The 72,089-nt window shown below is 43.4% G+C and overlaps 2 protein-coding genes across 4 annotated transcripts in view; both read left to right on the top strand.

Annotated features, from left to right (window-relative positions):
- The window catches only part of LOC115392535 (PQ-loop repeat-containing protein 1-like), a 51,628-nt gene extending 51,627 nt beyond the window's left edge, over position 1 (top strand). For both annotated transcript variants that reach the window (XM_030097211.1, XM_030097212.1), the window contains exon 5: position 1. This exon is cut by the window's left edge and continues 4,004 nt beyond it. The gene's annotated coding sequence lies outside the window, so the exon portion shown is untranslated.
- Positions 2 to 37,585: 37,584 nt separating this feature from the next.
- Positions 37,586 to 65,215, top strand: LOC115392255 (potassium voltage-gated channel subfamily G member 4-like). 2 transcript variants are annotated; one of them, XM_030096823.1, is made up of 4 exons: positions 37,586 to 37,887; positions 40,705 to 41,408; positions 41,547 to 42,188; positions 63,552 to 65,215. In XM_030096823.1, the coding sequence occupies exons 2-4, from the start codon at positions 41,301 to 41,303 to the stop codon at positions 64,428 to 64,430; spliced, it is 1,629 nt and encodes a 542-aa protein (XP_029952683.1). In that variant the 5' UTR covers positions 37,586 to 37,887; positions 40,705 to 41,300; the 3' UTR covers positions 64,431 to 65,215. The 2 variants fall into 2 exon arrangements, with proteins under 2 accessions (XP_029952683.1, XP_029952682.1); XM_030096822.1 differs by lacking the exon at positions 37,586 to 37,887 and having other exon boundaries at positions 40,494 to 41,408.
- The last annotated feature ends 6,874 nt before the right edge of the window (positions 65,216 to 72,089 follow it).

The raw sequence follows: 72,089 nt of genomic DNA, 5'->3' as shown, positions 1-72,089 counted from the left end.
AGTCTGTTGCACCGTGTTGTTATTCACACTGTAAAATGGATGAGTTGTCCTCCAGCATGTTAAGAGTTTGACTTTAGCGCCGAAAAAGCGAAACAGAAAGTCGGTGTGGTGCTCAGGCCCCAGACGGACGGTCTTACTTCCCGCCCGAATACCTCATGTGAACCCTTTTACCTGACTACCAGCCCACCCAGGGGGGCCAGACCTGAACTGCACATGGATAAAAATCTGCTTTTATATTCCTCCATATAAATCCAGTCCATGGAGAAAATCCCACTGCTGCTTTTATGCAGAGTGCAGCGACACGGGGAAACTAGAAACGGCGACATCTGAAAAAATAAAAAGGCAACAAATGAATCATGAAGAAGATTGAGGACGAGATCGAGACTTGTTCTGTTGCCGGACACGGCGAGGGGAGAGTGATGAGTGGGGGTTAATTAAGACCTGAATGGCTCGAAGGCTTTAATCCCCTCTTGCTAATGCAACATCACACACTCCGACACACACGGCTCCGGCAGGTACGGCCACTGACAGGCAGCACTGCGGTCTGCATGGTAAAATATTTAAACTGGAGCCAGCAGATAATGGGAGCCTCTCGATGGTTTATGAATGAGTCGGACGAGGACAGACCTGTCGGCTCCTTCACTGGACTCCTCTCCTCACTCGCCTCCTGCATCCCATCTTTTAACGGCTCGCTGTGCTTCAGTAACTCCAGTATTTTGGTTGCAGTGGAGCAGATTCACTGGGAGTTTATGAACCACGAAGAAATACCTTCGTTACTGGAACTGGATTCACCTTTTCCATTTAACTGATTCTGTCTCGTTTGCAAAATTACTGATGCTTTATTGTTTCTCACTTCCAACTCAGTCAGTATTTCATTCTTTCTTCTTTTTTGAGCTCAACAAGAGGTTGTGTCCAGATGTAAAGCACACACTCCGTAATCTGAGTTTGAATGCCTTTCTGTCCACATGTGGGATTCTTAAAGGTTTCTCACACTGTAAAAAAAAAAAAAGCTGTACATGAGGAGAATTTGGAGTATCTGATGGACCGGCGACCCGTCTGGCCTGCACCGTGCATGTTCTCATCTTGGATGGACTCCAGCGCCTCACGACCGTAATATGGAGAAAATAGACTGCAGCTGGAGTCGAAACCTGCCTCTGCTCATGCTATTATACAGTCTGCTTGATTGGCATCACTTATACACCCGGCAAATGAAAAATAGGCGCCCTCTTATGATGCATTTAAAACATTTCCCAGTATATCTTCTGCCTAATGGAGAGTCCTGGCCGCCGGCCATCGCCGGCTCTCCTGACTTGTGTCTACTCATCCATCAGCAGGTGGTCCAACATGCCTGGCTATACAGTGGCTTGTTTTAATGATAAATGAGCCGAGCTAAAATAAGTCCACCTGCGCACCCTGCCTGTGTGATGTGCCACTCTGCCCCGGACTCCATTTATTAATGATAGCGGCGTCGTTATGCAGCGAAAAACAGGAGTGTGCACTTTTCTTTCCCATCTGATGTTGCAAACTTTAGGTATTTTCATGAAACATCTCGGAGCGTTAGTACAGCACGGGTATGTGAGTGTTTGATAAAATGTCTCCTTCACTTCTTGACAGAGATCAAGAAGTATGGTTCCTTTTCCTGCCTTGTATTTTTTGAGAAAATTTGATTTAAAAAGCAATAATTTCATTGAAAATGAAAATTCAAACAAACTGTTGAATGTGTAAGTCGAATAAATGTACTTTATGTAAGACAGACATTTTTAAAAGATAAAATAATTATTACTATGAATAACTATTAATATTATACTTAATACTTTTTGTATTTTTGTATGTGCATCATGCCTCTATCATAGTATTTTTCAGTTTATATAATGTGTGACACTGAAGAAATGATGCAGTTTGGCTGCCACATGTGGCCACTGTCTGCTGTACCGACGCTCTGAAACAGCAGCTGAAATGTTTCCATGAGAAGAAAACACTGAGATGTCTGATGCTCAACCAAAAAACATCTACTTTGTATGGGTGTGTGTCGCTGGTGGAGTTCACTGAACGTGCTTCCAGGTGTTTTATGCTAAGATGATAATCATGACTTTGATGATAAAGAAATATATTTCTATTCAAACGGGATGGAGGGAAAATCACCTCGTCTGCCTGCAAATCACATCCTTCCTATTCATCCCATTCAGATCCCAGCTGAGAAAGGTACACCCTGCACAGGTCCATATGTTCAGTCTCATTAGCACGACTTCTCCAGAAAGCTGTGAAGAATATGTTTAAATGTGGCTCACACGTTGGAGGCCTGATTAGAATTTTCCAGCTGGAGGTTACGATCTCTGTACAGGTTATGATCACATTTGTTTCATTTCTATGAGAGATCATCTGAGGGAAGCCCACTCGTCGTGCATTTAGTTCATGATCTTCCTACAGCAGTAACCTGGTTCAGTGTCATTTGTGCCCTTTCCGGCTGTCGAGGTGGAATTCAGTCTGAAACAAAACTCTGTTTCTTTTGGCCTTCAGTGGAGTCTGGTGGTTTTGGCACAAGCAGGAATAAACTCCACAGCAGCTTGTCTGAGGTAGGAGAGGCAATCACTCACCGCCGCTTGTAAAGCTTAAATGCTGTAAATCCCCATCGAAATAACTCAAGGTGACTGACTATTAAACGTCTGGGCCAAATCAGAGCCTCCCCCGTTGGGATTTCAGTGGTTGGGACACGGTGTAGTGCTCTATTAGCGGCTGACTCACTGAAATCTTTAAAAGCGAGGGAGACAAAAATAGGATTTATGACATTTCCTCCCAATTCTCAGTGGATTGAAAGAACCAGACTTTAGAATCAGACTGTAACCGCTGTGTTAAACTCCTCATGAACAGAAATTTCACTGTTATTTTCTGTGTTTATGAGGCTATTCTTCAGTTGCCACTTGATCTTGATTTCAGTCATTTTTGCATCCTGAAACGTGTTTTCTGATTTCAGAGGACTCTTCTTGAACTCTCCGGGTTTCTCTCAATCCATAGAATAAGAACACACACAACAAATCGACGGCAGCGCTTGTTCACATCTCACCACTGTGACTAAACGCACAGAGGTCGATGTAAACAACAAAATCCAACTAAAAATAATCAGACATTTTCACTCAGTTTGGAAATATGTTGCAGTGAAAGTCATTCAAACTGACGAAATACATGACAATATACATGATAAGTGCAGAATAAAACATACAATATTTACCACTCGTCTTGAAATCACTTTTTTTTGTGTGAAAACATTGCTCCACCGCATGAACACCAGGAATTCTGAATTTTAATGAGCGTATATAGAAACAAGATGTAACGGTGCTGTATCTCACGTTGGGACACAGAACAGAAGAGTGGTACATGGACTCCCCATCAAATATTTAATGTTACTGACTTTACCTATCTTCTAGGATCAAGGTCGGCCATACTGTGCAATTTATTTACTGGTATGTGTTCCATGATATATGCATCTGAATCTGGAGGCAAAAAAAAAAATTATCTTCACTCACAAGATGACAAAGCACACATGACGTGCTTTGAAATGTGGATGTTGGTAAAAAGAATTAAAAAACTAAACAATCGTCTACACAGCCTGCTGTTTACTGCAGTTAAATACATGAAAGTTATTTGCTGGTTAGAAAAATATGGATGTTAAAAATCTGTTGCATGAGAAATGTGAGGCACATGGCTATTTAAAAATGTCAGTCTAATCTGGAAATGGAGTGTTTTCACTGAAAATGCTGTGATGCTATAATTTAGAAACCACTTCTTAGTGTGCTTCTCGAGTGAAACGCAGGGCCGGTTTATAGATATGATCTTAACTGAGACATATCAGTAAAGCAAATCCATAAACACCAAACACCCCTCTTTTTGTGTTTTTTGATCAGCTTCTCTTGTCATTTACAGGAACTCGTGTGTTGCATGTCATCCTTTGAAGCCAAATCTTTATTAAGAACATCATTTATAATGTGTTTCAGATATGCGTGTGCATAAAAAGCCTGTAAATGTTGAGTATTGTATTTCATTAGCAGTTCAGTTTGAGCTTCTTGACTCCAGCAGTCTGTTAATATCTTATTGTGCAGCTCTAAACTCTCCTGATGAATTGTTTGATAATGAAACTGCTTCAGCTGCTGATGAAAACACTCAGCTGCCTGCTCGGCAGTGGCCAACGAGTTCATGAAATTTACCATTTGATTCCAAACCGCTGTGAACTCCTTCAGTGAAAGACTTGTTCCTGAAGTCAAAGCTTCTTTAATTTGTTTAACAGTGCTGCTGTTTGTAACCAGCAGCATCCAAACCAGCCGCTTTTCTCCTGCCTTTTCTTTTCATGTGCCGCAGTTTCTCTGGTAGTCTTCCTCATTAAAGCCACAACAATTGCTGATGAAAGAGTTCAAACTCATTTTATCTCCACGGAATGGGGCCAAAAGCAGGCAGATGGTCGTCTGCTAATGAACCCAGGTGAGCAGAAAAGCTCCTCAGCTGGAAGATAGGAGGAAAATTGGCCTTTTATCATGTCGCCAAGACCAATAAAAAGCATTTTAGTGAGCATTTCTTGAACAAACCACTTCAGAGATTGACCTCTGACATATATTCTTTCAGAAAAAAGTGGATGACAGCTCAGAGAGAAAAAGGCTCTGAGGAGAGCCGGAGAGGCGAACAAAGAGGGAGCCGTCCTCGTTCAGGGAGTCGTGGTGGATGTTCAGGTTTTTGTCTCATAGCTGGAATACCACAGTGTGACCTCTGGTTTTTCTATGTTACGATTGCATGTTCTCCCTGTGCATGTGTGGATTTTCTCATATTCCTGTTGCCTCACAGGAAGGAGGAACCTTGTAATTCCAGGGAAATTCCAGCAGGGGGCGATGATGTTGGTGTTTCATTTAAACCCATTCAAAAATGCCGATTTTCAGAGTGGAAATAAACATGTAAAGCAACCGGTTTCAGAACATGTTCTGGTCTCTATCACAAGCTTCTACAACCACGTCGTCTTGACCAGACTTTGATTTTGACATAAATCATCTATGGTTAAAGTTTTGCATAAATCATCCGATCACAAAGTGAGAGAACAAAGTGAGAAACAAGCAATGATCACATATGACAGTAGAGAAATATCTAGAAATGGAGGACTAGTGCAGAATGAAAGGCACTGGAGGAAAGGACAAAATGCAAGTCACACTGAATGCGTTTGGGAAATGTAGCAGAGCCAGATGGCTCCGGGTTTAGAGCAGCCTCGTGGTCCCGCGGCCCGGGACAGTCGTCCCCCCAGGCATGAAATGACAGGCCTGGCACAACGGGGCAGGATCAAACTTCAAGATGGATGAGGGGCTTTTTCAGAGGTCAGACTGCAGGAGAAAAGGGACGGGAGAGGACAAAGCATGAAGTTTAAGGAACGCTATGGAATATATGTTTGAATAAAAAGACGTGTTTTAAAATTTAAAACAACAACAAAACCTGACCGGGAGAGCCTCAATTCAGCCTTTAAAACAATGCTGCATAACATGAATTCTTCCCAGTGATACATTATTTTATGTCTAGCCCTGAACTGACTTAATCTAGAAAACTTGTACATTCATCAGGCATTAGAAATGAATCTTATATTTTATGGAATCAGGCACTGAAAAGTATGATGGGAGAATCATTCTCACACCTTTGCAGGAAAACCCTGCTGTCTTTGCATCTTATAGGTGGCACCACTTTTTAGAAAACCTACAAAGACTAACCCAGATCTTCAGCTGGACATGTTTACTAATCTGCTTTTTGTTGATGCTATTCTGAGCCACAACTATGTGAAATATTGGGTAAATGCTACACACAATTTATCAGTGAGTCACTGAGAAATAACCACTGAAACAGGTTTTATGACTCCCTGTGGCATGATCTGATAGCAGCCAGCTCACACCCTGAACCAAGCCCCGTTTACACGACGATTTCTAGTGAAAACACAAAGTTGCCGTTGAATTTTGGGTGTCTGTTGACACAGCAACGTCGCTTAGAGGCACTGAAAATGCAACTTCAAAATAGTTCCCAATGTGGAACTTATTAAAAACTTTCCAACTGTTGTTGTGTGAATGAGGTTCATCACAAAAACAAATAATGGCGCCAACTTGTGACCAGGGATGGTAACTACACTGTTTCCAGCGATTCTGCCAGTGCTGGAACGGACAGCGTTTTCTAAACATTGCCATGTAAATGGGAAACTTGTCTGAAACGAAAGCACAAAAACAATGTCTGTTCTCTCGTGTTGCTGTGTAAACGCTGTCTCAGAGTATATGGGGGATCCAGGCACCACAGCGTCGATGGAGAGGTCCTTTTCTGCCTTGAATCGCATCAAAACGTACAGTCGCAACAGGACAGAGCAAGGAAGACTTTCATCTCTGGCTCTGATGTCCATTGCGAAAGAGAGGCTCATCAAACTGAAGGCCAAGACAGACGACTTTTACAACACTGTGATCGACAACTTTGTCCAGAAGGACAGGCGCATGGACTCCATCTTCAAATAAAGTAAGGCAAGTCTCTAGCTCTTTCTCTCTCGATGGCGGTGTTCATTGTGTAAGCTAGACTACCGGTCAAAAGTTTTAGAACACCCCAATTTTTCCAGTGTTTTTACTGAAATTATGCCGTTTAATGTCTCATTGCACTCAGACGTCAAAGCATAGTACAAATAAGCAATTGGAGTAAAAAAAAAAAAATATGGAATCAATTTATAGACCATAATGTATTCTAAACTGTTGACTCATCAGAGTAGCCACCTTTGGCAGATATAACAGCTGAACACACACGTGGCATTCTTTCTACAATAGAAATCAAATATTCTTCAGAAAGTTCTTCCCATGTCTGTTGCAGAAGTTCCCATAAATGTGTGGCACTTGTGGGCTGCTTTGCTTTCACTCTTCTGCCCATTTCATCCCAAACCAACTCAATGGGGTTGAAGTCTGGAGGCTGTGCTGGCCACTCCATGTTTTCAAGTGTACCAGCTTGTTCTTTTTTCGCAAGATAGTTCTGGCATAGCCTGGACTTATGTTTTGGGTCGTTATCTTGCTGTAAGATGAAGCCCTGACCAACTAGACGCATCCCAGAGGGTACTGCGTGGCGCTGCAGGATGCTGTGGTAGCCGTTCTGGTTCAGGGTGCCTCTCACTCTGAACAAGTCACCAACCCTGGATCCAGCAGAACAACCCCAGACCATCACACTTCCTCCTCCATGTTTGACAGTTGAAGCCACACACTGTGGAAGCATCCTTCACCTACTCGACGCCGTACAAAGATCATGCGTGATGAACCCAAGAGTTCAAATTTTGATTTATCAGTCCATAATACCTTTTTCCAGTCTTCAGTAGTCCAGTGACAGTGTTTCTTGGCCCAGGCAAGCTTCGTTGTCTTATTCTGACGTCTTAGCAATGGTTTTCTTGCTGCAAGACGTCCAGTCAAACCCGCAGCTCAAAGTCTTCTCTTCACAATTGAAACAGAGACTTGTTTACTACGACCTCTATTAAGCTGTGCTTGAAGCTGTTGTCCTGTGAGCCGCCTTTCATGCAAACTGTTGACTCTCAGAAACTTGTCCTTTGATTCAGTTGTGGCTTTGGGTCTGCCAGACCTCTTCCTGTCAAAGTTTGCCCCAGTTTCTGACTTCCTTTTGATGGTGAAGGAAACTACTCAGTGACACCTTGACTTTCTTTGCAGTTTCTCTGTAGGAAAGACCTACATTTTTCAGTGTTATGATGGTCTGTCTCTCTTCCACTGTTAATTGCCTTTTTCTTACCATTTCTGTAGCCCAACACACTACTTTCTGCAGTACAACACTGTTCAACTGATGCTCACAAGGGTATGGTACCACATTGTGTTCAAACACTGCTTTTATGCTGACAGAGGGACTTGTTAGTAATCAAGCAAACTTGGAACACCTGTAGGAATCAGTAGCACCAGCTTTTTAAGGCTTGGTCACCCTCCGTTGCTGCAGGACAGCTATCAATTGTTAACCCATTTTCTGTTATTGTTCTGAAATGTACTCTGTTTTTCAGTTTTGGGTGACCTTACTTTTTATTTTACCCTCTGGTAGTTCACCACTACCGTTGTATCATTTCAAGCTACTGATTGGACTTGAGTGATTTGAATTGCAATAAATAACTGGAAAAATTGGGGTGTTCTAAAACTTTTGACCGGTAGTGTATATGGTGATTATGGTCAAACATTGCGTTGTTTGATGGATTTGAAATGCTAGTTCTTACTGTAATAGCTGATGTCAGCTGGATAACGGGTGACAGTAGCTCAGATGGTAGAGCGGGTCGCCTTATGACCGTAAGGTTGGTGGTTCAATCCCTGCTCCCGCAGGTGCAAAACTGTTGTTGTGTCCTACAATAGTAGCTTACCACCACCTGGTATGGAGAGAATGAATAACGTAATGTTGAGCGTCCAATAAAGCACTATATAAAACCAAAGCATCATTATTATAACTGTGAATGGCATGAATTACGGGCAAGAGGAGCAGCACGTATGAGCAGTAGAGCACTGAGCATAATCTTATTTGGTTTTTTTTTGGTTGTTGTTTTCAGGTATTCTTTCATGAAATCATTTATTGAGACGAAAATGAATGACAAAATGACAATTCGGACACGGAGCTGTCTGTGGTGCTGAAACGTGGCTCTCTGTGTGTGGTGGATGTCGGCCCTGGAGAGAGAGTCACGTTTCAGCACCGCGGACAGCTCCGTGTCTGAATTGTCATTTTGCATCTCGAACATAAACAAGGAATGCACTGTTATCATGAGATATAAAGTTAACTGAGTCTTGGAACCGCTATTAAATTATTGTTTAAGGTTTTTTATTGGTGTCTTACTATCTGATTTTGTTAGATTATCAGGCACTTACCTGCCTACACATGTAAATCGTCATTGGTGTGCCCATCACAACTTGCGACTGCCTGCCTCCCTAACCCTGGAGCTCACGGCACGTGCCTGCTGTGCACTGCAGATAAATCTGCACTGAATTAACGGAAATGCACCAGGCGAAGGTGAAGTGAGAATAACTGATGAGAGGAAAGATCGACACCAGCAAACATACTAACAGCGCGTTGTCATCTGGATAATTTAAGCTGTAGCTTAACTGATTAGTATAGAACAAGTGATGAGTCAGTGTGATTAATTCATTTTTTGACACTTTTCTTTTAAAATGGACACTTAACAGAATTGAAATACTGAATTAGTCTTCATGATCAAGACCGATGCAAAAACAAAAAAAACCTGGGAAAAATATATTCAAACAAAATTTTTATTTATACAGTATGTGACACAAAAATGTGTATGAAAGAACATAACAGCAGTAAATTTGTCTAATGTAACGCTAGATTATATGATTATATCAGGTAAATGTGAATTAATGTATCTTCTTGTTCAGAAACTATATATTTCATGCTGTAATTTGAATAAATGCACAATGAAGACATTGTTAGTTGGTCAGTACTAGATTAATGATCCTTACTTTACATATTCATTCACCAATCCACTTCAGAAACATGCAAACTCCAGACTCCTCACTCATGTGCCTTCACACAGGTCGGTTTATCGTTTGTTCTTATTGCAACAAGACTTAATTTTTCACATTTTATTCATGTGGAAAACACATTAGACATTCACTGATAATAACAGTTTCTGTCCTCATTTTCTTTTACAAGCTGCAGCTCATAATCGTCCGTCTGTCAGAGAGTTTTTTCACATTGCTAGATCCAGAAACATCATGGTTTGCTGGTGGCTGGAGAGCCATCAGTCAGTTCCAGAATTTACTCATTTTGTTTTTCAAGCCTCTTTTATCTTTGAGTTGCTAAAAATAAGACTTCCTGTCTGCTCATTTATGGATACTACAGGGAAAATGAGTTACTTTCTGTTCAAGCTGTGATTGGTCAGAGTGGAGGAACTAAAGCAGATGGCGTTGAGGCCCGGCGCTGCATCAAGATGATGGAGTGACCCGTCGGGATGAGGATCAAACCCCCTCGTGGTCTCGACGGGTCTTCGGTGTCGAGCAGGAGGTCAGATTCATCACTGGAATCAGAGTCACACATCAAACACGGCTAAACTCTGAAAGGAGATGAACATGACTTTCTCCACAGACGGGACGTTTGTGTTTTCTAATATCAAGCATTACTTTCTTTGCTCCGTCGCCTTGAGGATAAACAAGCTTCGGCTGCCCTCTCTCCTCCAACTGCTCCCCTGCGGAGTGCATGTTTTCCTCCGTCTCCTCCCTCTGAAGATCAAGTCCACAGATGGCCCGTTCGCTCTTTTCACATCATGTCCTTCTCCATCACATTTGTTTTTGAGTCACCAGCCAAGCGAAGAAGGCACATCTTTCATTTTCATTTATTTATTTATTTATTTATTTATTCCCCGTTTGGACTTTCTGTGCACGTGTGGCTGTGAATATGCTGTCTGTCACGATGCCAGTGTCGCGTTCCACGGGACGGAGCTGCTGCTGCTGCTGCGGTGGAGCCAGACGCCACGGCGGTCGGGGAGAAAGCAGATAAGAAACGACAAAGTCTTCTCCGCAGTAAAGCAGCTTAAACGGTTTCACTGTGTGTTTCTGAAACGTCACAGATCCCGATTCACTGATTCAGGACTTCAGCAGAACAACAGCAGTGGAAGGGAAACAAAACAAACTAAACCTGCTTCCAAATCACTACCCGTTTCATCACGGTGTCCAAATTTATGGCGAGTTTCAACTTTTTCTTTATGGGAGTCATGAAATTTTCCACGATGCGCCATAAAAAGTCCATCTGATGGTAATTCCCTCAAACGCCTTGGTCCCATCATGCATTGTGCTGCAGTAATAAGTCGCTCGTGAATAAAGAAGGGAGTCATCAAATATAGAAAGATTTTCAAATAGATGAGAGAAATGAATCACATCATTTATTAAAAACTGATTATTTTCTGCTTCTTCACTGTTTGTTTTAACCCAACTTACACTACATACATTTATCTAGAGACACATAGGAATCAGTAAAGTAAAACAAAATCAAATGGGTGTTAAGAAAAGAAGAATATCAGATATGGATGTTTGAGGCTGCATTAATGTGTGAGAAGTATTCTGATTAAATAAATGCCGTGTGGCTCTTTTGGAACAAGTGAATTAGTTTTGAACACTGTGAGAACTGCAGTGTTAATGCCAAGCTAAATCAGTGTAGAGCAATTTCAGCTACACTTCTTTTCAAATACTGTAGTCATTATTTATTCATAGAGCAATTTTCCTAATGTAGCAAAGTGTTTAACAGGAATTAAACAGAGAATATCAGCAGTTAAGGTCATATAGGAGGAAATTAAAATCTTTGGGACATCACCAAACACACAATCAAAACCATTGAACAGTAATCAGTAAGATTCACGTTTACAATATTCAAATAAAATAGATATTTACCTGAAAGGCAGCAGGATTGGGACAAAAGGATTAAATGATTTAAAATGACAGAAGTTGGATTTTTACAGGCTATGTCATTCTCATCTATTGACCTGAAAGTTTTTCATTTTATTTACTTTGGGAGGAAACCTGGCCAGAAACTCAAGCATGTAAAGGGAGAACATGCAAACCCTCCACAGAGAAGCCAAGACTCAGACTGGGAAATTCTACACCGTGGGTACAATCCACTTCACCACCACGGTGACCAGGGATGCACTGATACCAGCGTCGATGCTTGGTTTAGTGCTGATATTCATACTCATCTTTTAAGAAGTGCATTCCTAAAACTGATCATTAAAACCCTGTTTCAAAATCCAAAGCCATTATTTCACCAGCTGTGAGTGTTTTATGAGCCATATTCCAGGTAGAGGCTGTAGCGGCTCCTTGCTTCGCTCCTTCTCTGGCACTTCTTTTTCTTTTCTATCTCTTTTATCATGTCTGTCCCTCTGCCCCCCTCCGCTCTCCCTCCTGAGCCGCGTTAAATGACTCCATAACTTAGTTTAATAGAGGCGAGTGCAGAGCGGAGTGAGATATCCGCCCTGTCGCTGTGCCACAGCTGGCCTTCAATTTCAGGCCCAATAGCCAGCATTTTGTGTTGTTTGCCCATATGTTCCCCGGCTCAGAGAAGTGTGTGCGTGCGCTTATGTATATGTATGCGTACGTGTGTGTGAGTGTGAGTGTGTGTGTGTTTGCTGTCCACAGCCCTTTTTGCCTCGTGATTGCTTCAGCAGCACTCTGCTGCTTTCTCTCCACTATTCACTAGTTGGCATGTAAGGTCACGCATGCAGCGCACACTTAAAAGCACATCTACACACACACACACACACACACACACACACACAATGTCAAACACACAGACCAGCTGTTTTCTCCTCACTGAGACAAAGTGCTGCAGCCGAAGCAGCAGACAGAAGCTTCCCGGTAAACTTGTGCTGCATGTTTAACAGAAATTCGTCCAGCCTTGTGCGTCTCTCTCTGCTTTGGGTTACCTGGCGGTTGTAGGACTTTTAATTTTGAAAAAAAAAAAAAATGTTTTGGCACAATCCTTTCCGACAGTTACACTCAATTCCTCCATTCCCCGAGCAATTAGCTCAGGATTAGATTGAGGTCAAAGCCCTCACCTCCACTGCATTCCCATTCTGTGAAACATTTTAATCAATTCCAACACTCGCTCACAAGAAAACAACTTTCCTTTTTACCCCCCTCCCCCCACCCATGTTTTTATGCCTCAATTTAGATTCAAATTAGACTACATCTAATCTGGCAGTTGAGCCTTTTGTTGCTTCTCGGGCTATTAATCTTCTGGTGGAAGCTATTTTCCGCTCTCAGGTGAGGTAATTAGAGGGTCTTTTGGTCTTTTGCTATGGAAAGGAGTCCATGGTTCAGAGGGGCGGTGTGCGTTGTAAAGATGAACATCAGCACCAATGGACGGATGACGGAAGTGAGAGGGGCAGACAATGATCACAGAAATGATGAAGACGATCAAATGGGCCACAACGCTCAGTGGTGGGAGTCAGGACCGCTTTCCTGGAGAAGAAGTCAGAGCGTTTCACAGTCCGCGGGGTTTACTCGCCATTACCGCCATCACCACTGAACTCAGGCTCATTCCACTGTTACATCGCTGCATTAGCTTGATGGTCTTGGGGTTTATGGCAGATCACAGCGCATGTGGCTCGTGGGGATTTAACCTAAGGTCATCTGTGCCGTGCGCTCGCCAAAATAACATCAACTTCTGCACAGCTTTTCGGCAATTAAGTCTCCCCTCATTAGTTACAAGCTGGGAGTCCAAGGAGAAGCGCAAGAACTTCATTAAGATCAACTTTTAATTACAGTGAGGAGAGCCGCTGAATGTTACTCCAGCAAAATGTTAACACAAAGCTCATAAAGTGCTGAATTCGTCATAAATCCTCCGACAAAAGCCTGTTAATCCTGGATGTCAGGCTCAGATGCTTTTAAATGCTTTGTTGCTGCAAAATGATTGACCTCAATTTAAAGGGGAAACTAAATTAACAAGCATTTTGCAAGCTGCACACATGCTGTTTAGGCTTATTGTGGCTGACGTGTAATAAAGTACCCACTCAGCAAGCAGAGGGATTTCTTAAAGGGTCACAACCTTTCTACTCTTCACCCACACCCATTCACCACTTCATGTCTAAAAATAGACTTTACTCTGATGTGATCACTTTTTTTTTTTTTTCATTTTCAATGGTTTATTGAAGAAATAGCAGCAGCAGGTGATGTTTTTGGGGAAAAAGTATTTTTCCACAGGCTGTCAAAAACTAATGTTTACAAAAAAAAAAAAAAAAGTTGGGCGTGAAGACGAGAAAAGAATTACTGTCCCAAGTCAGGTGAGGAGAGAGTACCAATTCCTTCATGATTATTTTCTCCATCTCCATGTAGACGGCGGAAATGCTGCATGCACCGTGGCCGGAATGAATAATTCTTATGCACATGCATGAGTAGATAGACAATGATGGAAGGATGATTTTAACAGGAAATTAACACATTTTGGGGAAAAAAAGACAAATAAACACAAGCATAATTAAATGTAAAATAGAAACATAAAATGCATCAGAGTAAAAGAAGCAGAGCCTATTGGAGGGCAAACAGCAGCCGGGCACATTTTGAACACGGATAACTATGTAGAAGTATCTGGCAAAACCTAACAAACCAGCACACCATAGACTTGATAAAGTGTATCATAAATAATGTGAAATATCTGAATCATACAATTTCACAAACTTCACAAAAAGGGCAAAAAGTAAATAGCATGTATTTTCATCTCTCATACAGAAGAACCTTTATAAAGAGAGAGATCAAACCAATTAAATACACAATACGGTTTCAAGAGTTATCTTACAAAAATGTTGCTTTCTTTCCACTGACGTTTCTTCTTGATGGAACGACTTAAACACAATAATGCTGAAGTAGAACGAGCTAATCTGTCATAAGAAGTTATAATATTTACATTTTGGTTTGAATTTTGTTTGAATGAAGTTTTGATTTTAGTGTTTTCTTAGGGATAGTTTCTTTGGGTGGCTGCAGCTCAGTTGGTCAAGCAGTCATCTCTCAGTTATAAGGTTGCAGGTTTGACTCTCCTCCCTCATCATTGAGCAACTGAACCCCAAAATGGGCATCTTGCATGGTGGCTGACTCCATTGGTGTGTGTTACTCATATGCTAATGCTAAGCTAACTGCCTTATTACACTTATATGACAAAAACACTAACTTTTAACAATTTTAACTCTTTCAAAATGAGTTTCCTGCCACAAGCCGCATAAAGCTACGAGCTCATGATGTAGAAATAGAAAGAGCTCACACATTAAACTGAAGGAAGACTCAGGCTATATATAGTTTTTACATACTCAACATAAAACCGATCATGAGAATATAAGGTTATATCACTTTTGAGCGGAAGCCTAACTGCAGGGTTCATTTCAAAGGGATAATTTCAAATGTAGTTCAGAGCAATGAACTGCTTTCACTTATTAAACACCGTCTCCGCTGCTTGTGGAGGCTGCAGATTGTAACTCGCGCTCCTGCTGCGGCGCTGTATGGATCTCCAGAGGTCATGACTCTGTTAGAGCGGCACACTTTAACATGTCACTGCGGGGAAATTACATGTGTAATTAAATACATTAGCCGTGGCTGCATTTCATGCCTCAGTTCCTGGGTCACTGCATTGTAAATGCCCGCTCACTGTCATTAGTCTGCGTCGGCGGTACAGTATGTGGAGAACAAAAACAGAAGCAGGTGACTTCTGAATTTCATGAGGATCTACAAAAAAAGTGATAAATAAAACTGAATACGAGTGGATCAAACCAAAACAGTGATGCAACAGTGAGTTTGACAGTGCAGCGGGTTCAGCGTCACCTTCCTCAGTGGGGAAAGCTAAAATACCCACACAGATGTTGGCAGCGCCTGTGAGATCCAAGGGCAAAGGTGTCCTCCCCTGCCTCGCCCTGAGGGAGATAACTGATGGCTGCAGGGTGAGAGGACAGCGGAGGGGGAGGAGCGGGAGCAGGACTCAAAAAAAGCTCCAAAGGAGAAGCGCCACATAAAAAGTGTAAAATTGAAGAATTTAAAGGCTGAGAAGGAAATTTAATGTGCATGCTTCGATTTCTTCTCCACATATCTTCGATATTTCTCCCGGTGAGCTCAGATGTAAAACACAGAGGACGATTATCCTCCCAATATGAAGACGGAGAAACCGTTGTCACATCTAATCATGGCTCTCTGACAAACAGCAGCTCCATGTTTACGGGTCCTGCGGTCAGTAAATCACGTCCTCAGCAGCTTATGATTTACAGTAACGGAAATGTGATGTACATGTGTGTAAACGTCGCTGAAATATCAAATCCTGCTTCTGTGCTGCTGACTTATGGATGACTTCTACATGATTTCTGAGCAGTTCTTCTTGGCAAAGCGGCACTTTGTGGCGTTTCAGTGAAAAGTGGTGAGTTTCAGTTCAAACGCTCGCTGCTTGACCTTGGATGTGCAGCAGAGGAGGAGGATGGCTGGAATGGACAGGGTGAGAACGAGGACGGAGCAAAGTTATTAAGAGAAGCGGGGAAAGGGCAGCAGAGCAGCTTATTTTAATCTGCGGTTTTACAATAGTAACAATGGATGAAATGAGAATGTGAAATGTGGAAGGTTCCACTGCACAGGGTCCATATTGTCCTTCAGCTTTGGCTGATTATTACTTATCATCTTATTTTTATTAGACACTCTATGAAACCCCGTTTACACAACCCTTTTAAAATGAAAACTGTCATTGCATTTTGGGTAAAAACAAATCCTTTAAAATTCACCCATAGCGCATTTAATATTTCATTTTGTAACTTTCGCTCAAAAATTAAGTGTGTGTTTGGATAACGCTGCTTTCGGCCACAAGGACGGCTCTCACTTCGCTTTGATTTGAAAGGGGCTCTTCAAATTATTCCAATCCTGAGAGAATGGACGGGTATGTCTCTGCTTCCCGTGTATCAGACGCTGTCTCTGAGACGTGACAGTGAATGAAGAGGGAAGCCGATAATTCTTCTATTCGAGAAGCCAGAGGAGACACAGCAGTAGAAATGAACCCGTGAATGAAGAGAAATATAAATAGAAAGAACATGAAACATGAGGGAGAACATGAAACAGATAAACATGAAAGAAAAAAATGACAAACTCACCTGAAATGGACTATTTAGTCAGTTTCTTTGTCTTCTGAGAATTTCTGGGAAATGTTGAATTTGTTGGCAGCAATAAGGCACAAGATGAAAAAACAGAATAAATACATAGAAACTTCTGTATTTCACTGCCTGCATTAGATTGAGGGAGAATGTATTTGGATTTTATGATCAGGTGAGTTACTCGACAGGCACGATTCGCAGGATTTTACCACCTGTACAGAGCAGAAGGCACTAAAATATGACTGATGAGAAAAGCTATTAGCACTGCTTGTGTTCTCCATTGACCAAACCATTACCCTGATTTACGTAGTGAGAACCACTAAGTGGCTTTCCACTGCTGCGAACCAGGATGCTCTCAGTGAGTCTGACAAAAGTGAGCTGCTCCTTAGCATCAAACGAAAAGACTGCAGTCTGTAAAAATTAGGAAAAAAAAGTCCTGTATAGACCAGGGGAGTCAAACACTGGTGGGTTATGTTGTTCGTGAACTGCTGTTTTGCCTTCCCGTTAACACAGAAAAGGTTGGCTCCAGTTATTTTCGGGTCAGTAGCATTTCCACTCCAGGAAGCTGAGATTTTTGGCCTACAGCAGCCGGTGGACGTCTCCTGCACAGAGCTGACGAGTCCCAGGAGAACAAACCACTCCGGAGGCCGCCATTGTTGTTACTGTCATGTACACCTGCAGAGCCACTGTTCACTACGACCGTGCAGTGCATGTGCAGCAGCAGTGTTACGGAAAAATTGTGTTTTACCCCATATACATGGAAATGGAGTCAAAACATTTTTTTAAAGGTTCCACCTCGGGAGCCGTTTGACTTGTCTTCATCAAAATATTGACAACGGTGACAATTTTGTGTTTGAGATGCACAGCACCGAAAATCCTCCTACGGATAAACAAGACAGACAAAAACACACTCAGTCACCAAGTCTAAAGCCCACATCAATACACACACACACACACACATGCCTCATCACGCAGGGGAAGCCCACTGAGTCTCCTCTCTGCTGGTAAACAACTGCTTGACCTTTCTTCGTTCTTGTATCCACTGTGTCACTTCGCTGCCTGCATGGCTGAATCACATGTACAGATGTGAGCGTCGAGCACGCGCACACACTCGTCTCTCCTCTCACTTGTCTCTTGTTGATATGAGATACTCGTCTCGGAGAAAGAAAGGGAGGGCGAGCGAGCTTCACACACACACACACACCTAGCTTTCTATAACAGGCTCATCTTTCCCTGGGCTTCTGAGCCTGGATGGGCCTCTTGTTCCCGCTGTGAATTATTCACCATGGCTCTGCCGTCCCAGACAGGCTGCTGGAAAGGAGAGCATTTCTCAAACGTCCGGCTGAAAAAGGAGAGAGCTGCCGGTTTGTCTTGAAGCTGTGCTTCCTTCTCACTTTTCCAGCAAGCTGTGCACACACGTGGAAAAACGTGCACGGCTGCCGCTCCTGCTCCAATCACTGTCTGATCACGAGTGGCAGAACCTGCAAGTGTGGGCAACTTTCTCCGGTCTGAAGTCAATAATGAGTGTTGATCTGAAAGAAATCCAATGCCAGGTGATAGAGGGGACAGAAATCAATGGGAATTATGACAGGAGTGTGTGTGTGTGTGAGTGTGTGTGTGTTAGTAGTAGGGATTATCCTGTTACTGTTACACTGCTTTAAAGCATCAGGCTGTGATTTCATTAAGCCTCTTCAGCCGCTGAGCCTCAGCATGCAGACAGAGGAGCGGGCTGAATGGGTTTGTGATCTTCTCTGCTGCTTCCTGTCATGCTGTTTTGTCTCAGACTCCCCGGTGCTTGAAAACAGAAACCCAACGCCGTGCACACTGGGCATGAGGCACGGCAGTGAGAGCGGACGCATCCGCCGCAGTAATTAACAGACACACGCAACACGTACGGCGGTGCGTTTAGTGTCTGTGATGGATTCCTGAACAGGCCAGCGGAGCTGCTGAACCACACGCCGCAGGAGAGCGACGTGCCGGAGCAGACAATGCATGCAGCCCCGCTGGCGGCCTCTACAGTGGGCCGAGTCTGGAGCCGCCGTCAAAGCCACACAGTACAAACGCCGCATTAACTGCGTGTCACAGCGAGCCACTGTCTCAGCGAGCGGAAATCATTTGATCATCTGATTATTATGGATCTCCGGTTCCTCTGAACGGATCATTTCAAGCGTGTGATATGCGACTCCTCGCCTGTCCACTGATAGCCTGCAACAATCAAAGTGGGCTGGATTTAGACAAGAGTCCCACGCCACAGGGGCTAATCAGGCTTGGGATTGGTCACTTTGATTTCACTCAGTGGGCTTCACTGGACGTTGTGCTTGATGTTCACCATCAAAGTTTGAAGGTTACGTTTCCCCTCAGCTGCAGCTAATTGACTGTAACGCTCCCAAACGTTCGCTTTTTCATGCTTGATATTTTCTCTCATTCAGTCAATATTTAGTTTTATTTTGCTGATTTTTATCATTTTTACTGCATGATTTTTCTTCTTCCTTTTGAATTTTCAGAAGAAATCATGAAAGATTACAGAGTGTATGTCTTGGATAAAAGTGCAAAGTAGCTAAAAGCTCTTTGAGTAAAAATGTAGAAAAAAATACATCAACACTCATCTCATACAACAAATAAACAATCATGTTTTGAGTTCTGACCTGGAAATACTGTATGTAAAAAATGTATTTGATTTTTATTTGCAGATTTTGTGTGGTAGATATTTTACCCTTCTTCAGTCTTGCCATCTGAACCCCTCCATCCATCTCTTTTCCCACCAGCTTTGACTTGGTGACCGATCATGCCCCGCACTACATTTTTTTCTTTTTTATTCATACATTATGTATGTTAGATAACACATTTCATTTTGTGCTTGTTGGACTCAGTGCTCCATGCAACCACTTCATGGCCACTCAAGCAAGTGAACATGGAAACATGCACTCTTAATGCTGAATCTTAATAAATCAGGTTTTTAATCACCAACGTGTACACGCTTATAACAGAGGACATGATTACAAAACAAGAATCATGAAACAAATCCAAAGATCATCACCTTAGGGGATGCAAAAGTGGAAGTTTCTCATTCTTTCTGAAGGAAGTTCCCAATTTGCCACCATGAGGAGAGATAAACACGACACCTCTGGCACCATTCAGCCGCACTACAGCACAGACACACACCGAGTTGAAAACTCAGGCGTGACACTCATCGAGCAGACACACACCGAACGGAAAAGAACAGGTAGAGAACAAAGAGCAGTTCAGAGAGACGTGACAAAACTGGAATCCAGAAAATAAAAAAGTAAGAACAAATGAAATGACAGGACATGAAAGAGCGCCAGGAACCAACGGGAAACAAACAAAAAAACTAAATGTGTGCACGCTTTCTGACTGGAACAATTTACTAGAAACCAGAGGCTGTTCAATATTTCTCATTTCAGACTGAGATGTGGCAGCGTTGCTTTTCGTTTATCTTTATTTTTCAGCTCAAACAAAGAAAATAAATGACTTGCATATTTGTTTGTGTGCCTGATTAAATCTTGCGCGGCTGAAATTACTGATTAGCTGCGATGCCCACTTCCCGGTGACGCACACCGTGTTGGCGTTGTAATTTAAGATCTAATCGACCAAATGTGTAAAAAAAAACAACAACGAGAACACAGCTTTTGTATTTGCAGGTCTTCAGTCTTCAAACTTCTTTTTTCTTTTTTTCCCCCATGTTTTCTTCTTCTTGCGGATTTTCTGCCGCAGGCCAGACATCTATTGAAGGTAGACAGCTTATCATGATGAGTGACAAATACTGGGGCAGAAACTTGACCGTATGAGGGGGAGGAGTGCAGGACTAAATATACACACACACACACACACACACTTCCTGCTTCAAAGGGAAAAGTTGTGAATCACACATGGACAGGAACTCCATCGGCTTTAAAACACGGCGTTCAGCCGGCTCGTTTCTGAAAACAGCTGGGAAGAACCAAGAAGAGTCAGTCTGATTAAAGCGGAGAGACGCAACGCTAAGTTTTTTCATTTGCAGACTTTTGATTTGTTGCAGAAGAAGACAAATCAAACAGGAGGCAGCAGATGTAAAGCGCAAAGTTACAAATGAGCCAATTACTGGAAGTCTTCAGAAACTGTTCAGAACAAATTAACACAAACCAATTTGATTTGTGAAATGATTGGAAATTAGAGTAATCAGATTGGGAAAAAAAAAATCATGGGAGACAGTTAAAGAATTAAGATTTATGTTCTAATTATCTTGATCATGACTTATTTTAGCTGATAAAATGTTTTCTACATGTACAGATGGAAGTAATTTTAATTTTATTTCTTCTGACAGTGGACCTGGAGGTTTCTGGTCTGAGTGTCCAGCCCCCATCACACCTGCAGTCCGTCGGTCTTATGTCTGTTTGTTGTCTACTCTGATTCTGGTTCTGCGGGTTTCTTGTTTATCTTTCTTCTTTCCTTCTCGCCATCTCTTCTGCTTGCTCATGTGGATTTGTTGAGATTTTCTCTGTTAAACGTTAATTTTCTCTTTTTATTTAAAGGTGCTGTAGGCAGGATTTTGCTAGTCAATGCTAATTTTTCTGTGTTTTCATTTGGATTAAATGTTAGAGTATCCATTGATAATCCTTTGAGTGTAGCATAACTGCACTACCGCGATGGCGCAGCGTTTCCATCTGTCTCTGTTCTGAGCTGAAAAGGAATCTTGACGGCTCCAGGTATCTTTGACCAATCAGAAGAGCCCCTGAGGCTCTAACCGTGATTGGTCGAGGGGCGTTCGTCACACGTTCTTGTGGGAGGGGCTTAACTTGCGTAAGGGCGTGATGTCAGAGAAAACAGGACAGGATTGGCTGTGCTGGGTTTCAAATCGCCATCTTAGATGGGTCAAATCGCCATCTTGCTTAGGTAACCCTAAGCAAGATGGCGGAAATGCGGAATCCTGCCTACAGCACCTTTAACCTTTATTTATAAAGGCAGGTCTCATTTTCAAGAGTGACCTGTAAAAATTGAAAATGACTAAGAAAAAAAACAGAACTGAATTGATTAAGATGTCCACAGGCGCTGACATTTTCAATTCTTTTCCCTAACCTGCTTTGACCCAGCTATTTTCATAACGAGTCCAGGTCTATTCTTCCTCTTCAGTTTTTACACACAGTAACTGTTATCACTTTGAACCAATGGCCACTCGTTGAACTAAAAGGTTGTCCAATCAGATTGCGTGCAGGTCAGATGCCACCCCCTTCCATGAACCAGCTGGTCCGCCTGCGGCACCGTGCCGCTTGTTTGCGTGACAATTAGAGCAGTTGACCTCTTCTGCCTGGCGGAGCCGCTCTGCCCGTCCATATGTCGCCGCGCGATGCTAACGTCTCCGCGCCATTCAACAGTGAACAATGACGGTGGATTAACTGTAATCGAATATGCCCCCGTCGTGATGTGTGCACAGCATAATTGGAGTAGATGAGAACGAGAGGGGAGTGAGCTAAAGGAGGTTAGAGAGAGAAAGGGAAAGCTCGAAAAGATGAGAGGGGTCACGGAGCAGATGCACAGGTACACCTGAGGTCGCGCTCTACACCTGCCTTCTGCTTCAAACGTGCCCTTTCTGCAGGACTCTGCACACCACTCTCCCTCTATATTTACTTCTGAAATATGACCCGTGGCCTTATTTCTCCTTTAAAGCGTGCTGTAATGGCCAACACCTGCATGTGAAATGTTAATTCGACCAAACCGCAGCAGCGCTCTCTCGGCCCGCCGCGTTTAACACACAACGCAGTGATGAGCTGCTGCAGCCTCTCCTCTCTGTTAAAACATGGGGGACAGTTTTTCTTTTTATTTTTGTCCTCTACGCTTATTTTTTTTTTTTTTGTCACAGTTGAATAATTTATGTATGGAAGCTTGTCTAATATCATCAAACAAACAGAGCTGTTGTGTTAATTCCAGTCAGCGCTCCGGCAGTTCATGGTAAACAGTGTGTGCCGTCACAGTTTAGCTGACCGACCACACATGGAAAGAACAAGTTATGCAACAACCAGCAACGTAGTAATTTTGGTCATTTTGAATGTAACAAAGCTTATAATGTAATAACTAGTGATCCTCATTCAATGAATATGTTGTTTATCCCATCCATGATGCCTATTTTTGATAAGCAATTTGCAAAAAAAACGTGAAGAAAGTTTTATTTCCAAGAAATGCAACGCTATTTATGTATTTTCAGAGGACTTTTAAAATAGTGCTTAAAACATATAATAACCTATTATGTTATTGGTGAACTATAATGAATAAAAAAAATAATATCATCTTCTTACACTGTTCCCAAGTTCTTTATTTTTCGAGTATGACTGATTGGTACAAAGATATAAATTAGCTTAAATGTAACTCATGGCTTCATTTTTCAGCAGGTTAAAATATTTTCATTTGAAGTATATAGTATTGTGATTTTACTAACACAATCATAGCTGCACATATTTGACAGGTTCTGTTGTTGTGTGCAGAAACCGTTGCAGAGCTGCTGTCTCTCTTAACGATCATCCAGCACTGTCTCCACCAAGAGGAGCTCTGCTACTGTTTAACTGTAGAACCCTGTTTACTTGACATAACTAATAAAGTAACGTTTTGTTCTAATGGATCAACTTTTAACTGGAACCACTGACGAATCCTCATGAATTTGCATGATAAGGTCGGAAGTTTTAAACCAGACAAAAGTCGATGGTTTTGGTTGTTAATGTTTATGAATGATTTGCAGTACACATCTGTACAAACACTTGTATTTCAAATAAGTTTCAGTGTCATGCAGGTGTGTGAGTTCGTAATGAAGGACTTAAGAAAAAACTAGAAATGTCAAATAATTTGCAGTAAAGAAGACCCATCACTAACCGGCCCAATGGTTTTCATGCTAAAACTAACCAACACAAATTATATCTTTCACTGAGAAAATCTCTGAATTTCGGCATTCAAGCGATTACTTTGCGTGTGCGTGTGCAGCATAACATTGTGAGTTTAGAGATAAATGCAGGAGAGTAGGTAACCTTTTAACACACGCTGAAAAAAAAACATAAGATGTGTTTCGTTTTACCTTGGAGTGTTGCAGTATTTTTCATTACATACTTACCCTATGTACCTCATTAAAATGTCACCAGATATCTCAAACCAATTAAACTTTGTGTGCAGAGAAATTAGCTGCGCTGCTTAAAGACTGCTGAGAGTTTATGCTTTAATGCGCTGCTTCTGTCAGTAAAGCACTCAGAACGTCACGCTGTTGCCCTGCGAGCCCCGATGCTTCGTCAGTATCATAAGACTGGTTTCTTTTTGCTTGCAGCTGTTGTTGTGCAAGATACACAATAATTGCAAACAACAGACTGTCATACATGTGGACAAATAAAGGAAGACCTACTTCCTGCAGTATTAACATCTGTTTATGTGTTGTTATGCTCACGGTGTTAATACTAAAAAGCCACTGATATACATATTTGATATACATAATCTAAGTAATATCAAACCAACAAAAAGAAGAAAGATCAGTTTTATGGGATCTGTCATAGATAAACTTTTGTGCTGGTTGTGCCTGGATTACATAACGTAACACCAGAGTAAACCACTCTGGTGTGGCTTCACTATGGCATCGTTGCTCCGGGACTTGACTTTGGTCGTTTAAAGAATTCAACTCATGTTTTACCATTTTATTTCTCCTCTCGTGCACGTACGCTCATGCACGGACGTACGCATGCTCACACCCACACACACGCACACACCCACACAGAGGCTTTTTCTTTTCCAAGACAGCTCTGACAACCTTTGAACATTGTTTCCTCTATGGTTTGTAGCACCAAAGGTCAAGAGAACACACTTGAAACGGGGAGGAAATTACAGTCTCCTCACTTACAAGCAGCTGTGGACGCATATAAACACACACTCACACACACACACACAGACACACACACACACACACACACTGACGAGGCCGTGAAGGAAATGCATTCATTACATCCGAGCTGTTAAAAGAAATACATTGACGGTTTGAATGCATTCATATCAGTGACTCAACACCACTCAACAAAAATTGACACTATTTTTCTGGCCATGTAGGAAATATGAAGCTGCCAGGCGGCTGCCAGAGACCTCAGATCAACGTGCACAAAAAGCCCGCCTGTCACTGCAAATGAACCATAAATGCACATAAAGGAATTTCATTCAATGTAAATCTATCACTTTCTTCAGTCCTTTTGCCGTCTGTGCTGCAGTTTAACTTGTAAAACCATATGAGCGCAGCGGCTGTGGAATAACGTGCCTGCAGTGAGCAGCTTCCTGTGTATAGGCGACTCCAGGATCGAATGTTTCCGCTCTCCAGTTTCCTCTCATGGCTTTGTGTTTGCTCTATTAATCTGAATCAATTGAGAAGCATGCATATGGATGTAAGGTATGATACATTATTGATTGCCAGTTCACGAGGGACTTCACAACGTACTTTCGCACAGAAACATCACGTGCTCCTATTGTTGCTGGGGGTTAAATGTTAATTCTGTCATCGAAGCAGCACGTTGTTTTTTCCTGGAGTTTGCGTGAAAGGCCACAACAAAAGCTTCGGGACGACTGAGAAAAAAGTCTTCCAGGTTTTTTTCTGTTTCGTTTATACTTCTCATCTCCCCTCTCTTCTTCTCTCTTCTGTTATTATTCTGCTTGCGGCTGACACGGCTCTCACTGCTCGCTCCACTCCACTCCGCGCTCCGTGTTCTGTGGAGGGAATTAATTAGTGCTGCAGTTTGAGCCCAGGGTGGAGGCGAGGATGCAGAGGGATCCGCGGATGCAGGCAGGGATTTCAGGAGAATGTATAGATATGCGTGTGTGCGTGTGTGTGTGTGTGTGTGTGTGTGTGTGTGTGTGTGTGTGTGTGTGTGTGTGTGTGTGTGGCCCCAGGTCAAGCGCTTCCTGACATGAACACAGTGAAGTTTATACACTTGCAAATGGTTGTTCTTTATTTCCTTTTCTAACAATTCGTTATTCATCTTTAATAACACAGCTGAGGGTCTTGAGGGAGCTGGAGCTGATCCCACCAGACACACACACACACACACACACACACACAGACACACACACACACACACACACACACACACACACACACACACACACACACACAATTTAAGCCCTGTTCACACAAAGGTTTTCAAGTGAAAACAGAAAACTTTCATTATAGTGTTTTAGCTCAGAGTCACTGCAAACTGCACTTTTTGAAAACTGGCTTCAAGAGCGCAACATTTTCAAAACACATCAGTCTCCATCTCCATGTAAACAGAGAAAACACAACTTTTCTAAAACGCTGGCTTCTGGACCTGCGCACTGTGGTTGCTGTCATTAGTCTTTGACAATAATAATGAGTGTTTATGCCACTGATTGTATATTTTACAGCACTTCTCCAATAATGTATATTTACTACACCGTCAGATACATTTCATACAAACACCAGATGCTGAGTGGGCGTATTTGACAAAGAAAGACAGAAAGATATCTTGAATGTTTACATTATGCAAGCATTAGCGGTTGTATTATCGAAACATGTGAAAATGTCTTTAAAAACAGGGTGACTATGATTATATGCTGCATTATCGTTTGCTTTAGCATCACAGAAGGTCTGAAGATCCAAAACAAAATTCATCTATTTGTGCAAATTTGTGAAGGACGTCTGGCATACATATAAAAATCAGTCAGATTTCTAAGAATAAAGGTTACCAACGACATCCACGGAAATGCTGTTTGAGGTGCTTTTGATATTTAGCACATTCACTCAGCGCAGCTGCAAATGCAGCTGTAAGTGACACATTTCGCCTCTCGCTCGGTTCTCATGAAGGTATTTTGTATTCACCGCCACTTTCTGCTTTGTACGTGGGCTACATCTTTAGGGAACAGCCACAGTTTAATAATCACACCCAACTCCGACGCTCCATGAGCTTCAATCCACAAGCCTTTACGGTTCACCTGAGGTTTACCGGGACCGCCGCATTTCTCTCAGTTTACTCTGCCTGCCCTCCTCCCCATGCCAGCGTTCTCTACTTGTTTCTGTTATCACCCAGACACTCAGGCCTAAGAAGCAGTGAGGAATTCATACGGAGTCCAAATGAGCTGCAAAGCTGCCAAGCCTCCAAAATATGAGAGGATCAGGCTCCAAATTGTTTCTATAGAAGTATGCGCCTCCAATTTTTCTTCCAAAACAAAACAAAAAAATACTTAAAGTAGCAACACAGAGAGGAACTGAGTGCTGCTGGTTTCTTTGGAGGTTTTCCTCCTCCTTGCATCTCCAGACGATGTCGGCGTTCGGCGATATGGAGAGAGAAAATACCTTCCATCGGAGCATCGTGAGAGAGAAACGGAGCGAGGAAGGGGCAGCAGCGGAGGGGCTGCTGATGATGCTGTCAGGAATAATGACACACACTCTGTTGTCACGCCGAGGCCAGCTAATCCATTTCAGTCTGAAACATCAGATGAGTGAGAACTAACAAGCCGGGGTGTGTGATCAGTCGCACGCCGCCCGGCCGGGAGCATATGCTGCGCTGCCGGCCGCGCTGCAGTGATGGAGGGATTCAATAAACCAAAGCGGTCTCTTGTCTTCACCTCCTGTTAGCACATTCTCAGTCCACTCGCTCTTTTCGCCTCTGTCTCTCCCCCCGCTGTCATGGAGACTGATTGCCTTCATGCCTCTGGCCATGAAAACATGGGCTCATTCCTCAACTCTCACAAAACCAAGGGGTTGTTCGGTAAAAAAATAAATGAATAAATAAAAATGACCGTGCGAATCGCAGTATAACATGCCGGCATGTTTAGAGGCGACGCTCTGATTAACAATCAGGGCAGAAACACGCCAGGCTCGTGACGACCAAACAGTGAAAAGCACAAACACGACCATGGCGAGACACAGCGACACGCATGTAAGTGACGGCAAATGAGCGGCCAACATGCAGACAGGGATTTGTTACGCAACGAGTGTTCAAACAGAATCAAAACCCAACAAGTGAAGAGAGTTTACCAGCGTAGACTGGTTGACATGTTTCCATCATTAATCACATTCACACACACACCCACATTCACACACCAAATGAGGCCGCTGCCAGGCAAGCTACCTTCAGGTTCAGTGTCTTGTTTAAGGACACGTTGACCTGTGCACAGATAGGGAATTGAACCTGCAACTTTCCCACTAAGAGATAAACAGACATTAATTTGTCCACACGGTGAAGTAAAGGTCACTATCCTGCTACAAGACAACTTTCAGGATACCGTCAAATACATACAATGTCACTATTTTTTCCTAAGCCTTAATTTACTTCAATGTAGATGCTGATTTAAAAGGAATAGCTATAAAATTAAGTACGGTTTTAGATTTGGCTTGTCTGTGCACTGCTGAATAGGCAGTGTGTCATTATCTAAACCTGGTGAATGTATTTTTCTGCATTAAAGCTAGGGTTGGCGATTTGAATGAGATACATTTTTTTAAATACTGGTTAAAATGATCTTTATGACCTGATGGGAAACAATTCATGGCGTGTTCTTAAAGTAGTTTGGAAAATATCCGCTATCTACAGCAGGAGTAAAACGGGAAAAACAACAACCAATCGTCTTGACGGGACACCTTTTTTTAAACCAATCAAATCCCTTCGCCGTTCGACCTGCCCCCTGCGCGTACATGTCAATGGCGTGCACTGACCCTGATTCAGTGCGCGCGTAGAAGGACGGAGCGTCGTTGCAGAATGGCGGAGAAGAATGTTTGGGGCTTTACTTACCGGTGAGTGCGCCATACTTGGCATAGTGCAAATAAAGAAAAACGAAGAAACGAAGCGCTGAGGACAGGTTACGCCAGGAACGCACTGGACGCGGAAGTGCTGCGCGCACTGCGCGCGCGGAACGTCTCTGCGTCTCCGCTCCCAACGGAGCTCCTCCAATGGGGTGGGAGCTGGGCGGAGCCTTGGGGAGATGCTACATTCGTGCTACATGCTAGTTTTCTAAGATCGCCAACCCCAGCTTTAACTGAAGCAGTTTGAACTAGGTTCACATAATGGTCTATCAGTGGCAAATATCAATATCCAATGTCTATTATGATATTAAGATATGTATCTGAAATGAATATATACTTCATATCTTCATATAAATATATCTATATGCATAATTTATGTTATTTTTTTATCATATATTTCTTACACTCTTTTTTTTCTGTTCATTTTCCAATCTTTGTTTTGTCTTTTTATTACTGCATCATTCTTCCTGATTCACTTAAAGGGATACTTCAATATTTTGGCAAATTGGCCCATTTAGCGCAATTCCTTAGTCATTTCGAACAGCATACTTACTTTTTTTGTGAGGGCGAGCTGTTGTTTATTCAGAGGTGAGTCGGGGAAGGTTTTCGGGACGGACACAATGGACAAATACACAATCCAACAACGCCAAAACACTTTGGTGGACACGTTTTAATCCACACATTCACTACGCTGTGAAATATGAATGCAAAATTACGAGATTGAGTGGTTTTTGTGAAGATTGCTAAGACGGAACTACTTACTAAACATGGCGTCTGGGCGTAGTGATTTCAAAAGAAAAAGTAGTTCCCAGTATTTTCTTCAGTGTCGTAACGCTACAATATTATTTGTTGGTGTTCCACAGCGTAGTGAATGTGCGGATTATAACGTGTCCACCAAAGTGTTTTGGCGTTGTTGCATTGTGTATTTGATGAGTTTGACGAGGGGGAACAAAAATACCATCCACTTCCATTGTGTCCGTCCCGAAAACCTTCCCCGACTCACCTCTGGATAAACAACAGCTCGCCCTCACAAAAAAAGTAAGTATGCTGTTCGAAATGACTAAGGAATTGCGCTAAATGGGCCAATTTGCCAAAATGTTGAAGTATCCCTTTAAATTTTTCTAAATGTGCGATAAAAGTGAAGTTTGATGGAGCGATGTCAGTATTTCACAGGGATTGTTCACTTATCGAAATCTATGGAAGAGACGATGGTTTATCAGACTATGATGCTGGTTGTTGAGTTTAATTCCTGACTGCTGTGATCATGGAGAAGCCGCGCATCGGTTCATTTACACTGATGTGCGAGTCCAAACTGCACTGACGCCCATATAAAAGCCACTCAATTGAAAATGCAATCACAGATACAAGGTTAACAATGCAATATCTTAGAGAAACTATTCCAGTGACAATCTGTCAAAATAGACAGAAATCTTTACAATTTTTACATAATGTCGCAGCTAAGATTCTATCAAGACTGGTTTCATTCCAGTTTCTGCAGATAATTCCAGTTTAGAGATGTCAATAAGCCTCAGATGTACACAGAGAATGCAGACACGCAAAGGGAGAACATGTAAACTCCACACAGGAAGCCTGGACTCAAACAAGGGCCATGAGGCTGACCTCTTCACCAAAGGTCAAAGGTGAGAACCACATGAAAGGAGGTGACCTTTAGGCTTTTGATGAGATTCTTTCCACAGAGACAGAATTAATCTCTGTTAATTAAATTAGAGAATTCAGAATCAAGTTACACTGGATCTATTGGTTAAATAATATCGTGACTCAACAGTCAGCAAAATGAGCCACTCGTTTCAGTTTTGGTTTCGTTCCAGAGTCTGTGCACGTCACACTGTGGACGGTTAATACAGCCATCGTTCAGCACCGGCTGTGTTTTGATGTAAATCGTGCAGTTTTTACCTTTTCAACTAGCAGTGCGCGGTTTTGGAAAGTGCTTTTCCTGGCTATGAGGTTCCAGTCTGTTTGCACCAAAGGCCCCGATGTTGTTGTCTTGTATCTGATGTGTTCTGCCTGACAGTTAATGTCACAGTTCGTGAGCCCGATGGGAGGCCTTCGCGTTGGCACCGCACTGATGAATCCCATCATGCATTCATGTGTGTGTTTTTGTGTGTGAATCTTTTTCGTGTTGACATTTGGACCTCACGTGTCTTTTTATTGTCATTTCTGCTCGTGTTGAGTTGGCTGATGACAGATTGGAGCTGAAATGCATTTGTCTTTCTTCTCTGTTCGCAATAAACAGAACGACGTTGCGTCTGACTGGCGTTCTCACCTTTCTTCGCTCAGGTGAAGTAGGAATCCCGGCTGAACTGCTTCGAGTACATCTCACATTGTTGACTATGTAAATGTACATGAAGAAAAAGTCATGCACAGCCCTGGAAAACACACTGAACGGGAATACCTGAGCACTCCCAGAGCCGTCTGCACGCTAACAGCTCCAGCATGGAACCCTGCAGAGCTGTGAAACCAGCCACACACTGGCTGTTCTCTCCAGGAAATCAATGCCTATTTAATTAACATAATGCTGATGAATTGGAGGCCACGGCTGATCACCTGTCTAGATTAGGTTCTTCTTCTCCCCACAGGTGATATTATCACTCTATCAAGGGCTCTCTTTTGATCCCGGGGCACGACAGAGCGTGTGTTCTGTTACCTGTAATGAGATAGAGGAGCGCGGCCGAGCTGAGTGAGAACGTGAGAGCGTAATGAAAGGCAGCAGGGATCGTGTTTCCAGGCTTCTGGCTATTGTTTCACTTGTCTTTCTTTAGAGGTAAAGCTTCAGGGATCAAGTCAGGGCAGCAGGGAGGAAAAACACGGCTGGTAACCTTTTAACAAATCTTCATGAGGCGCACTTCATCTGGAAACAAACTTCACTCATCTCAGTGAAAAAAGCCTCAGAAGTTTCTGCTGCACCGAACTTTTATTTACTGCCCTTCATGAATAAATGAAATGAAAACAAGCTGTGCTTTGCTGCAGTGCGTTAAGATCTTTGATGCACAGGTCATTTTTTTTAAGCTTTATCTTCATCAGATGAGAAATCTCTCATTTCTCTCTTTTGGCCAGCTACAGACGTCTGGGCATTTCCACTTCTCCTCTTTGGGGTGATGGCTGCTCCCTTCATCCCCGCCTTAGTAAAGACCTCCTCATCTTTTGGCTCTCGCAAAGCTTTCAGCCGGCAGCCGAGACAGAAATTGAGTGTTGAGTGTTTTTCCAGTGGCTGCTTGATAGTTTTAGCGCAGCCTTCTTAAGGATGCCCGACCTTTGGGGAGAGGAGTGGAGGCTCTAAATGGGCTGCTTATTTCATCTCCATTTATTTCATTAAGTGGACCGAAATGGGCTCGTCGGCACCACGCCGACGGAATTCAACTACTTAACTTTAGATTTGATTCTTTGGAACGCACATTTCACTCACTATAAGTACCTAAGTGATATGAGGTGTGCATCAAGCAGACAAACTAAACTCTTGAAATGAATACTATCAAAGAAGAATGAAGAGAGAAGGATTTGTATTAATGGGAGAGTCGAAGCCAGCGAGGAGGCTGAGGCAGCACTGAGTTTATCCCACCTGGTGGCCCGCTGCATAGGATTCCCTTTCATGAAAGGGATTTTGAAGTCAGTATAGGGCCTTGTTGATGCGCCGCAAACCTGCTTTGAATGCAAATGATTCCACCCTGAGCAGAGTCAGACGGCAGCGGCTCATTCCGAGCGGCTCGGCCCGCTGGAAGTTGTGCAGGTTGGAATATTTTGACATTAACAGCCGTCATTTGGCCTCTGTAAATCAGCCATCGCTCATTATTAGGCCTGCAATTTGAGGCGATTACTGTGTTTATGATAATGCTGCCGTCAGCATGCAGTCCTGCTTCACACACTGTAAACAGTCGCCAGGCCTGAGCACCGGGGATGTCGTCAAGCAGCAATGCATTAACATTTCCAGCTCCTCATGAGTGTCGGGCGGCTGGCAGCCAGAAAAATCACAACTAAACAAATATATAAACAATACATCTCCGAACGGTGTATTTTTATCACCATGAGGCTCAATAAATTGCTTACTGGCAAATATTATGTCAACCTGAGGCATAAGGAAGCAATCATTAATTGAACAAGCTCTGTGACAAATATTGCTCTGTGTGTGTGTGTGCGGGTGTGTGTGTACCGTGTAATTTAAAGTTGTAGTTTTGGAATTATCTTTCTAGCATCCCTTCATCTTCTTCACGGCTTTATTCATCTCAGGTTTGTTGGAGTTTGGAGTCGATCTTAGCTGAGTATCGGTAACAGGTAGTCAGTTCATCACCGGGCCAACAAACACACACACACACACACACACACACACACACACACACACACGGAGAGTCACACACACTCACATTCACATCTACAGGCCATTTAGAGTCACAAAGCACACAAAAGAAGAACATGCCAACTCAAAACTTCAAGGCCCCGTCACTGAAACAAACGGAGATCTGCATGTGCTAACACACAAACAACCACATCCACTGTTACTTTACCAGTTACTGCAGATTAAATGTAACTAGTTGACAGGGAAATGAACGTATATTTACTACTTGTAATGATCTCCTTCAGTTCAGAGTGTTCAAATCAAATCAAATCAGATTTTATTTATATAGCACTTTTCATATTAATAAAAACAATGCAAAGTGCTGAACATTAAAAACAGTCATAAAAACAAAAAGAATAAAAACCGCGCCATCAAACAGTATGCACCACACACACACTCACACTCACACTCACACTCACACTCACACTCATACTCTACCATTAATTCGCACAGAACAGAGGAGACATGGCATGGCACTGAGCATCTTAGGGAGAACGCCACCAGTGGGGCCCCCCACACCAAGGGAAGTCGAGGGTCAATTAAAACTGGGGCTCCAGCGCCCGACCCCCGACCCCGACAGACCATGTTCTGATAACACGCTCAGAGCTGTATGGTTGAAATGTAGGTGTGATTCATCAGCTGAGCTGTTATTACTGTGCACGTCGGTCTAATAAGGGAAGATGCTCTATCTGCTTGAAAGACAACACACACGCATGTTTCATGTAACTGCAGCAAATTCGAAGACAAACACCACAGTTTTCTTTGTGTCTTTCTTTAATCTGCAGAAATGAGTCACTGCTCACTGAGACCACGCAGGACTGTGGCTCTCTGCAGCCAACAGGGATTACTTCTGATGTATAGACTGTCAGTATCAAAATGTCAAACGTTCTAAAATAAACCAATAACACAAGCAGACAACAGTTTAGAAAGTTGCTAACAGTGGGATGGCATTTGTGCTGCTGTCAGGGCTCTGTAATGAAAGACTCATTAATCAATTAAAATCCTGAGCACTCCTGCAGTGAACAGGATTTCACTCAGTTGTAATTGGCTTGTTTGCTTTGGCTTTAATACAAGTTTCCTGATTTGTGTCAAAACCTTTTTTGTGTAAAATTTTAGAATGGTCAAATTTTCTAATGAGTTTTTTTTTTTTTTTTTCAATTGGAAATAATTAAACGACAACCGAAGCAATAAAGTGTCCAGCATTGTTCAGCAGGCTGCCTGATATCACTCACGCTCTTATTCTTTCTGAAACGCCTGCACAACATAAGTGAGGTTATATGATGGTCCATTTTAGCACACGTTGCACATTTATCACTGAAAATCATGTTAAACGTTTGCACGAACACAAAGAAATACGAGTATTTGGGCCTACAAAGGTCACAAGTTTTAAAGCTGCAGGCAGAATATCATCATCTTAGCTCGTTGGGTTATTTTGACAGTGTGTCTTTGAGCCATTTGTGAAGGTCATTCTGTCCCAGCTGTCTTATAAAGTGAATATGTGAGGCTGAGATTTGTCATTTTCCAGTAAATATGAGTGTGCTTCTTCATGCTCGTGTGGTTTTTGCCTGGCAGAGTACAAGACAAAGCAAAGCTTTTTGTTTTTGCTCTTAAATGCTTGGTGACACTTTCGGGCCAAAACACTGGCGGCTCAGACATTGTTTGGATTTTTAATTCGAATTAGACGAAAACAGCGAAATATTATCGCCGGCTCAAATGAACCCTAACACTAATTAAAGCAGACCTGATGGAAATTCTTTCTTGTCACATCAGACCAGTGTTTCATCAACCTGTCCTCTCCTCTTAATTCCACCCATATATCCCCGATCATCTTCTCACCACCTGTTTTTCTGCCCTCTTGAAGACGTCTCTTCTTCCTCTCTCTAATATAAAATGCTTCCCCTCATCCTCTGGATTTCCTCTGTTACTTTGTCCTGATTTTGTTTGTTTTGTTTCCTCCTGGCTGCTGTTGTCAAATCTTTTGATTAACATAATCTGCCGAGAGGAAAATCAATCTGATCAGAACTTGTTTGATCACCTCATTTTGAAGGGAAAGTCTCAGAGAGAGATCGGAACACAGATGTGGGGAGTCGGGCGTGAAAGTTGGGACCATCAGATGTCCATCGGCGTGCGGATGTGTGTTGAAATGCTTTTTAAATAGCTGAATGAGTCATGGCTTGCCTCCTGCATGCACCTCATGCTGCAGCACCCTGCTGCTGCTGCTGCTGCTGCGATCCCATCTCAGCCCCTCTTTGCCTGTGAGGGATTAAACTCTTAATCCGCCGGGCTGAGGCTCGCTATTAGTACTGACAGGGCTGCAACTGTCTTTCCGTTTTTTTGTATTTACTCTTTGCGTAGCATGTGTGCACGTCTGTGCTGGCTTCTGCCGCAATGCATTGTGATATTTTAGAGACGGAGGGCGGACAGCTGCGAGCATGAAGTGTGTATGTGTGAAATTAATAACATAACAACGAGGCACAGAAGAATAGACGGGGACTGGGAGGGGAAATACGTGCACAAATTGCCTGGTCTGATGTTTGAGGGTTTGGGTGAGAGAAATCCAACTTGAAAAAAACTCAGTGGCATGAGAGTGTTTCCCTCTTTCTGTCTGTAACTGAATGATAACGCAGAAAAAATAATGACGGGATAAATTGAGCAGGCATGTTGCATTTCTGGAACTGAATCCATTCGGCTGTGATTGTGACAATCTCCTCTCTGACTGACAAAAAATAAATAAAAGAACGATTGAGCACTAATAGCCCAGCATGTGTGATCAGTCTCATGTTGCATGCGCCAACCAGCCCTGCTGCACCGGAGGTTAATGAATAATGATGGAGGGATTCAATAAGCAGAATGTCTCTCTCCTCTCCGCACACACACACAAACAAACACACACACACATACAGACGACGACAGGGAGAGAAACACAGACCACCACCTGCCTGCCGCCTCACTTTCCATCTCTCCCCTCCACTAATGTGCTGCCTGCTCCGCTAGCAGCCATAAATGCCTGGACAAAGTGTTTGCTGGTTTGAGCAGATCCCTCAGGCACATGCTACCTAATGAGCTGCAGCTCAAGGACGAAGCGCCGGGCGGGCCGACGCAGACAAATCTACAATCCCAATGATATTTTATCCTCCGAACTTTCCCCCTGTTGCAAAAAAAAAAAAAGGTCCCTCCACTTGCCGAGCTTGGCGGCGGTGGTGAAAGTGTTCAGCTGGAACAGGCAGTGTTGTCAAAGTCATTACCGAACGCAGATGTCTGTTTACTGATGACGCGGCTAAAAGTTTAACCAGCTGTCTGGTGTCACTTGGATTTATTGCTGCCCTTCTGACCTCAGACTTCTTCTTTTGTTTGGCCTTTGTTTATGTGTTATGCTGAACATCTGTCTGACAGCTGTATGATTAATTGACTTTCACACAACAACATTTTCCCAGTGATTAATATAAAAAAAAAAATCACATTGATTATAAAATGATAAAAAAAATCCCCTACTAAGTAACACAATCCAGCAAAAACAGCAGCTATAAGACTATTTTCATCCAGACAAAGAACATTTGGTTTATTAATATTTATGTTAAGAGACAATAACCTTTCAGGCATCAGTCCTGTTTATTGTCAGATTCCTGGTAAAAAGAATGGATTGATTTTAATCGAAAAGCACTTTGTCCAAAATTAGATCACAAGAAAAGCTATTGGGCAATATACAAAGCTGGACAAATACACATTTTACCCAATGATAATCCCACTAGATCCCTCTGGTTATTCTTACTACAAGTATTCTTCTTACTGTTGGGAAAAAAGTATTAAAAAGTTAAACTCTTCACTGGAGCTTCTGGGATTTCTGGCTTCAACATACCAGTAGTAGATAGCTCAGGTGCAAGATGTTAGATTTAGTCTTAGCAGAGTTGATCTGTATTATGTATTTTCAACCCTAAATGAACGTTAGCTTTTCTTTATAAGACCAGTCTGCATGTTGGCAGTTAATCTAATCTGTTTTTGTTTCTTGTATCTTCATTAATCAGTTGTTTTTCAGAAGTTGGGTTGTGTCAAGTAATGTCAAAAAGTGCATCCACCTTTAAGAGATAATGTGTAATTAATAGGGGTATAATCCATCATCTAACTTCAGCAGAATTTCAGGAGCATACCAGTCAATAAATTTTTAACTCACTGCTCAAAGCTTTGACTGTACAAACACATGCCAGTAAGATCAAGATTTGTAGCTTTTTATGTAATTAAGATAAAAAATTATTGCTTCAAGTGTGTTTTTTAATTAAAAAGTAGTATAGTTATCGCTTTCAAAGTTTAAACCCCTGACTGGCACCCAGAAACTATCATTTATTGATCAGAATCAATCTTGAAAAGATGGGTGAGTCAGATTTTGTGAAAATGGTTTGACTGGCAGCTAAAATCACTAACAGTAATCAGGAACTCATCTTAAGTATCCTGCTTTTCTCGCTCCTGTTATAAGATATAAAGATTGTGACTTAATGGTCACGAGTTGCTGCTTGTCAGGTGAAGGTAAGTTTGGAGGGAGCCGCGCGCGCCCCCTGTTGCGCGCACGGCGATCCGGGTGAGAAGCAGCCTGGCAGATCGCATCCCCTCACTGTCCTTGAATTTTTTTCTTTCATTTTACTCTCAGAAAAAAAAAAAAACGATGAGGGATCGGCGAGCAGACAGAAGCAGACACGCTCTCCCTGCGTCTCCTGCTGAAATCGCCTCTTTTTCCTAATCAGAAACTCGCGCGGGCTGGATTGTTCCTTCCCGCACGCCGCCGACACCTTTTTTACGCAAACTTGAAGTTGGGCAGAGCGGTCCTGGAGCGGCTGGAGTCTCCTCTGGTGCGCACCGCAGCCCGGCTCCCCCTCCCCTCCCCTCCCCTCCCCTCCTCCTCCTCCTCCTCCCCCCCTCCTCCTCCTCCTCCTGCAGCACCGCCGGTCGAGCTGTAACGGGACACTTGGAGCACAGCAGACCTCCGCCCGCCGCGCACCGCACCGTGCGCGCCCTCCTCCACCGGCTCGGGTGATGCGGATGCCGGAGAGGCGTCCGTGCTTCCGTGACATGTGGCGGCTGGCGGCGTCTGAGTGACCGGAGGGACCAGAGGGGGATTTTTTTTTCCCGGGAGAGGACTCGGCTGTCTGGAGATGCGTGCGGAGCTCGGGATGGACGGTGAGGCGCGCTTCATAAGTTGCATGCATGTCTGCAGAGGCTGCAGCCCAACATTGGTCTGGAGTTGTGATGTTCCGTCACAATTCTGGATTACTGTGCATTTCTGTTCTTCACAGCCTGCTGCAGCATAACATGGGAGTCAGATGAATTTAGTTCCTCAGTGTCTGTGTGGCTGCTTTACACGGAGATAATTAGATTCAACGTTATACAGCAAAATAGCTGCAAATTTCTACTTTATTAAGATAAGTATTAATGTCCTCTGAGGCACGATTGACTCTGACGATTCCAGTCGGTCTGTAATTTGTTTTTCTTCTTGCTAATTTATCCAAATATCTGTTGGTCTTATGATCTTAATTAAACGCTCAATTTGAAAGAGTTTAATTAAAGGTCTCAGCTAGATAAGGAGCAGAAAATGCTCAGTAACCCCTGTGCGCTCCTCCTGCAAGTTTGTGTGTGTGTGTGTGCGTGCGCGCGCGCGTGCGCGTGCGTGTATCTCAGATAGAGCGAGAGTTTTCAAAGCAGACTAGGGTTGATTGTGATTATCCAGAATAGGGACGATCTAAAACGTGTATAATGACTACAAATATAATATAATATGAAACCTTAACATTTAAAACAGGCAGAGCACGGTGTCAAATTAAAAAACACATGTTTTGTGTATTCGGGTTCATGAGTGACAACTGATGTAAAAATAAAAGCTATTGCACATGAACAACATTAATAAAGTCAAAATAACCAGAGTCCCAGTGACAGTTAAACTTGTTTCAGTTCCAGTCATTCTTCCACTTTCTATAAATAACAAATCACTTTTGACTTTGACTCGGATCATCAGCCATGAATTTAAACAGAATTAAGATGTCAAATATCACATGCAATGAAACGTAACAACAATCTGTAGTTTAGGATAAAGTCCTCTTAAACTGACGCCTTTTCTCTCTACTGTTTGTGTCCAGCGGAGAACCGAAGGAGCACAGCGTGCTGCTAAAAACACCCACTTCAATTAACTTTCCACAGGGAAAGAAACCCCAGTCACATCCACAGGGGAAACTAATCGATTAATAAATACTTTATCATGCTCTCCTCTCCACATGAGGTGGAAATGAAATACCAGCATCGTGACACAAGTGATTTATTGGTTCCTCCAGTGCAGGGTCCTGGCCTGCTGGATCTGAATTAGTGATCCGAGGCTTCAGACTGTCCGTCCCGTCCAGTCACACGTCCGACACGCCTGTGGTTGTTCCAGAAAGTTACTGAGCAGAATAATATGAGTGATGCGGATAACGGTCCTGCTTTACAGAGTCTATACACTTCCAGGCTTCTAATCTCCCATTGTGGAGTGTGTTGTCAGTCAGGGTTCATCGCTGTGACCGATGAGTGTTTTATTTGTGCAGGAGAAACTTTACCTGCATGTGTAATGTCATCATAGTCTGGTTGACAATGTTAAAAAAAAGGAGGACATTCCACCATGTAAATCAGCTTAATGTCAGCAACTCGACACCAAAAGCTACGAAAGATCCATCGATCTTCTATTCCTGAACCATCTGAGACAGCATTATGAGGATGTAGTATATAGATAATAAAGATCCAAGAACAGGATGCAAACAGACCTACTTACCAGTATGTGACAGGGTTACATAAAAAGACAATCAAACACACGAACACACACTTACGTGTCATTTTATATTCACCAAGTTCCTGAAACAAGCTTTAGACTCTGGTGTCTAAGTACTTCGACAAAAACACCAACTGCCACACAGTGTTCCTGCTCTCAGCGGAGAGTGTGATCCACTCCACAACAGTGCCGTCTCAGCTGCCGAACAGTGCCTCTCAAAGGCAAAAAATCAGTCAGTCACATGTTTTTTTTTGTCATTTCTTCCCTCAATAGCATTCGATTTTAGACAGATATCCATACGCTGCATGTACAGTTTAACATCTATCAGCTTGGATCAAACGCACACAACTTCAGATATGTACCGTTTTAGTTTAAGTTTTCAAATCTCCTTCGATTCACTGGAGGAACAAAGTACATGCTTAATTGAGGTTATAGCTATTGAAATAGTCATTATTTAGATTATTAAACACAACAGTGCTTTCCTTTGATGGCAAATGTCAGAATGTTGGCCATAAAATACTATCAGGTGTTTTTTGTTTTTTTTTTACATATAATTTGGTAGGAGCAAGCAGAAACTTAACTGCAGTCAAATGGCATGAAAACGGGCCTACTTTTTAATGAAACTGTTAGAACTATTTAAGTGTTTGATTCGCAGCGCACCTTCCTGGGCAAGTAAATTAACAAACCTTCGCCAGTAAGTTTTAGAGCAGTCTCATTGCCAAAAAAACATTTACAATCTTGTCTTTGGGTGTCTGTTGCTGGGATTTTTGCCCATTTACAGCAGCCAGTAACTTTCTCTGGGTGTGAAAAACACCAAGTAGCCAGGATGTTTTTTTCTTCAGCTATTAATGAAAAATTCTCACTCGCGTTTTGGCGAAATCTGTTGTGCTCACAGGAAGCTGATTTGAGTGTAAATTCCTTTGCTGGCCGTTGAGGTCCTGCACTGGCCATTAATAGCAGCAGAAGTGATCTGTCAGTCCGGCTCCTCTCTGAAAGGAGGTGAAAGATGAGGGAGGAGCCTCGCCTCGCAGCGCTGCAGTCATTTAGATGTGCCGTCTCTGTCACCTCCCCGTTCTTTCTCTGCACTCAACAGCTGTCTTTCCAATTCTTTTCCCTCTCTTGCTTCATATTGTGACTCCTGCCTTAATCTCACTCCGCTCTTGTTCGACTCTGACATTTCTCTCGCTGTCTTCTTTCTCTCTCAGCGCCTGCATGACGCCGCCATGTGTCTCGGCCCTCCCTAATCCTGTTGCGGCGACACAGTGGATCTCTCTCGGTCCCCGGACACCTCATCGGCTCTTCGGCTCATCCGACTCATCCTCTGTAGCGATCAGCTGCTGATCAGTCCTAACCCACCCTTCCTATCCGGGCTTTCCTTTTTCTAGACTCTTTCTTCTGATCTGGATTACCTACTGATGTGATGTTGAGTCCTGATCCGTGAGCCGAGTCTACGGCGGACCTGAAATGGAAATGCCAGAACTGAACCACAGTCTGATTTAACAGCAGGTTTTTACCAGGCTCTGCCCTCTGTGACTTTTTGCTCTGCTGTTAAAAAGTTGAAGCCATCGCTCATCTTTCGCTGAGCGACATCTTGAAACCCAAAAAGGCAGCGAGCCTCAGCTAATCAGCAATAGACGTTGTGACAGGAGAGCCTCTCTCCTACGCGAGGTTTAACAAAAGAGTTGGTATTAGAGCGAGAAAAGCTGAAAGGTTCAGCGGGACCCCGTCTGTGGACTCGTCTTGGCTTTGCTTCCTGGTCTGAGCTGCCCACCTCAGAGCAGCTCGCCTTCCCAATGCCACCATGCCCATCATCAGCAACGCCAACCATGACTTCAGCAACTTGTCCGTCAGTGACGACAGCAGCCTCGATCGCATCTTCACCGAGATTCCCGAGACCGAGACCATCAAGGTACGAGTTCTACTTGGTTACAAAGGATGAATATTAACGTGTGAATTTGAAACAGTTGACGGAGATAGTTGCTTCACTGATAGAGCTCCTTCCATGCAGCTGCACAGGTGTTGAGGTTCCTTGTTGTTCCTACTCCAGGGTGTGTACTACCAGAGGGCTCAGTTCATCCGGCGGCCAGAAGACTTGGTCTCCGTCGACCACGCCCTGCTGGCGGTGATCAACGTTGGGGGAAACCGCTACACCTTTCCCTGGAGCACCCTGGAGCAGTTCCCCCTCACGCGACTCGGCCGCCTCTGCGGCTGCAGGTCGCCCGAGGACATCGCCAGCGTCTGCGACGACTACGACGAGGCCCGCAAGGAGTTCTTCTTCGACCGCTCGCCGTCTGCCTTCAGGGTCATCCTCAACTTCCTGGCCGCGGGGAAACTGCGGCTGCTGCGAGAGATGTGCATCCTCTCCCTGCACGACGAGCTGACTTACTGGGGGGTGGAGATGGCGTACATGGAGCGGTGCTGCAAGCGGAAGATGTACACCCGCATCGAGGAGGTGCACGAGCAGGAGAGGCGCGAGGAGGAGCGTCGGCAGAGGAACGCCATGCAGCGGGTGCCGGTGGAGGAGACGCAGTATCGAAAAATGATGAACTGGCTGAGAGACACGGTGGAGAACCCGCAGTCCGGTTTACCGGGGAAGATCTTCGCCTGCATGTCGGTGATCATGGTGGCGGTGACCGTCATCAGCCTGTGCATCAGCACCATGCCAGACCTCAGAGAGGAGGAGGACCGGGTGAGTGCGCCAGTGTGCTGTGAATGTAGCTGTCAGCATGGGACAGCGCCGAAGAAAAGCCTCCCTAATACTAACACATCAATTAGAAACCTCAACGTGAACAGGGGCTGTACATCCAGGTTTTGTGGTAAGACGCCTGAAGCAGTTCAGTCTGCCAGAGGAGATTAATCCTGAGTGGTGTGAGTGATTACAGCTGTCACTTCTCGAAGCTCTTTTCAGATAAAAGATATGACGATCGTGAAGCGGCAGACCTGCTCATAACTCCCCAAACTGGATGCTCACTTGGGAAAGGTCTCCAAAAATAACTTGGTTTCCTTACTGTGAATGTATACAAATATTTGTTACTTATAGTGGGAAAAAAACTCAGATGAGATTTCCATAATTCTGCAAAAATTCCCAGTTTTAGGATGTAAAACTCCATTTCTGTCACATCCTGTTGTGTATGTATGGGTGTGTGTGTGTGTGTGTGTGTTCTGTGATCTGTCTGCCTGCAGCAGCGTGGGATAATGAAGACTGAGCTGCTCACTGAGGCCTGTCCACTGTCTGCATAATGAAACGGCCGTACTGTATGCTGCCGCATTTCCACACAAGTGTGCCTCAACAGACACACTCGAAGTTGTACAAATCTGCACACATAAAAACACACACACGCATTAACATGCAGTCACATCCCAACACATTCACATATGGGCATTTACAGATACAATACTGATGAAGTCATCCACTGTGACCGACACGGCTCTCCCAGCGTTATGCACGCGCTCACTCTGGGCTTCTGCTCACTTATAACTGAAATTCGACAGCAGCGTATCCTCTGCACAGAGATAATCTGCTTTTCACTTCAATTAAATTATCCAGATGGTTTTTGCATGTGAAGCTTTCTCTCTATTTGTCGACTGTGGCATAAAGGTAAAAGTTTGCACATTTTCGCCCAAGGTGACCTTGGATAAAAGCGGCTTTTGTGTGCACTTACTGGTGGCTGAAGGTAAACTCTACAGATCGTTTTGGCAGACGGTCCTTGAGAAGTCATCCACGGCGCCGTCCATGAAGGGATTCTGATATGAGTAGTCACAGACGGCCAGAGGATCAAGTACAAGAGGGTGCGATGCTGGAGAGTTTAGCCGGGCGGCTGCAGAATGCCTGATGACTTGTAAAAGATGAGGAGAGGATTTGAAGAGTGCTGCCAGCAGGTGTCCAGTAGTTAGTAGGAACGCAGATGGAGGAGTCCTGGCACAGGACTGCACAGAGTTCCCGGGTCTGGTGTTGTGGTGGGTGCGTGCAAACCTGCAGGACTGAGTGATCGTTCTGATATCAGCTGTTAGTGTCATCCTAAAGAGGGAAAAAGCGAAGTGGAGTGAATCTACTTTGTGTGTAATAGAGCCAGTGACAAGCTTCACAACAGAAGGCTGAGATACGGAGCAGTACGCCGACAGTCATGCAGCAGAAGCAGAGACTCGGTATGAGTGTCAGTAAATGAAACAGAAGAGATTAGAACTGTTGACGTGGCAGGTTAGCATTGTGTTTCTGACTTGAATAGGAAATTTGATTTTTCTGCTTGCAATTCATTCAGGTAAACACCGCGGTGGGAACGGTCCGTGGAGGAAATCAAACAGTCCTCAGGGGCCGACACACTCCTCTGAGAGCAGCTCACTTCCCCAAACTCTGCACACACACCCAAGCCTTACACACACACACACACACACACACACACACACACACACTGGATTGGTTCCAGGCACGAGTGCTTCAGAAGAATGGCAGAATTTTATGAATCTCTTCATGTGTTTGTGTTCTTCGAGCCTTGTGAGAACAATGTGGACGATAAGGTCGTCATCTTCACGGTGTATAATTGCGTCTGACATCTCAAAGCCTTGAGAGAACGTCGTGGCTCGTGAGGACACTGAGGTGTCCGTATCTGCTCATCTGAGCATCTCTTTGCATGTCAATGTGCGTTCTTGTGAAAAGGCGAGCAGCTCGATTTGCAAGTAAACAAATCCATCTGCTGTTTTCAAGCTCCTGACTGTCAAGCTATTGTCCTGCATGCCTCCGCTGAAGTCCGGAGCTGCAGATTTCACGTCATCTTTAATTCCCGTGGCCTTGCCATCGGTATTTCTGTCCACTCGTCTTTCATATTGCTTCTTTGTACATACGGAGAGCAAAACCTGAGCTTGAGCAAAAGAAGAAATACACATCCTTTACCTCTGCCGCTCCCTTTCCTCTGCTGCATTCTGCCTTGTAATGACTTTCTCCATGTCCTCAGCTGATCCGCTCTATCGACTGTATATCACTATGAGCTAAATGCTTTGGGAGGAGCCCTAATCTTAAAGCTCAGTTTCAAGTCCACTGATAATGACGATTCTTTTATCCACCCACCGCCTGCTGTGGCTGTCTACTGCTGCACTGTATGAACTCTGTGCACTTAGTGTAAAAAATAGCCTTTTATTCCAGAGGCACTGCTAATCCTTTAATCCAACACTTTGAGAGAGAACACAGTGCTGACAATACCATGTTAACTCAGGAAATCACATGATTTATTGATGTTGTTGTGGTTGTTGCCACAGTTGTTCAAACTGATAGAAATTAAAGGCTTAAGGTTGAAAATTGGAAATAAAAAATAAAAGTTTTATATGAATACATTTAGATCTGAGCATTGTGTTTAGAAAATACTTAGATACATTTTTTGTGATGCAAACGCTGCACCTGCCGCAATGCAAATGGATTTATCTAGCGTGAAGTTAAATTAATAAATTGGCAACTTTTCATCCAAAATGATCAATTCATCCATCTTCTGTACAGCTTTTTTTTTCCAACTCGTGGGGCTGGAGTTGACCTCAGCCGACGGTGGTGAAGGTCAGAGAGGTCATCAGTCCAGAGGTCACAGAGCAAACACAGAGAGACAAACACACACACAGACGCACACTCAGTCAAATTCACACCCAGAGGCAATCTAGAGTCCCCTGCTTGTTTTTGGACTGACAGAGGAAAATCTCACAAACCCACAGGGGAAACATGGAAACTCAGAACAGAAACTCCACAATCTGTTTACTGCAAACACATATGAGGGTACATTTAGTAACTGACAAGTAACAAAAACCTGAAGAAACTGTAGTTTGGATTAGTAAGCATTGCTATTTGGATGAAAAATATTAATGTAACTGAATGTATTTCCTCATTATCTGAAATGTTCGACTACTTTTTTGTTCGTGTTTTTCTGACAGACTTAATTTGATCCTTGACCTTTCAAGCTCCAGCTCAGATTTGCTGATTGGCATCTGCTCTGCACAGCTGGAGAAACAGCCGACACACACATCCGCATTGAAAACAAAGAAAATTTCAACTTGCTTATATTTAGGAAAAAAGCAAGTTAGATTGCTTTCGTAAGAACTGAAAAGTTTTAACATTTTTACTTTTTTTATTTATTATTATTTGCTTATTTTATCACCAGCTCATAATAATCTTATTGTTATCATGATACCGTTGAGGTTTTATTTCTGTAAGAAGCTCATTTATTTTCTTCATCCGACTCACTGAGGTATAAAACATCACGATTTGAAGGTATGTCTGGTTATTTGAAGCGGCTTGCTTTGTTTGTGAGATGTATTTCTACTCTGACTCCTGCTCTAGCCTGGCAATAACCTCTCTAATCTGCCAGCGTCACATGTCTGGCTGCTGTGTTTAGACGGGGAAGAACAGGGAGGCTGCGGGGTTTTTTAAAGCTGCAGGGCTGCTCCACATACTGCTAAACTGTCCAAACCTTTCATGTTGATCAAATGTTAAACACTTACTAAATACATTGACTCCCTTTGCAGATATATCTGAGCACAACTTTTCAGAAAACTATTTCTGCATCACTTTTCATCCAGATACATCAAAGTGTTTAGCTTCCAGTGTGTGTCGCTCGGTCTTTTAATAGTATCACCAGATGATGAAGTATTTTCAGACAGCCTCATCAGATTTGCTCTCGTTTCCCTAATTCAGTCATATCCTGGCCCGGGGAGTAATTGAAGTGGCCGTTTTATGCCCTTAATGCCTTAAATTGAAGTGGGATTTGCAGTTCGATAATTACCTCCCGGGGCATCAATCACAGGTATCTGTAAAGACGTGGCCAGTGGCAGAATGGAGGCGCGTCAGGCCGAACCATCAGACTGTGAGGCTTCTCATTGTCTGTCCATTTGCTGTCAACTGCAGGCTCGTCGATAGTTTTATTGAAATGCAGAACCTGTCCGCCCTCGTGGTTGGGATGATATGTGATTCTATTAAGAAACTAAAGATACACAGACATAAATATTTGTGGCAACCCGAAAGAAGATGAAGTGATTCCTAATGCACTGGAGTGGAGGAAGTAAACAGAGGAGTGTGGGTGAAGGAGGTGGAGTACAGGATGAGACGAGAGCGTACGAGAGGAGGAATGAGGATTAAAGAAGCTGCCTGAGACGAAATGATATGATCTGAGTGCCCGGAAAAGACACACAAACATCAACAGAAAACATGCACACACATTCCCACATGCAGCGTCTCGGGAACCCGGAGCCGATCCATGCAAACTGAAGGAAAGGCAGACTTCATTAGCGCTGGTGGGCAGTTTAGAAACACAAGCAACCGAGCATGCAGGTGGAGTATCTGGAGAAAAAAACCCAGGAAACATGCAAACACCACACAGGGAGATCAGTCAAATCTACACACATGCAGACCTACAGTCAGTTTAGAGACGCCAGTTGAACTAATGCAAGTGTTTGCACTGTGAGAGGAAGCCGGGGAATCCAGAGACAAATCCACAAACACACAGGGAGGACAGACAGACCCGACGCTGAGATCTTTAGATTCTCTGAGCCAAAAGTGTGAAACATTACGCCACTGACTGCATATTCATATTCTGCAAGTGTTAACTCACTTATGCAGTCACAGGGGTAGTTGTTTAAAAATGAGGAAAAGTTAAACCAGAAGACACATTAGCACAGAAAACGTTTGTCGCACCTCCAACTGTCAGAAACTAAAAGCAGATCTGGGTCTCTTATCTGTCATTTTACACCGATGTCCAGCTCTGCTGAGAATCACTTGGAAAAGATGAAAGTATTTGGCTGCGATAGAATCTCACAAGAATTTCTGGTTGCGCTTGTAAGGGGGAAAAAAAATCTGCTTCTTGAACTGTGTAAAATTCCATTATGTGAATCAACAAAGACTTTTTCCCCCCACAAAAACCTGACAGTCCCAGAGGGGAAGCTGCGGCGTGATTTTCCTGCGACTGTCTGGACTCGGAGGCATGGAGGAAGTTTCCCTGCAGCTCAGAGCAGCGCAGACGGATTCAGAGACGAATGCATTTTGTGTTGGAATAGTGTGTCTGAAAGCCATTACTGCAAACATTTTATTGAAGACATTTCACTTCCACGGCTGAGATGTGAGTCACACGGTGTAAAAGAAAGGTTTTATGTGATCGAATGTGTGTTTTATGTGTGTGCACTCTATCCTTTCTCATCAGCCAAATCCTGAAGACAAAATGCCTCCATCAATCACAAACCCTGTTTTAAACCTTAAACAACAGGGGCACACAATTAGGAGCAGCCTGCATTCTTTGCATGGGATGATTTTAATCTCCCTCGCCATAATTCCTCCCTCCATTAAATGAACATGAAGGGAACATAAATAAGTGTCGGCGCCTGTAAACTTTGTTGCCTCAGCAGGCTGAGACAGAGGCCGAGTGACTTAGAGCGCCTCTAAAAAAAAATACAGACTGTGGAGGAGCTGGTGGCCCGAGAATATAGAGGAGGACTGAAAAGAGGAAACAAACAAACAAGACAGATGGGGAGAAACAAGAGCAGGGCCATGAACCCATTACATAACCGTGGGGTATTTTTTTTACATACACTTACACCTTCACAGCTGCAGGAAACTAATAAAGGAACGGTGAAAAAGCTAAACGTGTTTCTACTTTTAAACTTCCAGATTCTGTTACGAAGCATAAGTCTGAATGCGTGCATAATTAAAAGGTGCTTACAGAAGCGTTTCCTCTCTGTCTGTGTCTGCAGACGTGCCTGGTGTGGCTGTCAGCGCCGAGCAGAGCAGATTCCATACCTATTAGGGCCTATCTGGTCAGGAGTTGCATTCCTGCGTCTGTTGCGTCGCTGCCAAGTGGGATTACTGAGAATGCAGCAAAGTATGAAGTGTTTATCCTCTTCATGCCAGGGTGTGATTGCACAGCAAAGACAAATACTGCACAGTGCAGTGACGCTGTTTGTAAGCCCTTTGACAGCTTGGGACATTTTCAAGCACTGTTGACACTTGTGGTGCTGTTCCCTGGTCCGGACCAAAGTGAGCTCAGCTGCGACCTCACCGACCGATTAGAAAAATGAATAAAAACAGTGACAGGAATTCCTCCGTTGTGCAGAAATAGCTTCAGTAAGTTGAAAGAATGCTGCTTCTGAAGCTCACCTAATTCTGTAATTGGTCCATTTCAAACTCTGTGGACTTCGCTGCTTTTAGTGCAGTTTGTTTGGAAGCAGAAAAAAGCAGCGTCGACACGCTTGAGGGTGCAGCTCTGTGGTCTGAACCAAAGATGGAAGACAAACGAGAAAACTGCCCGGTTCAGCAGGTCGTAGATTCATGCCTCTGCACACGGACCAGACTGGACCAGCGCTTCAGATAACGAATCTGTGACCTCATGGATCTATTTGCATGTGAAACGATGCTTTCACAGACAAACAATCAAAACATCAAAATTCAAACGTTGAGGTCTTATTTCCTCCTCGCTGGCTGGACTGCTCTCATTTCCATTTGTGAATAATAAAGTAAATACGATTGTTTAAACAGCCACACATGCTGGCGCTCGGTTTCGACATGTCAGACGTTGAGATGTGTTCAGATGATTTCTGAGTACTAAGATTCTCCCAGGTGGAGCTGAAATAAAGAATAAGTCTGTTTGCCTCTGTCTTTTAAACAGATGCATTTCAATATTTTCTCTCACACACTGAGCTCAGGGGTTTTTCTCACACACGAGACCTCTTTAAAAAGTATCCCCATCGTATCAGCAGTTCCAGAGATGGTTTTACCTGAATTCAGATCTGAAAGCAGATCAGTGGCATCACGCATCACAAAACCAGTTTATTTCTAATTTCTAATTCTTTTTTTAAAATGGACAAAACCCGAGAAACATGAACACACACTGCACCATGGACACAGCAGCATTCACACATTCATACTGTATATGAACAGCACTAAATGCAAAGCAAGCAATGAAAGCAAGTTTTTGCTTCAGGCGGACCAAACCTGACAAACGTGAACACACCCACGATCATGCTGTTTGCAGGACATATAACAAGGGCACGTATAGTACAACGCCATAAAGCAGGATTTACTGTTGTGCTGTGCTTCATAAAGAGAGGAAATCTCCTCCAGTGAGCCCGCCTCACCTGGGAGGACACGTCCTTCACAGACTAAAGATCACACTCATTTCTCCCATAAACAAATACCAAATTCCAAACTAACACTATAGCCGGTAGTTACCTGTGAAAAGCTTTAAATTTAGGAACATTCAATGAAATAATCTATCTACCCTGCCTGAATACACTCTTTATGGTTGTACGATAAAGCAAATACCTGAAGAGTGTGAAATGAATCCTCAGATGCATCATCAGAACGGAGACTCAGAGTTGTTCTGCCACATTTTATCCTCAGAGACTGTTCGGAGCAGATGCACAGCGGCCGCCACCGTTCTGCATTCCAATCAGACCTCGCTGGCCCAACACACACACACGGACTACAGAAGCAAGCTAAATAAAGATGCAGACTCATTTCCATAGAAACTAGTAAAGGTTACAGTATGTTAAATATTTAATGAGCAGAAATCACAATGCAATCGCATTTTCAAGCTGATTTCTCTTCCAGCAGGTCTCAACAATGTAGTTGTTTCAGTGTGATGGTGAAATATTTATTGAATTGCTCACAACTCAAAGGTGGATTGTAGTGATCCGGTGGTCGAGCCGTGGTCGTCTTCAGCTGGCAGGAGTGGATGAAACCCGCCACCAGGGGTAAATTAACTTTTCTAAACTGTACAAATCATTTGATACCTTTGAGTGAAGCATCTGAAAGCTGGATAAAGTGTGGGATTTTATATGTAGATCAAGGCTTCACTGCACATGAGCAGAGGCGTCTCCACCGTGTGGCTCAGACAAGTAGAAATGACCGATTTGTTTAAGAAGGTTGAGGGAATTCAGATCAGCTTAATCGCAAGTGATTCTTGAAATAAACAGATTTATGCACCTACTCCAAGAGGATTAGGAAAACCTCCAGCAAGAATCAAGGGTAGTTCTCCTTTAGCAGTGTTTATACAATTTTTTATTGATCCACTTATCAAAGCTGCATGAGGAGAAAACATTTTCTTTAAATATCTAAAGTGAATGTTTGGAGAGTAAGAAGGACAAGCAGAGAGAGAGAGAGAGGCTCTGCAGCTGTGTGATTTTATGTAAGTGAAGTGTATCCTGCTTCAAAATCCAAACTATTCATAACTTCGCTAGCCTGGTATGTTATGAAATTCATCCCATCACCAGCTGTATTTATACTTGGAGACAATTATTTGTGTGGCTGGGCAGTTTGTGAGACAGGCGGCAGATGAAAGTGGAACACAATGAGTCACAGGTGCACAAAACAAGACGACACCAGGTGGACAGGTGAGGAATGACACCGGAGAGAAAATCCTGCAAACACAGGAGGTGGAGCAGCTGTGGCAGTCACATGGAACACACACACACACACACACACACACACACACACACACACACACACACACACACACACGCACACGCACACGCACACGCACACACACACGTAAACAAACACTGCTCTGCTTCCTGCGGTCTCACACACTGCAGCAGGTGTCCAGCACATGAGAGTCCCGTTCGGCCCGGAGCGGCGAAGGAATCAAATGTGGGTGTTTGGATTTCACAGCGCAGCGCGAAGACATCATAAGTCAAGTCAATTACACGCCTTAGTGTCATCGTACGGCGTTCACACCAGACAGCCAGCAGTCAATATGCTCACTATTTACTATTTCTACTTCATTTTTCAGACATTTTCAAAACCTTGTAATGGATTTGTTTTAAAGTGATAGACGTGTCGGCACAGAATTGTGGTAATAAAAGTCGACAGGTTTCCTTGCTGTGAGTGTGTGAGTCTCGCATCTGGTTTGTGTGTGTGTGTGTGCGACAAGGAAAAACTGAACTGACTCAACAACCTTTAAGTTGTTTTTATAGCATTTAAACAGTACAGTAGTTTGGTTAGTTGAGTGCCTACACCTAAATCTCTGTTCTGCACGAGCATCCCTCAAGTTTCTACGACCATTTTCCATAAAACCATCCTGGAAGGGAGAGTCTAACAAGCTGGAACGGAGGGAAGAAAACTCATTTGTTATTTATGTGCACGGTCGACTTGTGTGTGTTTGTGTAAATTGCTGTTGTGAGGGCGTTCAGTCCAAGAGTCACAGCTTCAAAGGAAAATTTGAAGGTTTAAACATGGTTTTAGGGTGAGGGTGAGTATGATGTGAGTGTTTTTCAAGGTTCACGACTTTACGGTTTTGTAAAAATTTAAGCAATAAATATGAAGATGTAAAGAAAAAAACAAAAATCAAGACCCTAGGAACCATGCCAGGTTTATGGGAGTTTTACCTAAACAATCTGAGTTTCTAACAGTGTGCGTGGCGTCAGTTTTAAGTTAATAACATGGTTTTCTTTCAATGTGTGTACGTTGACAGGTCCACATTAGTTTTTTTTCTATTTTAAATTGCATTTTCTGGATGTGCTTTGTCTGGTCTGCTGGTCAAAAAGGATTAAAGAAGACGTGGGGAAACATGTTTTATCCCTATTGACTGTAAAAAAAAAAATCAAATTAGCAGAAGCAGAAAGGACTGTATATCCCTCAAAGCCCTGCGGCGAATTGCTCCCTGGTTAGCTGTGATCGACGAGGCCGATGTGGCAGACTTGTGTCATTCAGAGTCTGGGTTTAACAACACTTTGTGAATTGGTAATATAACATATGTTTGGACCATATTTGTGATGACCCTGGTTAACCTGTTATCCTGCGTGGCTGTTTTTACTGTAGTTCATTAGAAACCCAGCTTGAAATGGTTCTTTATTTTTTTACCATCTGTCTGAGACGCCCTCTCAGCTTGGTTATTGTTTGTTCTGTTGCACCACATAACAGCACGCATAGCCTCCTCCTGTTATACAATCACTTTTCTAGCTCCACTGATGACCCTGGATTGTGTTTGTCTGGCTTTTCCGTCGGAGCAGTGGAGCCCGATTTGTGACACAATCCAGCATTTCAGTCAATATTTGATTACAGGACTGCTGGATGAGACTTGCCTTTCACGCATGTTGCTAATGTTACGCTTGCACAACAATCACCTGACCTGTCTTTCTATTTCTATGGCTCTTGCAGGAGTTGAAGCAGAAAACAGGACATACAGAGAGGCCTTCAACTCCTGAGAGAGGAGATGTGAACTTTGCTTTATACTTGCTGAGATAAAGACAAGAGGCTCTGGTGGCTGATTTCCCCCTTATTGGTCAGATCTGAGGTTTCAGATATGTGGCATGTGGTTGACCTTGAAAATTCTAAAAATAACTGAGAGGACAATTTTATGAATAAAGATAACTGTTCCTAGGTTTACTGTTCCTGATTGCACTGTTTCAGTAAGTGCAATAATAATAACAATAGTAATATAATAGTGCAACAACAAGCCAGAGCTCCACTACAACTTGGAAAAAACTTTGTATTTCTTGGTCTTTAAAGGTTATTTCTCTGTCATTTTCCAGATTCAGCCGAACTGAGATAAAACTAGGCTGAATGTGGCCCGAAAACTGAAAAGAAGTTTGGAACCTATCATATCATATCATATCATATCATATCATATCATATCATATCATATCATATCATAGTCACAGTTGTCAGAAGTAGCGCACTGGTTCACCTCTCTAAAGTTGTAAAATGATACATAAATCAATCGGTAACACTTTATTGGAAGCCCCCTTGTATAACACATTATAAGTACATTTATAAAGCATTATAATGCCATTATAACACGTGTAGCTATAGTTATAAACATTCATAGATGATCACAATGCCAGGACCAAATCCTAACCCTAACCCTAACCCTATGCTGTATGGTGCTGTATAGTGAGTTATAAAGCATTGTGATCATGTATGAGTGTTTATAACTACTTATAATGTGTTATACCGGGTGCTTCAAGTAAAGTGTTACCAATCAATCTACTTTGCTCCGTTCAATTAGTATTTTCCACAAAAATAGAGACTTGAATGCGTGTGTGTGTGTGTGTGTGTGTGTGTGTGTGTGTGTGCAGGTGTACAGTCTCCTGACGGTTGCAGAATAGAGACATATGAGGTGTGAAGGGATCGCCATGCTTCAGATGTCCCATCTTTTCCTCATCAACTCATCTTGTAATCCCTTCCTGCTTCATCCCTCTGCACCGCTTTGCCACCCACTCTCCCTTCATCTCCCTCACATCTCCTTCATCTCCCTTCTTCTCTTTCTTTGGTTCTCTCCCTCATGCCCGCCTCCCCCCTTTCATTTTTCTCCATTGGGGTGTTTGTGTGTGAGCAAGCTGCTGCTCTGTGTCAGTTATAAGCAGGTCTGCAGCTAAAACAGCGGCCTCTGCTCAGCTCTGCTTTAATGTCCATGTTACAGCATCCGTTAAATGGAGCAGAGTGTCATAAAAGTCAGCGAACAGTGTGTGTTTGAAGAGTTGCTCTTTGCCTCCTGTCAAGGATTCATGCAAATGAAACAACACACCACATCCTTTACCCTGTGCACATATGTGCATTCATCCACCTCTCGGCTTACAGGAGCACAGCCCAATAATGGATGGAGGTGTCACATAATACAGGTGCTTTAATAACCCATGACTCATGAACGCCGTGCTTGATGAGCAGTCTTTCGGGTTAAGGCCAGCAGTCTGCCGGTTCAGCCACACCTCCTCATTTTTTACAGGTTTTTTTCTCTCTTCTGGCTGTCCTTGCAACCTGCTCCTTTCCCCCTACTTTCAATTCTTCTTCTTTGGAGCTTTAAGCTTCAAAAGCGAGGGCAAGGTTAGCGCAGCAACACCGCGGGAAGGTGTGCAGCGGTGCAAAGTTTTTTCTCAAGGATTGCTGCGAGGTAAGGTTGATTGATGGGCAGAATATTTTACCCCGTTCTATCCAAACCTCTTGATCTGGTGGGATCACGGCAGAATCATCAAGGGAGAAGCTCAAGAGGGATTGAAAGAAGAAAGACAAAGGGCTAGCTACACACTCGTAATGACATAGAAGGTATAGAAATTCAGAGTGTAACATAAGGAAGGAACGCTAAGAACGAAAACCCAGTTTTAAACAGAACTTCCTGAAATTAACAATAGTTAATAGCTAGAGGAGTGTGCCTGTTTTCTCTTAACCATTGATGGAGCGGTGTGGGAGTTGTGCAGAAATGCATCATCAGAAGAGAGTGAAAAGTGAAGCTTTATCTGATACGCAAGTTGAGAAAAAAAAAAAAAGAAAAACACATTCATAATTCAGAGATGTAGAAGCTTTCTCTTGTCCAACAATAAAGAGACACATTTACACTTCAAACCCGCGGCGTGCACGGTGACCCTGCTGTTGACGCATCCAGCGGCTGTCCCACTGCACCGCCGCCGGCCGGCAGAAAGCAGGGGGTGGACGGGAGCCTGTCAACAAGACTGTAAAACTCAACAATACAGCGTCGTGCAGCCAGCAGTTAGTCATTATATAGTTCAGGAATGAGCAACTACAAGACGAAACATTCATTCTGACTGCTATCTGGTAAAACTGTGACAAGCAAAAAAGATATGTGGCAATTATAGCAACTGATTTAGTATAAAGAAATAACTTTATGTCTTTAATTCTAATGAATTGTATGCATGCACACCCATCAACCATGGCATTTGTCTTCCCAGAAGTGTAAAAGGCAGGAAAAGAATGGAAAGTAGAACGAATGGAGCAACGGCTGCATCTCAAAAACTGCAGCGTTCGAAAGGATCCATCAGAAGTGGTAGAATGAATGAAAAGCAGTGGCCCACTAGCAGGCTTGTGGGTGGCCAAGGCTTACCGATGCATGCTGGGAGCAAAGGCTGACCTGTGTGGTCCCATCCGACAGAGAGGAAAGCTGGTTCTGGTAAAAAGCTGCCAGAATACACCATGAATCACCGGCTGGTGCTTATGAACAGCTAAAGACACAATATTAGGCAAGTGGCCAAAGCGCTGTGTCTGGTCGACTCATTTTCCCACTTCAAAATAAATATAGAAGTAGTTCCTTTTCCTTTACGTACTCGGGGAAATCAGATTGGTGAAATATCAGAGATGAGTCAGAAATTAAACATCATCCAAAACAAACTGGGGATTTTTGGAAGTTGCCTAAAAGCTCCACAGTCTGTGATTTTAGCAGTTCATCCATCCTTCTTTCTTCATTCAGTTTACTGCCAGGGACTCTGGGAAGTTTATGACTAACCACACTGTCTGATGCTGACTTCAAGTTTGACTGCAGAATGAATCAGAGGTGACTACTGCTGCGGTGTAATTACTCTGCCTCAGCTGATAGATGTTCGATCCCCGACTCCCTATCTGTGCCATTGAGCAAGGCCCTAAACCCTAAATTGATCCCAATGGACAGCTGAGCATCTTGCATGGCAGCAACAATGTAAAAAAGTTTGGAAACTGTGAAATAAGTTATATGAGTTCAGTCCAGTAGAATAATAATGTCCCCTTGTTTGTCGTCTATGCTACAGCTGCTTTCAGGCAGTGAATAAATGAACCAAGCAGAGAAGTGTTTTAGTCTGATAGTTCTAAGTAAACAGACAACGTGAGCGCGGTCCAGCATTTGGTGCAGCGCTGCCGTCTCGTCACTTTCTGCTGCGTTTTCTGTTGGCCGTGAGCAGCCGCAGCTTGTATCAGTAGTCAGACAGTGTGGGGTGGAGAGACAGCAGTCATGAAATTTCCAACACTGTTTGAAGATGCTCTCAGGCTGTGGTAGTCTGCTCGGCCACAAATCCATCTCCCTGCACAGCGTAAGACCGCAGGTTATGAGCCGTGGTTCCATCAAAATCAGATTTTGAAGACCGCTAAAAACCAATATTAATTAAAGATACTGTACTGATTTCAGTCTGGGATGGACGAAATTCCTGAGTGTAGACTGTAATGTAGAGTCCGGAGGATGGACGGAGATGTTTGAGACCACAGACTTTCAAAATATACAAATAAAATTGACCAGTACTGAAGTTTTTCTGCCTTCATGAAAAGTTAGCGCATCACTAAATGTCTACAAACCTTTGCGCCTCTATCAATACATTCAATACATACAAATTCTATTTATTTCTATTTATTACAGACCATCTGTCTAGCCGTCAGCACCATCACTGACAGTATCGTAACACAAAAAGCATTATTGTAATCATGCGAAGGAGAGCCAGAGGGTCAGTCAGTTAGAAACCACTCAGTTGTGCTGTGAAGTCAAAGACAAACATTAGCCTGTCAATACAATGATCATCTCCTGTGGAGAACTGCCTTCATGTGCACATTGCATCCTCTTGCGCCAAAGATATTATCAATATTCTCTCTCCCTCCTATGTTTCTCATCAACAGAATTCGAAAAATATCACTGTTGTGTAATGGCATTTCAATCACTTCATCCTGAAAGTCATAACTCATTACTGTCCTAGATTGTATTTAACTTATCTATATGCATTAATGCTGTCTAAATGAGTTTTGAGTTGTTTTTTTAAACCATTACATTTAAATTGTAACTCTATAACTGGTGCTTGCTTATTAATATGTACATTTCTGGCCTTTTTAGATAAGTTCTTGCAGATTATATTAGGATGTGAAATATTTGTGTTAAATTGTAGAAGAAGGACTTGAGTTGACAACATCTGCTGAGAAGAGTCATACGTAGTCTGCTCTCGACATTTCTTGACACTGTGGAAGCATGAGTGATCTTCCATCTACACAAACAAAATGTCTGGCCTGACGCATGCTATTTTTTTTTTTTTATTCCATCAATGGAATAATGTCTTTATGGTGTGAAGATTCTAGGTTTGAAACTGGCCCCTTCTGAGTGGAGTTTGCATGTTCTCCATGGGCATGTTGCCCAGAGTAAACTGGGATTGGTACCAGCACCCCATAATGCTGCACAGGATGAAGCTGTATATAACACTGGATGTTTATGATGTCTTATGTTTTATCTGTACTGATAACTATGGAGCACTTGAGATGTTGGAATTTCCCCTGTGCGGAATTAATAAAACTTCATCTTATTTGATCCCAGTTCAGAAAAGGACATGTCCGATCTAGTACATCTTTTTTTATCCACTTTGAACCTCTGCAAGCCGATGCAGAGCAAAAAGCAGGGTCTGGGGCTAAACACAAAGAAAACACACATTAAAATATACTGCTGATTTACATATGAGATACAATTAGCCTAGAAAGTATGGACTGTGGGAGGATGTAAGAATATCACAGAGGATACGCTGCAGGGGAGTCAGGATGTTGGGTAACAGTGTGCCGCTGTTCCACTCAGGACAGAGTAATTTATTGAGTTACATCTGAATACCACGTTGAGTCATGTTCCTGTCAGTCATACTTAGACGGCCGGCCTGGCACACTCAGAGCCACCAGCGAGTCGCTCTCAATATCCAACAAACCTGCGAAACACTTTCCTTTTCACTTTCACACTTCTGTGTGTGTTTCCAGTTTTATCTTGGAAAGCTTTTTGGAGAGGTTTGTATGTGTGCTATAGAAGAAATGAAAGTTAACAAATAACACCAGGGATGGAAAGGTAATTTCTGTGTTCCCCCTGCTGATTAAAAAAAACAACTCTTGCATATTGTCTTTCACCCTGAGTGTGGTCCGTTCAGTAATTGACATTGAGATGTGTTAATGCAGAGGATAATGTGAAGCTCCACATGCGACAGCTGCTGGGGGGGGGGGGGGGGGGGGGGGGGGGGGGGGGGCATTTCCTGTGCTGAAATGCGTCGTCGCTGACATTAGTTCCACGGAGAGTTGTGCAGAGGAGATAAGGTCAGCGAGACGCTTGCTATTGTGGGAGCTTATCGTGTGTGCAATTGGCTGTGTGTGTGTGTGTGTGTGTGTGTGTGTGTGTGTGTGTGTGTGTGTGTGTGTGTGTGTGTGTGTTTAAAGGGGAGCGAGACAGAAGTGGGAAGCCTCTCGCTGTGACAAATGGCCCCGGTCCTGCAGAGGGTGAGAACACTGTCACAATGCTCTGATGGGCATAATGTCAGCACGGAAACAGAGAGGCCAAAAGCCAGGAGAAAGGGGGATAAATGACAGGTAGGAAGCGCACGTGAGAGACAGAACATGCATCCTGTGGGGGAGAAGTGTCTTCAAGATTAATAGAGGACAGACAGCAAGTGAAATCTCAGGAGGGCTGAACTTCAGACAGAAGGGTAAAAAGAAAAAGAAGTAAAGTGGAGAAATGCAGGAGAGGCTGAGGAGAGGAAGAATCAAGGTTAATATTCTGTTAAAGATTTGATCCTCTTATTCTGGGGGAGCGTTAAAATATCAAAATGTGTCTTCAGTTTTGTAAAAGTCCTGTGCTTGTAGAAGAAATGTCCCCCAGTCAACGCTGGAGACCTCTGGAGAAATCATGAGCTGTTGGAATGCCGCCGTTACAGCTCCACTTTTCACTGTGTGGGCTGCTGCACTGCTGCCGCTCCAGACCCACATGCAGTGATTCAGCTCTGAAATGCCAAACAAAGCTGTGAATCCACTAAAAGGGATATTTGTTGTTGTGTTAATTTGGACTCTAAAAGGGCATGAGGTTCTTTTTTTCCCCATCTCTTTTTCTTTCTGTAAGTACGTTTTGAATCAGTTCACATGATAAAGGATTAAGTGCTGGTGTTGTAATCCTGCGCTGTGAGGATCTGACACGCTCCCTCCTCTTTCTACTTTATTTTTTTGTACTTACTGTTACTAACTTCGCACCACACTGATGAAAAGGAAATAAACTGAATTCAGCTGCAAAGGTGCCAGATGTTCCAGTCAAAGCTCCAGTAATTAGATGTTTGATGATCACATATTTCAATCCGAGTGTTAGTCTAGATGTGTGTATGGAGATTTCCTGGTAAATAAATCAATCATATGATGTTCTTTGACTTCAAATTCTTATTAAATCAGCTCAAAATATGGGCTTGCCTTTGCTTGATTTGGTTTTTTTTCTTTTTGTGGGCCAAATTATTTATTACTTTGCTGTAATATTCTCGACAGTTTTCTATACTCACACTTGTAACTCCACCTTATCTCATTTCATTTTGTGCTCATTGCTCCATCAAATCACTGCATGGAGAACATGCAGACAGACAGACAAAGAATTCTGTTTCCAGGCCCTAACGAATGTGAAACTAAATGCACGATGGATTTAAGTGACAATGCAGTTTAACTCACTTTACAGAGTAGTAGGCCTCTGTCAGTCGGTGTCGACTATGGATGATTGCGCCCTGGTTGGACGTCTCGTTGGGACCATGGCTGGAACAGCTTCGGTTGAGACTGGTGAGGTCGATCCGAGAGCGACAGATTCTGCCACAGCGGATGCAGGTGTGAGCGGTTGCGGGGTTGTCTCCAGGTGTGCGTGCCTTCCGTCTGTCTCTCTTGTCCTCTGCCAGGCTCTGGACCTTCTTTTCGCCCATCTTCAACTGCTTCTTGAGCACACTGCGCCATCTGCTGCGGTCAGCTGCTGTGGTCTCGCAGCTCTCAGTGTTGATGTCCAGAGCTTTCATGTCGTGCTTGCAGACATCCTTGCAGCGCAGCTTGGGTCAGCCAACAGGTCTCGTGCCAGACGCTAGCTCACCATACAAGACGTCTTTCGGGATTCTGCCATCTTCCATCCGGTGAACATGGCCGAGCTTTGCTGTCTTGTGCAGCATATACACTGTGGGGGGGCCAGTGCATGTGAGGACCTCTACGTTTGGCACCTTGTCGCTCCACTTCATGTTGAGGATACGGCGGAGGCAGCGCATGTGGAAACTGTTCAGCCTCTGCTCCTGCTTTGCATAAGTCGTCCATGCCTCGCTGCCATACAGCCGAGTGCTGATGATGGAGGCGTTGTACGCCGCCATCTTGGTCGTGGTTGTCAGCTTGGGGTTTTCTCAAACACCTGTAGTGAGCCGACCAAGTGTAGCTGCAGCCTTCCCGATGCGCTGGTTGACTTCCGCATTGAGGGACAGGTTGTCACTGATTGTGGACCCAAGGTAGGTGAACTGGTGCACAACGCCAGGTTCATAGTTGTCGATGGTAGTGACAGGTGGCGTTTCCACACCCTGGGCCAAAAAAACATTGGTCTCTTTCGGGCTGATCGTGAGCCTGAAGTCTTTGCAGGCTTGAGAAAATTTGTTCATGAGTTCTTGGAGCTCATGCTCTGTGTGTGAGGTGACTGCAGCGTCATCAGCAAAAAACAGGTCCCTGATCGTGATCTCAGCCTGACAAAGTTGAACCTTACTTTACAGAGGATCTTAGTAAAGCTGGTCTAAAATCTGGTTTAACTGATAATTTTATTGCCAACTTGCACACACTTCATGTTGAGCCAAGTACTCGCCCCCCACATCCCTCGCAATGAGTGATAAGTTTCTAAAAGTTGAGTGAAAGTGTAGAAAAAAAATGTGTTTTACATGCTGGTCTAGAATGTACCTGATCTGGCAAATGCATTGCAGATATTTTTTAATTAACTTGTTGTCTTGCCAAAAAGCTTCTTTGCTGATTGAAGTCTTTTGCACTTTCAATCACAAAGAATATGTCAAGGAAAATGTGAACGCTGGTATAAACTCAAACATTAAAGTATATTCCTGTTAAACTGATTCTTATGTTGTGAATACTGTGTGTATGCTGCTCCCCGGTCTGCATGCATATGAGATTAATTTTACAAATTTAACACTGCAGAAACCGCTCAAATCAATATCTTCCCACTGAACGTTAATTGAATGACTACAAGGGGTGGGCGTCGCTCATGCATCAAATCAGAGGATACCTTTTCAATAAATAATGCCTCGGGGCGCACGTGATGGTAGAGTTGATACAACAACATGAGCAGACCCTGGATTAATCTCAGGCTTTGGTTTATTCCGAGTCTGCATGTTCTCCCTGTGATGAGTTCATTTTCTTGGGGGTCTTTTTTTGGATGTCAGGTCTTTCTAATACATTGCTTATGCATGCGTTTCTTTTTTTTCCTTTGTGACTATCTTGGTGTGTGTGTGTGTGTGTGTGTGTGTGTGGTGTGTGTGTGTGTGTGTGTGTGTGTGTGTGTGTGTGTGTGTGTGTGTGTGTGTGCGTGTGTGGCATTAGCCTTATGATGAACTGGCAATGAAATGGATATAGATGGATGTGACAGATTAACACTACCGAATGAAGAAATCCTCATAGCAGCATGTTTTTCAACATTCAAGTGGTGCCGCATGACTAAATCTGTCAGTCCAACTCTGAACGAACCACCGCTGTCCTGCTGAGGAGCCTGACAGACTGGACTCATTCACACACGGGCTGCAGGACCAGCAGCATCCCAACATGCAGTGGTTTCACAATGAATACGCAATGAAGGGTGTTATGAAGTCAAAACACCACCCTGCTGCACACACAACAAAGATACAAACCATGCAGACCCCCCCCCCCCACACACACACACACACACAGGCCAGCATGCAGGAATGAAGCGACAGAAGTCAGAGTGAGACGAGAGAGAGACAGGGTGAAAAAGGGGGAGAGGACACAGAGAGTGATGAACGAGAGCAGTCGGACTGGGACATATGTGTGAGGGATGCTTCATGCATAAGGAAACCGTGGAGGGAGTTGTGTTTCACTTAAAGGCATGCTGAATGAATGAAGGATTTAATGCAGAGAGAGGGCAGAGTGAGGGGCGAGCCGGGGATGAGGGATGAGAGGGGAGGGAGTCCGGAGAGGGTGATGGAAGAGGAAACAGAATGAGTGATGAGAAGGTAGAGATGGAGGCAGGAGGAGAAAAGAGAGGGTGGCAGGGTGAAAAAAAAAAGAAAAGGGGACGAGATGGAAGGAAAATAGATGAGACACTGTGCAGAGAGACCGGTGCAGAAAGTGAACAATGAGAAAAGTGGGCAGAAAGAGGGAGAGCGAGGCTGACGAAAGAGGAGCCGCTGAAAAGACACAAACAGTGTCCGTCTTAATAAAACATATTAAGTCATGCAGTCTTGTATTCGGCATGTCATTTTATTAAACAAGTCTGCAAAATGCTTGAGGGAAAAATATTACAAAAAATGGATTTAGTGTTTACCTCCTCTTGTGGCAGAAAGAGACATTTTGAGGCCTGAAGCCAAGAATTTACTGCTCCTTACCATTTTTCTCAGTTACTGCAAGTAAACTCAAGCATGGACAGCAGAGTGCCGCCTGAGGAAATCGTCCTCCTCAGATAAACAATGGCATCAGTCCTGTCAGCAAATGCTCATAACAGCATAGGCTGACATTCATATGACCGAAGCTGCATATGACGGCTGCAGGAAATGTGATTTTTACCAGTGAAAAGCAAAAAGGCCGAAGGGCGATGTACTTAAAGAATGGTTGAATTGTGTCAGATAAATATTGGCAGATTGTTCTCGGGGGGACACGATTGGCCTCTTTCTATGGCCATGTGACACATTGGCTCCTTGAACACTTTTGATGGTTGGATGGATGGATAAATATATACAACATTACCAGAGATGATGTGCTTAACATCAATCATAAAAGTTTTTGCCATCAAAACAGCTTGTTGAATTAAATGTATTTTGATTGGCTGAATATTTCACCTATAGATTGATGTTTTTATTGTTGTATTGCTGCTGGTTTTTGTTGTTGTTGTTGTTGTTCCCTATTGCCATTTGAGTGGTTACAGAATATTTGTGTTAGTGTGAGGCTGAGGATTATCATAAAGCATTAAAAGTGTTCTGGTTTAAATAAAAGAGTCGACTGACAGCAGGGTTCTGTATTTGCTGCATTCCTCCTGTCAGATAAATGCTCTTATTTTGATTTCATTGCTTAACCTTTGCAATATAGTTAGAGGGAACAAGGACCAGACTGCATTTGGTCTCAGCTAAGAATGTAATATTAATCACAGAAAGAATTGATTATGTAGCTGGAACATGTATCAGTGCGGCTGCAGCGGCTTCGACATGCTCACTGACTGTAACTCGTGATTAATTCATGATCGCTGAGGATGATTATCTGACCTGAGGATTTTTGTCTTTTTCCTTTCTTCCCACACCTTTCTCTCCATCTGTCTTGCTGCCTGTCAATCCCTGCTCCGCTCATCCTCCGTCTCTCCGCCTGCTCCCTCCACCCCCTCACCATCTCTGTCAACCTCAGGGCGAGTGTTCCCCCAAGTGTCGCAACATGTTCATCATCGAGACGGTGTGCGTGGCCTGGTTCTCCCTGGAGTTCATGCTGCGTTTCATCCAGGCTCGCAGCAAGCTGGACTTCCTGCGCGGGCCGCTCAACATCATCGACGCCATGGCCATCCTGCCCTACTACGTCTCGCTGGTGGTGAAAGAGGAGGACCCGAACATGGAGCAGGAGCGGTCGGGAGGTAAGGGATACTTGGACAAGCTGGGCCTGGTGCTGCGGATCCTGCGGGCGCTGAGGATCCTCTACGTGATGCGGCTGGCCCGGCACTCCCTCGGCCTGCAGACGCTGGGGCTGACCGTGAGGCGCAGCACCCGAGAGTTCGGCCTCCTGCTGCTTTTCCTCTGCGTGGCCGTCACCCTCTTCTCGCCGCTGGTCCACCTGGCCGAGAGCGAGCTGACGGGCGCCCACGACTTCAGCAGCATTCCCGCCTCCTACTGGTGGGCCATCATCTCCATGACGACGGTGGGCTACGGCGACATGGTGCCGAGGTCCATCCCCGGACAGGTGGTGGCGCTGAGCAGCATCCTCAGCGGCATCCTCATCATGGCCTTCCCCGCTACCTCCATCTTCCACATGTTCTCCCGCTCCTACCAGGAGCTCAAGATGGAACACGACCGCTTGTTCAAAGAGGAGTGCGCGGCCGCCGCGGCCGCCGCCGCCATCACGGGGGAGCTGCAGGAGGCGGGGGGCGAGGGGGGAGGGGAGAACTCCGCCCCGTCTGGGCTGGGAACACGTCTGGACAAGGATAGCGTGCACTCTCTGGAGTCTCTGGCTCTCCTCGGGAAAAGCTGCGAGGCCGCGGGGAATAACAACCACAGCCTTCCTGCAGCGGCTTTCTGAACTGTTTTCACACTGACTGACTCAATCCACCACTTCCAGGAGTCCAGTACTATCCGAACTGCAGATCAAGGAAGAGCCCAGGTTCTCTGGAAACCCGGCTGGCCATGCACCTTGGAGAGCATGAGTGCTGCGTTGGGACAAAAAGGAACTACACACAAAGCATTTCTTGGAGGAATGTGCACAGAAAGTGAAGGATATCAAACCCTTTAAATCAGACGGTCTGACCAGAAAGCCTCTGCAGCAATATTAGTGACAAGCTGCTTCCATAAACATGCAATATTCAATCCAAAGTTGCTTTTCCTTCCACTGTGAAAATAATTCTAAGCCTGACTGCAACCTTTAGGGTTCATTCTCCTTATTTTTGTTATGTTGCCTACAGTATGATCTGAAGATGTACCCCATACTGTATACTATTTTGCCATGAATTTTAAAGAGTGCTCCTCTTAGTATATTTTTGAGAAGCTTGAAGCCATGTTCTCACAATAAGTACAAACCATTTGGTAGTTTGAACAATATATATATATATAATGTATATCCATCTATCTCTCATGTATATTTGTATGCTTGGACTGAAAGATATGATGCTTTCTCTACTCTCTGCAAACTGTGTTGCTTTTTTTTTTTTAATCAATGAAGAAAAGACAAAACAGAGCGAGAAAGAGATGAGTGTTTGTTTAAGAGATGAAGGATGTTGTGTGCAAGAAAGAGAGCGAGCACTAACAACCATGAAATGTACTTTACAACGCTCCAAATAAAAGTTCTCCCAGTAATCTGAGAGAAATCCATTTTCTGGGCTGTAGTTTTGTTTCTTTTCTGGTTTGTTTCGACTGTGGCGGTCTAATCTCCCAGGCCCGCTCAGGATGCTCAATCAGAGCTAAAATTTCTGGAAGAGATGAACACAAACAGCTGTCCCGGCCAGACACACAGATAAGTATTCTGTGAATTCTGTGACAATCCCCTCCTTACATCACCGCCTGGTTTTCATGGACACAGTTACAACACTCTGGAAAAGCGCCACGTCCCTCCGCAAATCTCCCGTTTTAAAACGGGGATTGGCGCTACGCTGTGCAACTAAAGAAAGATCTACTTATTGTTACATCTTCAGGTTTTAGGAAACACCTCCCCTCCCTCCTCCGGACCAGTAGGACTCTTCTGCCTCACGCTGCAGTCTCAGACGGCTGGACAGACAGACAAAGACATGCCAGATGTGGATGTAATCTAGATTAAAGATGGGATTAAAACAAAACACACAGTCAGATGAGTTACTGCCTGAAACTTTATGTGATCCCCTGCTTCAATTTTGACTTTGTATGTTTGTTTCATCCCCATAATATTCTAATGTAAACATTCTGGTGTGTGGAATCCAGCTTTAAGAGGCAATACAAATGAAAAGAGATTCCGCAAAACATAGAATAGAAAATAGATGATGCAATATGATCAATTAAATGCAATTTACAACAAAAGACTCAATAGTGACAGGATAAGCAATGAGTTATGTATCTTATTTCACAGGAGTAAGCAAAATTTGATGGTCCTTGATGACATCCACAGAAATATACAGAATTACAGATCATTGATATGACAAATAACTTAAGGCATTAACTAAAAACTAAACAAAAAAAACTGCCGATAGTGATAAATCAGAACAGATGGATGGCTTAGACAAATCCTGCCATGTTCAGTGAGATAAAGATAGCAGCAGATACAGGAAATCAAAACAACTACAGTAACATAAGCCAGAGAAGAGGAAACCTCCAGAGCAGCGGGTTTGATAGGAATCAGAGACAGTCGGCAGCAGTTTCTGCCTCTGAGCAACACTTCATTCGACAGCAGAAAAACAACTGTCATCGTATCACTCACGGAACCTGATATGTTTACAGGATTCAAAACCCGTGGATCAATATCCCGGATCTTTACGTCTGTGTAAGACATGTTGTCTGTACTGCTTCAGAAAGGTCAAAGGAAATGAAATGCTTGTTTTCTGGATCAATGTAAAGTTTGTGTCAGCCTAAACACCATCCCTGCTTCAGATTGTTTAAAACAGTCTGAAATTCGAGCATCCCTTTGCTTCATCAAACACATGATGACGATTACTCTTTCCAGTGCAAGTCAAAGACCGGGGTAATGACTTCCGTACAAACCTCCCTTTATATTTACACTTGACAAATGAGCCGCCTTACTTCTGTTAATTGACTATCCACCAAGCGCAGCCACCGCAAATAAATCACGGCTGGTGTTTTTAAGGCGCTCGTCTGAAAGCTCCCTGTGAACAAATGATGCCGACATTATGAGGCAAATAAGCCAGATAGCCGGATTTAATTGGTCCAAATTGTTTCGTCGTTTTTCTAAATTGCAACAGAAGCTGGATCCGGTGATTGTTTACCACTTTTAGATGAAATCGGTGGAAATGTATGCTGGTGAACATGAGCTGTGTCGCTGCACGCGTAAAGCGACTGGCCGCTTTCGGCTGGACACACAGGCTGTTAAAGCACAAATGGGGACATAGGATATAATTGGGCTGGATCTCCTGTAGCCGCTCTTTCAGCCTCTCGGCAGGCTCGTCACATACATCGCTGCAGCCAGACACATTTCCACTCCGCTGCTGAGCACAAATTGCAGAGCTCTTCCAGTTTTGCTCTAACAATAACAGTGCAACACTTTCTGTTCCGGTCTTGATTTTTGGTTTCTTGCAGTCTTTTGTTCTCACTTTTTTTTTTTTTTTTTTTTTTTTAAATCTTCATCTCGTATTGTTGTCCTCTCCTTTGTTTCCTCTTCGCCTAACTTAATTCACATGGCTGCACAGCTTGAACAATCAAACTGAAGCATTACTCAGAGAGATTTAAACGCCACATAAGAAATTTCACACGTAATTGTATGCCAAGAGTCAAATCAATCAAAAGTTTTGGAAATGGCAAATCTTTCCCCTTTTCACCGCCACGTTCAATATAATGCTCCCTCGCAAACCCACTCATATTTGAAACGAAGGTTTATGTAGGAGTAGCTCGTCTCACTGAGAGTCTCAAGGCTGAAGAGGTCACCGCATACATTCACTGTTCCCGCGATGTGGGTGTTCGAAAGCCCTTTGAGACGGCAAAGTGATTAAAAAAATACATTTAGCTTGCAAATGTGCATCTTTTTGCAGCTGGTAAATTAAGCACAGAGGCGCCTGATGTATTCGTGGAGCTAGGTGAGAATGAAGCAGAAAAACCAAATGGATCATCTGGCATTTGCAGTGTCCGTTTTCCTGATGTGATGGTTAAAAAACAAAGGAAAAATAATTTGATTTTTCAGAATAGGAATGGCAAGAATAAGAAATTTTCATGGAGAAGGAGGAAAGAGAGTTTTAAAAGCACCCAACTATCTGTGGTTTTGCTTCTTACAGTCATTTTGTTTCAAATGAAACTTTTTTCTGCAGCCTTGAAAACAAACAGACTCTACATGGATTAATTCAAATAATCACCAAAACCAAGATAAATATTTGAAAAGCTCAAATTGTGTGCAAAAAAAAATCCTAGATTTGCATTTTGCAAGGTTAAGATGATTAACCCTCTTCTCATCAAGCTCTGTGCACAGAAGCAAACCACCATGTTTCGTCAAATGCTAAATAATTCATCTAAAAGCCGCATGTGCAAACTGCACATGTTACAGTGGCGGACGGCCGCATCCGAGGAGAACTGAGTGATCTTCTTGAACGCGGCCTGATTTTTGTTTGGTTTCCTGCTGTGACGGGCCAATAGTCCATATGAGGAGTAACTGAAAATACGGAGGGGAGAGGGCTGCTTAAAATTCATGGCCGGCTCTACTTTCATTCTATATTTATATACTGGCCGGCCTCTCCACGGCTTCAGTTAAGTGTTGCTGGGTTGTTGGAGCTGAAGGGTGTGTTGCAAGAAGTACTGTAATTTTCCTGGTGAAGCCAGCACTTGACTTTCAGCGTTCTTCAATTAGGAACTGATGAATGATGAAGGTAAGCAGGCGGTGTGAATGCGCTTGGTGCTGCTGATGGGAAAAGAGTCTGTGTGTGTGTGTGTGTGTGTGTGTGTGTGTGTGTGTGTGTGTGTTTTAGTGCAGGACTTGGAGCTGATGTGCAACATGCTGCAGTCCTATATGTTGAAAATTGTGTTTCTCCTTCATCAGGTAGAAGTCCTCTGAAAGGAGAAACCGCATGGTCTGCACTTTAGACACCAAACCTCCCCCCTTTCATACCTTGATCTGGTTTTGCATTCCTTGGAAAAACACATCATGTAACTACGTCATTCCAGGAAACTGGATGATTGATAACTTCCGTCATCATTCAAACAATATTAGTTAAAAAATAAAAAACTAAAAGCGTTCAGCATTCATGAAGCCATACAACTATACTCACAGAATTCAAAGAAGCAGCACTTTGAGCTGCATCTAAAATCTGATGTTTACAACAGACCATTCAATATAAACACCACAGTTATTCAGTTACTTTCTTATCTTCAGAGAAATGCACTTTTTCGGCACCAGCAAAGTAGAATTTTATTGAGGAATCATCGAGACATAAGCTCAAACACGAGTCAGTGTGAATGGATGGCAGGTTGCCTCAGGACTCCCCGTTTCATCTTTATGAGAAGATCAATCTAAACGATTCCACAAGAAAGAAGTCAGTACAGACAGTCCTCACAGGAATCATCTAACAGTGGATCTCACAGATATAAGAGACAGCTTCTTTGGTGCTCTGATCAGATATCAGGATAGTTCCCCTTTACTTTGATCTCATTGAAGAAAAACAAGTGAAATCAATGGTCTAGTCCTGTTTGCTACATTTTTAGAATCACTTTAAAGATTAGACCGTTTCTATCAGCCAAAAGTGTGGAAGTTGTTATTCGCACCTTCATTACAGGTCAACTGAAGCTGTGTGTGATACTGTGCTCTCCAAAGTCAGCTTAAAAAAAATGAATAAGTAATAAAATCCCTCTCCTTCATCTAAAACTCAGCTGCTCAAATTTTACTTGGTCCCAAAAAAAAAAAAAAAAACACTCACATTTCAGAACTCCTGGCCTCCCTACATGAGCTTCCTGCTGCTTATTCAATTGATTAAAACATTTTTCTGCTTTTGAAGCTAAGAAAAGTCTGGACCAAATCATATTTCTCACCGTAGGTGAGCTGATAGACACTCCCTCTCGAGTCCCTCGGCCTCACAGGAGGCAGAAGTTTAGCAGTGGACGGACTTTCCTGAAGAAAATAAGGCTGCAAACTCAGTTTCATCATTAGATGACTGCCTATTGCTTTTTCATCTATTTAATGAAACCTCTTCATATGAATCATGTTATTATTACCATCATAGAATGTTACATTTACATGTATACATTTTCTACACCGTTTCATTCAGTTCGTCGCCGCACAGGGAGAACATGCTACCACAGCCTGGACTCAAACTGGGGAACATCTCAGAGTGTGGTCCAAGTGCTAACCACATCGTCGTGACGCCCTTTGTTACATGAAAATGGTGAGTGGACTTCACTATCATGGTGCAGATTTTTTCTTCCAATTAAAACTAGCAAGCACTCTTTCCCAGTCTGGTGTATTTGCTCAGTGTCCTCTCATAACAGTCGCCCTCATCACAACTGCAAACAATTTGTCACGGGATGCAGAGAAATGTGTTTACTGGAATGTTTGATAGGGGAGATTATGGACCGATTTGGTCCCTTTGCCTGCTGCTTTTACAGTTATACTGGGAAATGCCATCAAATAGAAGTTCCTCTTCTTTGTTTCCAAACAACAAATGTCTGGCTGTGCTCTTTCCCTGCCAGGAGATATGATCAGTTTGAGTGTGCTCCCTGCTGTTTGTATCAGGGAGAATGCACACCACATGATTTCTGATAAGATGTGAATCCAATTAAGGCACACAAACACAGAATATCAGAGCAGAAACCCCTATAGAGGCCTTATCCCTCCATCTAGACGGCGGAGCACATGGCCCAGACTGGAGATGTAGGATTTAATCAGTCGAATGAGTCTTCCAGGAGTTGCAGAGTCTGTCCCTAATTCAGCGGAATGAGAGAGGAAAGTCCACAAAATCAGTCGGTACAGACCCAACTGACAGGACACCGGAGCCTCTGGAGCAAATAAACAAAAAGTATGATTGAAAATAGAAAGATGTTGATGTTTTTGCTCAGCGACTCAAAATGCAAAACTTGGTTAGGGGAATCAGATTTGTGTGATGTGTAGGCTGCACTTTGTTTTGTTTGACAGAAATGAGAAAAGACAGAAAACTGCAGTGGGTGAAGATATGAGAAAGAAAATAGGTCTCTCCATCGACCATCTTTTCTGAAGCCAATCACATTAGCATCTGAGTGATGTGCTCAGACTCTGAATTCCCCCTGTGTCAACTTTACTCTGAAGATCCAATCCTTTTTTAAGCCTTATTTTAGCAGAGGGCATACTCAAACACACACACACACACACACACACACACACACACACACACACACACAACTGTGAAGTCCGCAAGAGATTAACACACACACACAAACACACAGAAAATACCTGGGAAAGCTCATCGGGAGAAGAGATGAAGCATCTGGAGTTCAGCTCAGAATGAAAACAAACCATTCAGAGAGGAGGCTCTTCATATCAAATCATTATTTCAGAGCGGTGCTGATCGAGGCTTGCTTCTGTTATGGATACCAAAAGAGCATCTTCCTGGGAGGAAGAAAACAAACCAAATCAAGGGAGATGTAAATCCGATGGAGGCAGGATGAACTTTAATGGCTTCAGATCCCACAGGACCCGGGATGCTGCAGTCCTGAGCCTCCTTCGTCTGAAACACTTCAGTCTTGATCAATATTTTGTCACAAATGCTCGGCCAGGGTTTATGTTTAGTTATTCATAAAGAGAAGGAGATTGATTTTTTCCAGAATAAAGATTGACAGCCTCCCTGGAGATTGTCCACTATTCACAAATCTTGATTTCTGATGGACAAAAGGAAGAAAATAGCCTAAAAGTTCATCTTTGCATAAAACACTTGCCTGTTAGCAGCTATGTGCTCTTTCACCGCCTCAACTGGTTTATATAGCATGTGGGGCCACCAGTGAGCGCTGCTGTTTGTTTTGCTTTTTTTTTTTTTTTAATAATGAAGCCGCACACAGAGAACAGCAATAATGGACATTAATAACAGTGAGTTCAAGGACATTCGCAAGAACAGAAGACCAAGTTTGATTCCTATTATAGGTGACTCTCAAGTCTAAAAACCAGCAAGTCCCAGGAGAATGTGGACTGGGAGTCATGCCATCCTGGACGGAAACGTTGTTGTTACCGTCTATCTATATGCAGAAGAAGTATTTACTCTGACTGTGGTGCAGAAACACCAGAAGCGTCACCTATATGGAGACTGAGCCCGAGGATTTGGAGAAAGGTGGATTTTCCCCGGTTTCCAAGACCACGGACTCGGAGTATTTTTGAAAAGTTCTGTTTTCAGTGGCTACAACAAGTGGAAGGTGAAGTCGTTTCTTGTTTTTGTAAATCACATTTTTCCCCCCTTAAAGGGATACTTAAACATTTTGGCAAATTGGCCCATTTACGCAATTCCTTAGTCATTTCGAACAGCATACTTACTTTTTCTGTGAGGGCGAGCTGTTGTTTATTCAGAGGTGAGTCGGGGAAGGTTTTCGGGATGGACACAATGGAAGT

Source organism: Salarias fasciatus, chromosome 7, assembly GCF_902148845.1.
Source record: "Salarias fasciatus chromosome 7, fSalaFa1.1, whole genome shotgun sequence".
Lineage (NCBI taxonomy): Eukaryota > Metazoa > Chordata > Actinopteri > Blenniiformes > Blenniidae > Salarias > Salarias fasciatus.
Note: the sequence above shows the minus strand (reverse complement) of the source record. Positions and strands in the feature narration are given on the sequence as shown.

Excerpts from the sequence above, each read along its gene's own strand:
- LOC115392255 (XM_030096823.1), top strand. The coding sequence starts at position 41,301 with ATGCCCATCATCAGCAACGCCAACCATGACTTCAGCAACTTGTCCGTC. Across the intron at positions 41,409-41,546 it reads CCGAGACCGAGACCATCAAG|GGTGTGTACTACCAGAGGGC; the intron begins GTACGAGTTCTA and ends TTCCTACTCCAG. Across the intron at positions 42,189-63,551 it reads TCAGAGAGGAGGAGGACCGG|GGCGAGTGTTCCCCCAAGTG; the intron begins GTGAGTGCGCCA and ends TGTCAACCTCAG.